The sequence below is a fragment of the Callorhinus ursinus genome, unplaced genomic scaffold, assembly GCF_003265705.2.
Source record: "Callorhinus ursinus isolate GAN/ISIS: 27379988/994484 unplaced genomic scaffold, GSC_fseal_2.0 scaffold4, whole genome shotgun sequence".
NCBI classification, from domain to species: domain Eukaryota; kingdom Metazoa; phylum Chordata; class Mammalia; order Carnivora; family Otariidae; genus Callorhinus; species Callorhinus ursinus.
Window position 1 is genome coordinate 103,298,347 of NW_027397066.1, and position 67,164 is coordinate 103,365,510.

General features: G+C 37.0%; 1 protein-coding gene across 1 annotated transcript; it reads right to left on the reverse strand.

The window, feature by feature from the left end:
* Positions 1 to 28,493: 28,493 nt before the first annotated feature.
* Positions 28,494 to 59,441, reverse strand: ANKRD50 (ankyrin repeat domain containing 50). Its single transcript, XM_025874151.2, has 5 exons — positions 59,164 to 59,441; positions 56,674 to 57,619; positions 36,570 to 36,799; positions 30,593 to 34,143; positions 28,494 to 28,991 (listed from the first exon to the last, which is right to left on the reverse strand). The coding sequence occupies exons 2-4, from the start codon at positions 57,183 to 57,185 to the stop codon at positions 30,596 to 30,598; spliced, it is 4,290 nt and encodes a 1,429-aa protein (XP_025729936.1). The 5' UTR covers positions 57,186 to 57,619; positions 59,164 to 59,441; the 3' UTR covers positions 28,494 to 28,991; positions 30,593 to 30,595.
* Positions 59,442 to 67,164: the final 7,723 nt, after the last annotated feature.

The following is a 67,164-nucleotide window of genomic DNA, read 5'->3' on the forward strand; positions in this document are numbered from 1 at the left end:
TTTCTCATCTGTGTTATTTGTCTCCTTTTCAGTTTCTCTTTTTCTATACACTTTATTAATCTTGTCTCCCTTATTCCTTCTCCCATTCTAAGCTTTGGCTTGAGCAGAATACACATGAATTGTTTCAATGCTCCCATGCATGCCCAGGGTAAGGTTGCTGACAAACAATTTAAGTTGTCCACTGTCTGGATCATCTTTCATTGTTCTCTTTGATGCCTACCTGACAGTTATCAATAAATTGTCCCAGCTATTAAAGTTTAAGTTTACTAAGTCATAAAGCTCAATAAATGGATTATTCTAGATTAATTCAGTGTTCTCATTAATTACAAATAAGAGAATTCCTGAAATTATCTTTTTTTGCCTTGTAATGAAGATTACTTTGTTACCTTAGGAAGTATATTAAATAAAACAGATTCTTTTTTTCCAGTCTATATTAATATTTAGGGCATGTATATAGCATCATTATATAATAAAGAAAATAGTGGATTGGGAAAATTTTCTAACTAGACATTGATATCAAAATATGCTCTGGAAGTTTTTGGTGAAAATTTTTAAAGTAAAACTTTGAAATAAGCTTATTTTTGCGTGTGTGCTACCTCTTTTTCTCAGCTCTTTGAGGGAAAAATAATATCGCTAATTAAAGGTTCCACTTAGATGGGTTACAGTTAATCAGGATTGACTGTATTTGAACTAAAATTCTTAAAGAGACACACATAAACTTGGTTAACTTCTTTCTTTTGAAGCCACATATTGCATTAAAGGTAGTGGTTAAATAACCAACCCATGAAAAATGACAGTTTTCTGTTGCCAACATCATTTTAATTGTAAGTTACAATTTCCTCAGCATTTTGTTGTCTGCTGATTTGTAACCAACTTATGTGGCACCTTGGTTTGCTGTTCCAGGTGATGTGTTGGTTTTCCCTCTGCCCATAATTAAATTCAAGTAAATATAACCCCCAACTTACATCTTATAAGTAGTAGTTAAGTGTTTGAAATTTTCCATTAGTTATTTTTCTATATTTAAAAATTTTTAATATAAAAAGTTGGGTTAACAATCCATTTCTTTTTTTTAATTTTTTATTGTTATGTTAATCACCATACATTACATCATTAGTTTTTGATGTAGTGTTCCATGATTCATTGTTTGTGCATAACACCCAGTGCTCCATGCAGAATGTGCCCTCTTTAATACCCATCACCAGGCTAACCCATCCCCCCACCCCCTCCCCTCTAGAAGCCTCAGTTTGTCTTTCAGAGTCCGTCGTCTCTCATGGTTCGTCTCCCGCTCTGACTTATTTCCCCTTTATTCTTTCCCTCCTGCTATCTTCTTCTTCTTTTTTTTTTCTTAACATATATTGCATTATTTAACAATCCATTTCTTAAAAGTCTAATTTATCAGATGGCATATTTCATGTGAACTCAAATCCTTTTATCAATTGTTATATCTTTCACTTTAGGTCATATAAGTAATTTCAGCTTTAGGAGGAAAAATTTCAATCCTGGTTTTTTTTACATAAATGCAACTTACATTTTCCAATTCTTTTTCTTTGCTAACTGCAGACACAATCTCCATTTATTTAAACAAACAATGGTTAAGGGAATAGTTTTGAGTTTCTCGGTACTTGACTCTGCTGTGTATTTCTTTGGTGTAAAATATGCCTAACTAAGTGAGCATAGTTTTCTCTTCTCTGCAAGTGAAATGAATTGCTCATTAAACAATGACATAAAAATAAAGATTAAGTGTTTAGTTAGCATATGTGACAAAGTGACGTAAGTTCACGACGGCTGAAGCCAAGGAAACGGAACAATGGCTTCCTCTGAAAAAGATCTATTATCTGCTGCTAACTCAGGTTGATTATTCACTAACACCATACAAAAAATAAAAACTCCCAAAGAGGGGCTGGTACATGTACCAAATAACCAGTCATGTGGCATGCTGGTTACAAATGCAAAATCACAGACCTCACCTCTAGAGTTTCTGGTTAGAAAGCTGGAAGTAAGGTGCAGTTAACACCACTTTAATAATTTTATTACCTCCCACTACATCTACTACATTTAATTCTGAAGCAGACGATACATGGGCCAGGCCTTGAGAAAAAAATACACTAGACCCCATGCTTCTGCGTTGCAATGTTTTTCTGCCTTTCTGGTTAAAATTCTCAACTAGCAGCAATTTCATACAAACTAGTATTTTCCCTGCCCTATTTATCATATCAAAGCAAAATTTGAATAACCCATAAGTTGGGTAATTTAGTGTTATAGTGAAATAATATCTTGAAGTATTAATCAACATATATCTTCTATATTTTATGCTACCTTGTGACTGCACCTATCCACTGCTGGAAGAAATGTACTCATAGACTCAAAGAACAGACTGCTGAGGATCAAAAGCCTACATTTTTATGGGTAAAATCTAGCCAACAAGGGAATTCAAGGCAAAAAGGGACTAGATGGCTCAAGTGAAATTTCACTGCTTCTGTCCTCTTCTCTCCTTTCCCAACCCCAAGATGAAAATAACTCCAAAAAGTTTGGGGGAAATAATGAGCGAGAAAAAGATGTAAGAGTGAGTAGATACAGTGGAGTCTGAGGTAGAGATATCCATGCTCTGCTGAAGGAAGTCTTGAGGTATTTCTGTCTTGAGGTACAGAGGACTCCAGATATTTTGTGGGAAACAAGTGTAGAAGGAACCTTTGTCTCATTTGGTGGAGATGAAGACAAGGAAAGTCCTCATAGTAGGACTGGATTCAGATATCTCCAGTAAGCCTCATACAATTTCCTGACACTAGGAGTAGATGGTTCCCTTTTTCTCTAGTGATCAGGAAGGGGTGAAGAATTATATGAAGCCTCATTGACTTTCTGTGGTCTCAGCATGAACAAGAAAAACAGCGTGATTTCCGCACACCCAAGAGAGCCCCAAGCATTAACTGAGTCCCAGCATGACCCATGCAGCCTCTGGACAAGATTCGAGGGTGTCACAGAAGCGGTCTGCATGGGCAAACACACACAGACCAGCTGGGACAAGGCTGCTTCGGAAAATGCCAGGGCGGGGAGAGGGCAGCTACCAGGAACAGATGCCATCCTTAATCACTCGACACTCTGCAAGCTCCTTGAAATGCTACAGATATGACCCAGGAGAAGAGGGAGTGGGTAATTTTTGGGGTGGGTGGAGGGATGGCCACATTTCAAAAATTTGTTTCTTAAATATCTATGCTATGGGGCTAAAATGAAGACTTATTATAAAAATCCAAACTATACCCATGACATTACATTTTAAACCAAGACAGATGATTAAAGCCTTTAACTGTCCCTTTTCAATCCTAGATTGGCAATGCTTTCAGTCCATAAACCTCTTTATGAGAAACATATGTGTGCCTGCTACGCTATCCCTACAGTCCATCTTCTAGCCCAGGACTGTACTTCTGTCTTAACCACATTAGGAGCTAGAGAAATAGGTTCTCTTCTTGGCTTTTTTTTTTTTTTTTAAGATTTATTTATTTATTTGAGAGAGAGAGAGCAGGGGGAGGGGCAAAGCGAGAAGGAGAATCTCAAACAGGCTCCCCGCCAAGCGTGGAGACTGACACAGATCTCCATCTCAGGACCCTGAGATCATGACCTGAACCGAAATCAAGAGTCGGACACCCAACGGACTGAGCCACCCAGGCACCCCTCATCTTGGCTTTTGATGACACACTGCTTCCCTCACTATTTCTGTGAGTGCCACCAAAAGCTATTGCTCAAGAACCCTGTTTTTTTTCACTAGTTCCCTCTTCCTATTTTTAGGTATTTCTCAAAGACACTTTTATTCCTTTAATTCATTCCTGACTCTCTGTTCTGACTTCCTGTTCTGTAATAACCAGATGGCAAAAGCCACTTCACCCTCATATTTTCTCCTGAGCTTCCTGCCATCTTTCATCATTCCCCTTTCTAAGCAGCATGCTTGTATATGTTACTCCTCACTCTAAAATTTATGTGGCTAATATATTCATACTTATATTTGTATAATATTACATTTTCCAGAGGTGACTGTAACAAGAACTCCTGCCGTATGCAGTCTCCTGTAATGTGACTTCTCTACATATCTGTGGGTGAGGTAAAGTGCATTTTTGCACCCTTTAAATCCTGGGATTGCTCTGACTAATGCAATGTCACAGAAGTGACATCGTTTCTCCTCTGGGGGCAGACTTTAACTGGCATGACAGCTTCTGCTTCTTGCCTCTAAGAAGCCAATTGCTGCAAGAAGTGAAACTATTTCTCTGTGTTAGTCTCAGCTACCCGGAGAGGCCCCGAAAGATAAAACATCATAAGGAGAGACCAAGAGGCCAAGGGGGACTGAAGTTCCAGACATGTGGGCAAAGAAGCCATCTTGGATGTCTATCCATCAAACCTTCAGATGGTATGAGAGACTCCAAGAGATACCTGCCCCGGAAACCTACACAACCATGAGAGATAATGACACTTGGTTGTTTTAGACCACTCAACCTTGAGGTGGTTTGTTATGCAGTAATAGATATCAGAAACAAAAGATAACCATCATTTGCCTTATTAGTTTCTCATTGTGAGTGAAAGCAAGGAAAACGTTCCCTGAGGAAGTGATGATTGAGCTCAGCGTGAAAGAGAAATAATAGCTAACTCAGAGAAGCAGGGAGGAAAAAGAATCATAGGTAGGAGGGGAAAGAAGGTCATTCAACTGGAATAAAGACAGCAAGAGAAAACATGGTGAGATGGTGAGTTGATACCATGGCCCACATGCCTTCCAAGCTCTGGCACTTCCAAAGAGAAACCACTCTAGCCCACGATGGTCTTTTCCTTTCCCTCATGGGTCATTGTCATTCCACTCATTTAGAATGCACTGATATACTTTCTTGGGAGGATCAGTACACAGTTACGTTGCAATCATGTTAACTTAATATCCCATGTGTGTATATATCACACTAAAGTATAAACTGCAAATTCGCAAATGGTACGTATAGTATGTGTAATGGTGTTATGGATATACTAGGTGCTCAATGAATATGTGTTAAATTAAATATATATTGCATGGATGTCAGTGAAATGAGATATGTTTTCTAAGCATGATGTATATCGCTTGCCCCTCAAAGGCTAAATCTCTTTGCACTGCAGCAAAACTATTCAAAACTCTCTTTCCTCTTATATTTCTAGTCAACAGGGTGCCTAAAATAATGACCTAGATATCATTTGGCAGCTTCAATAAGTTGTAGTGAATTAGTCATCGAATCTTTAAATCACTCTGGTTCTGCCCCAATGTGAAGACTCCACATTTTGCAAATTCACAAAATATTAGAGCCAAGTTTTATCTGAATATATATCTGCTTTGATGACATTTTTAAAAATAAAAACTTCATGAATTGGGCATAAGGGACATCAGATCTCCCTCAGTTCTGAGGATTACAGTGATGAGGATGGAGAATGTGGAATTGGTGACAAGCCAGTGGCCAGGAGGTAAAAGAACCAACACAAAAGTATTTATCTGTAGGGTTTTGCTCCATGACTAGATTCTTGTGTCCTTGACTACATCCTGCTGTTTGTTTCTCATCACTGTGATCATTGATGAGAACTTCACAGCAGAATGGACCCAGGGTGACCAGAAAAGAGTTTTGACTCCATTGTTCTTCCATGTACCTAACAAAATGCCTGAGAGATAGAGAAAATAGAACTGAGTGAGAATGAGAAAAGATTTAAAGGAGAGGCAAAAGAAAACACATATATTGTCCACATTTTGTTTTCAGTAAGAACTTCATAAATATCCACATAAGTGACGTTTTTGTCACTAACATGTTTGGATCTGGATTACTTTCAATAGGAAAACATAAATAAAGATGAACATAGCTTTGCAAATATTCTAATGGTAACTGCATCTATAGGTAATTCCTAGCCTTCTCAGTGTTGAGAGAGCAGAAATAATCAAGGAATATGAATAAATTAATAAATTACCAGTAAGCTTTTTTAACTAGAAGTCTAAACAATGAGTGGCTCATTGATTTTTGTAATCCAGTATATAGATGTATTTCAGATCTATATCTTTTGGTCAAATTGTTATAATTCCAAAGGATTTAGAAAATATAGAAGCTATTTTATTGACCTAATATTTCTGTTTTTCTAAAGTATGACATTCAAAATTATCAGTCTGTTTGGAATTAATAATTTCAGAGAGAAATGCTAAGGGACATTTTGGCACCAGAAGTTACAACAGCGCTTCAATATATGAAAGGTTTATCACAGAAATTTAATTATTGCTTGCCTCTATGGTTCTATGTCTAATACAAAAAGAATTGACTCATCTTAATTTTGTGTCTAATCTCTTTAGTATATATGCTTTCCTCACATTTTTATTTACCCTCTTTCTCCACATTGCTTTACTTGGTATAAGCTCACTTTTATTAAAAATGTATAAGCACAATTATGAGAGGTTCTGATTTTCAGAAACGAATGTACAAAAATTCAGTTTACACATGTGTCATGAAGACATTTTTGCTTGTAATTCTTTAACAACCTGCATCTTGGTAGCGTGCTGTAAAAGACACAATTCTTGCCATTCCACTGAAAGTGCTCCCCTGCACAGCAGATCATTGCCTCTGTCCTAATAAAAAGGAATGTTAAATATTCCTAAAATAACTTATGTTCTGCTAAGGAGATACACAGGAGGGTTTTGTTTGCTTTGTTGTTGTTGTTTTAGCATCCTAAGAAGAGCATAAAGAGCAGGTGTTTGTTGATTCTACTTAATGCTTGAAGGAACTGGAATTCAAAAAAGTTAAAGGACTTCTGTTGTCACAGAATAAAAATCAGAGGCACAAAACTCCTCCTGGAAGACCTACTTACTCTGTCTGTGTCAGGTCCAGTTTTAAATTCCACCTTTCTGTGAGAATTTGCTATTGACACCTCTTGATTCTATGTTGCATTAAGCTAAGAATTTTAACGTCTCAGCTACAAAGTGATTGCCACCTAGGTGATATCTCTTCATGCCTTGGTACAGAGGTTATATGTGAAGGCTTGACCATCACCTCACTTTTTCAAAAAACCAGTATTTTGAGCAGTCTAGACTTGTGATGAGAGCTATGTTGCCTACTTATCATTAATGAGGCATATGTAAATCAAAGAAAATATTCAAAATTTTAGGCCGATAATCATCTTTCTCACATAAAACTATTTTGGCATGTCTTCATGGGTATATAACTGTCCTTGCATTACTTAAATATTGTTATCAGGTATTGCCTAGTGGCAAATAAACCCTGCGTGTCAAAATTAGAGCAGAGAAATAACCACGTGAGCCCAGGGGGAGAATGAAATTGCATTTTCAACATAATTAGCTCTCTAATTATAAGGCCCAGCTTAGTCAATATATCTGACATATAATTAATTCTGATTTATTTAAACACTGCTTCAAATACATTATTCTTTATTTCCTAAAAGCCGAACTAGAAGGAAAAATTTAATTTTAAAAGCAGCAGTGTTTATAAACATCTTATTATAATTTTTTAAAGGTCAATGCAATAATTACAAAGTTAGCAGCGATTGCCCAAATGCAATTTTAAGAAGAAAACATCATGCTATATAAAGGGGTTTAAATTACAAGAAATAAAAATATCTGCTTGTGTCAAATCGACTCATAATAAAAACATTCCAAATATCTTCACATCAGCAAATTCTGGTCATAATTTCATATTTATTATGGTAAAAATCATATAATGTAAAATTTCCCATCTTAACCATTTCTAATACCACAGCTCAGTAGTGTTAAGTATGTTCACATTGTTGCGCACCCAATCTCCAGAACTTGTTCGTCTTGCAAAATCAAAGCTCTATACACATTGAACAATTCCCAGTTTGCCTAGTCTCTGCTCCCCACCAAGCTTCCTGCAACCACCATTCTGCTTTCTGTTTATAAATCTGACTCCTCTAGATACCTTCTATAAGTGGAATCACACAGTAATCATCTTTTTTGACGGGCTTATTTTACTTAGCATGATGTCCATGAGGTAAATATTGTAGCATATGTAAGAATTTCCTTCCCTTCTAAACGAAATAATATACTACATTTTGTTTATCCAGTCATCTGCTGATGGACACCTGTGTTGTTTCCACCTATTGGCTATTGTGACTAGTGCCTGCTATGAACATGGGTGTGTGGATATCTCTTCAAGACTCTGCTTTTGATTCTTTGGTGTATATATATATATGTATATACATATATATATATATACATCCAGAATACACACACACACACACACATCTAGAAGTGGAGTTGTTGGATCATATGGTAATCCTATTTTTAATTATTTCAGGAACCACCATACTGTTTTCTGTTGTAACTGTGCATTTTACATTCCCACTGACACAGAGGTTCCAATCTCTCTGCATCCTGGATAACACTTGGTTTCTGTTTTTTCAATAGGAGCCATCCTAATGGGTGTGAAGTGATACCTCATTATGGTCTTGATTTGCATTTCCTTCATGGTTGTGATGTTGAGCATCATTTCACATGCCTGTTGACAATTTGTATATCATCTTTGGAGAAATGTCTGCTCAAGTCCCTTGCCTAGAGATAAATTTTTTATCAGCCTCATATGTTCACTATCTTTTCTAAACAAAAAACAGAAGCTTTGTTTTGTTTTGCTTTGTTTTAATCAGGGTTAATAAGGTTCAATATTAGAAGAGAGGAAATTTGTGAAATTATTCTCAGGCAATTTTGTTTTGCTTTGTCTTTTAGTTTGTCTTCAGACTTCACCAGTTCATAAGAGCAAAGAAAAAGAATCATGCATTGGTTGATCAGTTGAAGTTGCTGAAAACAAATTGTGACCTAGGTTTCATTTGATGCAGAAATTCTAACCCCCTTCAGCCAGGGATGGTTTACACAAGCAGATGAGCGGGGGCAGTAATGTCTCGAGTACTAATGTCTCGAGGACCCCGACAGAGGGCCCCACCAGCCCTGAGGTTGTGGTCCTTTGAAGACCAGTAATGGGTTCAGGGGAGTCCAGAGTCACTCAGTTTCAAAGCCAGAATCGCTCACTGGCCTTAACTGCATTTCTAAAGAGCAATCTTTGCTGCTCTTGACCTCCCCGCCTGGTAATTTTTGAGGCTTTTGTTATAGTCACTTGAACAGGATAGTGCCTGATTCTTCTCCGTTGGAAATATTACCCTCAGCCCTCTTCCAGCATTCTAATTTCTGCTCTTGCTTCCTTGTCCTCAATGCCTCTCGCCAAGGATCCTCAGCTTGAGCACAACTGATCATTTCTCTTCTCGTTCTCGGGTGCAGTACCTACATCCAGTTTCCTTTGCTGCACAAAATTAGTCCCTTTATCTGGGAATCTCACCCCTTTTATTTTCAAAGCTACTATTTTCTGCACTTAACCTTGATTTTTTAATAACTGCTCACATTGATAGTACCCTACCTTCCTTGTCAAAGTTGATTTATCCAAGGGTGGGCCAATCTCTGCCTTCCCTGGGAAGAGAAGAAATCCCTCTCTAGTGGCAGCTTTATGTGATTTGAAGACTGCCAGCCTTTGAGAAAAGCTAATCTACAAGCAGAAGAGAGACAGTCAGGAGGATGTCAAGTTTGGGTCATCTCTTAGGTTGAGCAACCTCTTGCCATTCTATGGCGAGACAAGCCAGCTTTTCAATAAAGTCCCCTCTTTGCCAGAAATAGTTGTAATGGATTTCTATGACTTGTAACCAAAAGATTCAAAATGAATATATTTATCACCTATGGCCACTGAATCACCTTCTTTTTATGAGATCCTACATCTGGACTGGTCAGGCCTTAGCTTTCCTTTGCCTGGCTAGCATGACCTTTCCACAAGACTTTACTGAAACTCTATGAAGCAAATATACCTCTGCTGTCCTGTGAAAATTTCTCCTAGGACATAGATTTTCAAAGATACTTCAAGATTTAATAAGTTTTCCTTTCAGAAGACATTTATAACTAAAATCGTCCCCCTAGTGTCCAGGTTAGAAGACCTTACACCCATCTGTACTTGCATGTTCTGATGAAGGGCCTATGAACATCACCCTCGTCCTCTCTACCAAACAGCGAGTTCATTTAGGTTTGGTAGGAGTGGGCCTGTTTCATCTTTTTCCAGGCCCCACAATATTGATTTGAATTTGGACTCTGATCAGAGAGGACTTATACTCAAATAAGCTCAGGGCATTAAAGGTAAACATACAAGAGCATTCTTAATGTAGTGCTTTCAGGGCTGTAGGATAGGAGTGGGTTAGAGGCACAGGAGCCATTTGGGTTCATTATTAATTTTCCGACGAATGTATATCTGTGAGTGGTGGGGCAGAGTGCAACACTGTTCTGTAAAGAAGTCACATCTGAAAGTAAATCTAGGGTGTGAAGTTTGTCATGAGTTGACAAAGAGGGACTTTTAGCAGTTCATTTCGCAGAGCTCCAGTCACATTGCCTAGCCCATGCCCGATTCTGATGTAAGGAGATAGTTCAAATATTCCATGAGAAATACAACTCTATACATGTTCAGAAAATCCTTTGTGTTCTTTGCTCCCATTAAGGGTAATCCAAAACAGACCAAAAAAAAAAAAAAACCAGCAACACCTCTACTCATGAACTAATCATTACTTTACACCTCAGTGTGTTCATGCCTGCTTCAGGCAAATTTCCATGAGAATTCTAAATGTTTTGATTGCTCAATAAACCACTGACATAATGTAAGGGGCCTGAGCAGCCATAGCAGGCCTCCCCAAGTATGAATTCCCAAAACCTACTTATTTACCAGCAGCTGCAATTGTCTGATCTCCAAAGTTACATTTGCTTGGAGCCCAGGCTTTGTTTAGATCAACTGAAGTGCCCTGAGCAAAATGCACGTCTCTTCCTTTAAAGCACTTTTCCCTCTGAGTTGCAGGTAAGGTATTTATTATGAAGAAATTTACCAATATGAAAAAGCTTATTTGGGAGATTAAAAACAAGGCTATGTGGTTCTAGAAATTTAAATTTCCTCCCACCTTTTAGTTTACAAATGGGAAATGTCATAGGAACCTTCTTTGTGGGGGGATATGTTTTGAATCCTATGTCAATTGCTAACTGAAATGTACTATTTGATAGTAAAAGAGATACATGCACTTTTAAAGATTTTATTTATTTATTTGGGAAAGAGAGCACTCATGCGAGAGAGAGCACAAGCGGGAGTGGGGGGTGGAGGGGTCAGACAGAGAAGCAGAGCAGGGAGCCCCACGTGGGGCTCGATCCCAGGACCCTGGGATCATGACCTGAGCCAAAGGCAGACACTTAACCGACTGAGTCAACCTGGCACCCTGATACATGCATGTTTTGGAAAACAGAATATGTTTAAAGATCCTGGTAGTTCCTATTTTGACTGAGCTTCTTCAGGCAACACATGCCTTTTCCAGTCTTATCAAAATTAGGGAGGGTTTTGAAACTCTTTGGTTCCTGGTATAGTGTGAAGTGTGGGTATGGAACTGAAGTTTGAAATGGAAGAAAAGGGAGAAGTGACAGATTAACAATAGGGATCTAAATGATCATAGAGTTTTCCAAAAGGTCAATAAATGACAAAATTGTGGGACAGAAAATACCAGGCAACATTGCCACAGTCCAGCATTATAGGGAAGCTAACCTGAACAAAATGCAAACAGATTGCCAACTACAATCATTAAATTAAATTTCTCTTGCAATATTTGAATATGGTTTTCAAATTTTCTCTCTTATCATAGCCTGCTTGTTTTCTTCTTTGTAAATGTTTGAGATTTCATGTGACTTTGTTATTGGGGCTATACTGGAATTTATGACAACTCAAATTTAATTCTGAAGATTTTATTTTTATTGAAAGTTAGGAATAATTTTAAATTGAGTCTCCAGTATTAAAAATTGCCAGTATTCTAAATCTAGATCTAATATCTCTTACCAAATAGTTTCATGTAATCCTATGAAGAGCTGGAAGAACAGGAATTATTATTTCTAATTCATAATTGATAGAACAGTGTCTTAAGAAGCAATATGGAAAAAAGAACAGCAAAGCAGAGATGACTTTTCAGGTTTCCTGGAAACTCACTGTTCTTTCCAATATAACACAAGCCATTAAAAAAAAAAAAAAAAAAAAACTCCCAATAGTATACTACCAGGGGAATAGTCTCTATAGAAACCTATGAAGTTTGGTTGTTTTCTTTTTTTAAGTATTCTACATATATTAGCATTGACAGTTTTGCCAGGAATAAAGCTTACACGTAGGTGCAAGGGATTTTCCAATTTAGCATTTGAATCCTTACTGAATGGAATTTATGTCTCATGCCAACAGAAAGCACAATCCCATTAATCCCCAAGTTTTACTAGAAGGCAACTAATAGTAACTTATTTATCCTTGCTAGTGGATGGATCTCTATTGAAAGGTAGGAAAACATTTTTTTGTTATTGCAGTTTTAACGAATGAGAGCTCCTTCGGGTATGAATTGGTTTTGTAGCAGGTGTTTTATTTTGTTTTGCGTAGGTGAGGCCTTTAAGTTTGTATCAAGGCCCTGCTTCAAAATCAGCTTATAGATAATAGCTTATCAAATTATCATCTTAGTTCTTTCCTATATTCAAAGATAACCAAATGCTAATGGCAACTGTTCCTCTCTTTGCACGTTCAAACTCATGCTAACAAACCAGATTCTCACTTTCTGAAACTTGCTGGGAATCCTCCTGGATGACCTGCTGACTACCGAAGTCTCTGCAAACAAGTTTCAGAACACAAGAAGAAAATCATATGATCTTCTGGCCCTTCTTTCTCTTCCACTGGTGTATCTTCACATATGGTCGTCTTTTCCCATCTCTTACTTAAGAGATAATAGAGATAATAATTAAGACATCATTTCTTTTCAAATCTTCCCTACAGGCAGACCTCTTCCACCAAAATCATGTAACTGTTTATTTTTTTTTTAATTTTCTAAGGATTGTTACCCTTAACTTAAATTCTCCCTATTACAAAGATCATTCATTAATACTAAACATTGTTTTGAATATAAGTTATGCCCTTTTTTCTTCTTCTATGTGTAAGATACAGCAAAATATTTAACATTTTCCTGTTAACTATACTGGAATTAAAATTAAAAACTCATGGAACTCTACATCAAAAACTAATGATGTGATGTATGGTGATTAACATAACATAATAAAATAAAAAAAAAGAAAACACTTTCCTTCTAGATTTTGTGAATTTGGAAGTAATATTGAGTCACCCTTCAATAGTCACCTTTTGTTTTCCACATTTTCCAGTCTCAGTTTGCATGACTTGTCCATAGACCTTAAATTGTAACCTGTTTCTTCAGCTTTTTCTTCTACCTAATATTGAGTAACGGCAAATACAGAATCTTGGCACTGTTTCTTTTTTTTTTTTTTTTGACAATGAACAAGTTACTTAATTCCCCTAACATGATTTTATCAATTCGTAAAATATGAGTAGTAGAACTTCATAAAATTTTAAAAGGATTAAATGCAAAGTAATTGTATAGGATACATTGAGCACAGTGCCTAAAAGCACTTGGTAAATAGTACACTCTCCATAGCTCCCAAGCTTTGGAGAGGAGCATGGGGAGGGTCTATAACTTATAAGATATTTCTCTGTAGAAAAAGGAAGGGAGGGAGGGAGGGAGGAAGGCAGGGAGGGAGGGAGGGAGGAAGGGAGGGAGGGAGAGAAGGAGGGAAAACCACTAAATTAGCCTTTACCAAAATTCACAGATTCCTGAGGAAGGATTTTCTCCCCACTCTGGTCACTTCACAAATGCTGCCTGTCCTTTAACTCTCCACCATGATGGTGTTAGTGGGAACTGACTCCGTTTTTGGTTGTGCCTACTGGTCACATCCTAAGTAGGCTATTTCTTTGCAAATGTAACTCCGATTGCTTTACACCCATGTGTTCTGCCTACTGCTCTCATTTCCCCAACTCCTGAGCCGATGTTTCTATTCTTCAAATTGAGGGCACTGAGGATGGAAACCCGCAGGGAAGCAGAATGAACTTAATCCCATTGTTAGTTTCTATTCTAAACTGCTCAGCAAGCAAAGAGCAACTCCTTACAGAATGTGTTGCTCCTGACAGTGAAAGGGTAATGAACTGTGAAACCAGATGGCTCAGTCCCCTCAAGCCATTACAGGGTTAACTTCCCACTAACTCAGGAGCAGCAAGGGTGCCGCCTCCCACGGATCACCTCCTCACATCCCCAGTATAACTGTGTCTTAAAAGAAGTCTCCTTTTATTGGGAAAAAGAAATGTTAAAATGTGTTAAGATGAACAAGCCAGTGCACAAGTTGTCAAGTTGTCTGTTGGAGAAACTGATAGTGACTGTTTACATTTCCTCCCAGTAATTTGAAAAAGTTGATATGTTAATGTGGAAAGGTAGATGGAAGTTCTTACTGCGGATTGAAAAAGTACAAAGGCAGCAGTGTGCTTCATGAGAAGCTCCACACCAATGTTTCTCTTTTTCTTATGACCTTTCTGTCTATAATTTGACGTCAAGGATTCACCTTCCCTACAGGCAAATGGCTGGCCCTTGTAAAGGCTAATGGCAACTGCATATGCACATCAATGGAAGGCTCTTCCCATAAAAAAAAATTAAAGCTTTTACTATAAATAAAAGAAAATTGAAGTCACAGCCTGGTCCTTTTCCCTTTCTATCCATTCTATTTTTTAAATAATTATTTAAGGACTACCACAGGGGCCACATGTGATATCAGTGGTCAGTGTAGTTCTAAAGACATCTTTTTTCTCAAAACTTGGTGAAAAGTGCCTCCATCCAATAAAGGGAAGATGAGAAGAAGAGGAAGCCAGTGTTGTTCATTTGGTCCACATTGCAATTTTTATTGTCCTTTGGCTCTTTTTCATTACGTAGTAAGTAAATTGCTTTCCATAGAGATCGTAGCAGCATGTACTGCCTTCTGCAGTGAAGGAGCACTCCTGCTTTCTCGTGGATTTTCGAAAAGGGAAGGTTTTAAATGATCGAATTTTGGGATTTTTGTCATTCTGACAGACCCCAAAAATGTCATTGTCGTGTATTTCTTCCACTGTGTGTTGCACTTGGTTATTGTGTGTATGTGAAAACTGCTGAAAATACATATTAACTGTGTGCTTCCCTGCTTTATTGAAATCTTTAATTGCTTATGGTGGTTTTTCAGTTGATTCACTTGGACTTTTCCAAGTATATGATGACAGTGTCTACACATAGTGATAATGTCCCCAGCTTCATTACAAACTCAACCCTTCTTTCTTCTTTTTCTAATTGTATTGGCTACTAACTTAGAACAATATTAAGTAAGAATGATGATAGTGAATTTTCTTGATTTATTCTTGACTTTAGTGGGCTGTATCTCCTATTTCTTTATTAAGCATAAAAACGACTTTTATGCTGAGAAATATATTTTATCCTATTTCTATAGTGTTTTTATCAAGAGGTCTTGTTGTAGCTCATCAAGTGTCTTTTCAGAATCCATGAAGGATATATACATTTCTCTTTAGATATATAATTAAAAGAACTACTATATAAATAGCTTTCCCAATATTGAACCATGTTTGAATTCCTGGAATGACCCCATTGGTTATGATAAAATATTTTTTAATGTAATGTTGGTTTCTGGTTGCCAATATTTACTTCAGTTTTTTTGAATCAAAAATCATAAGTAAGATCAGTCTATGGGTCCAGTATTTTCTTTTTCATTAAGTTGGTACCCATTTATTCAGGGGGTCCTCGTTTTCCACTGTAGTATGAAAACATAAAAATGACCCGCACACTGAAACCATGCAAAAAGATCTTAATAACCTTTGCAATCTGGGTGCACATTTCTCAGCAGCATCCAGAGCTGTGTTAATGGTTTCACCAGATAACATTAATCAATTTGTGCCAACTCCTAAGACAATGAAATCCACCTTTATTGGCAGTGGAATAAACTTCAGTCTTCTCGTAATGGCTATATATGGTTCCAACCCTAGTGGCTTCCTGTCTTTTGCACATTTTAAAAGATATTAAAACAACTTTGGTTTGTTTTTTATATTTATCAAACTTTGTTAACACAGTTTGTACTACAACTTCATGGAGGCCCGGATCTCACCCTGTCTTTGCACTGCTACTTTTAAATCTTCTCACATCCAGTTCTACTCTAGCATCATCAATTTTCATGTCCTTGCTATACTTAAATCTTTGTTGGCTAATTTCCTCTTTCAATGATCCATTATTAAAAAATGATACAGGGGTTTGTCATGGGGAGACAAAGAAACAACACAATTTCATGTTTTGCTGTCTGTGCATAAAGTGAGTGACAGACACTCACTGACCCGTCACCAACAGACTTTGAAAGAGGTAACATGATGGACACTGGTCATAATGCATATCTGTTATGTACATAGAGATTTGTGGACTGAAAGCTAGCAGTGAAGTGTTTACTTTATGCAATGACTCATGGTTAATACATCATAGTTACTGAAATTTGAACCTTGTTGTTGAGGGACTAGTGTTATTTAACTAAACTGTAATAACAAGTTCATGCATTATGAAGACTGCATACAAAGCATTTGAAAGTGTTTTTTTCTTCCCTACAATGTTTTAGAACAGTTTTAAAGATATGTAAATTTTCAGCTCTAAGTCAGATAGAATTCTTCTGTGAAGTGATCTATTCTTGCTTCTTTTTTTACTTCTCCCCTAAGATTGCTATATTACTTCTATGGAAATAAGATATTTAGATTTTTAAAAATCTTGTCTGGGGTCAGTAGTGATAAATTAGATTTTCTAAGAAAATTATCCATTTCTTCCAGGTTTTCAAATTCATCTGAGTAACATTAAATAGATCTCCATATCTGCATCAAATATAGGTTAGTTACTTCATGTTGGTCTTTTACCTTAAGAAAGTGTATGTTGGCTGCATTCTTTTGTTATCTGAGTTCTGTCGCCATTGGGCCATCTTGCTGTCCCCTCCCCCTGAAACAATATTTGCTGCTCTTCATCCCAAGCTTAGGAGATGCTCTTACTACTCACAGCAGACCCTACCCTTTTTTTTTTTAAGATTTTATTATGAGAGAGACAGAATGAGAGATAGAGAGCACGAGAGGGAAGAGGGTCAGAGGGAGAAGCAGACTCCCTGCTGAACAGGGAGCCCGATATGGGACTCGATCCCGGGACTTCAGGATCATGACCTGAGCCAAAGGCAGTCGCTTAACCGACTGAGCCACCCAGGCGCCCCAGACCCTACCCTTTTATTTGAATCTGTGAATTATGTCTGTCTTCTGATTTCGCTGAAAATGAGCATACAGGTTTTGTTAATGTTCATATTGTTACTTCTGTATAAAATCCAGAAAGACAAAAGGGAAATTGCTGCCTTGCATTTCATGTTTCACTAGAAGTAATCACAGGCTTTTCAACACAAAGTTAAACAGAGTTTATTATTTAATATATACATTTAGCTCAATAAAGTTGGACTTTTAAAACTAAATTATCTGTGAATTCTTTTGTCACCGTAGCTGCCAGGGTCTTGGTTTGTGGGAAAAGTGTGATTATAAAAGGAGAGCATGAGGGAGTTTTGGGGGATGATGGAACAGTTCTGTTTCCTGATTATAGCAGTGGTTATATAAATCCATGTGTGTGATAAAATGTTTTAGAACTATTAAAAAATGAAAGAAAACCATGGGGAATACAAATAAGGGTTTTTTTTCTATGTTTTTATTTATTTTAGAGAGACAGAGCATGCACACAAGTGCACAATCAGGGAAGGGGCAGAGGGGCAGGGAGAGAAAGAATCTGAAGCAGACTCTTCACTGATCACAGAGCCTGATGTGGGGCTCAATCTCACCACCACGAGATTATGACCTGAGCTGAAACCAAGAGTCAGAGGCTTAACTGACTGAGCCATGCAGGCGCCCCACAAATAAGGTTTATGAGTGTTTTTTTTAACAGTGTTTTTCTATGTCAATCTCCTGGTTTTAGTAAGTGTACTATGCTTATATAATACTATCACTGAAAGAATCCAGGTGAAGAATACACAAGAACCCTAGATGAATTTTGCAAGTAAAATAAAAAATTTGTTTACCTTTGAGTAAATTTTTGCTCTAATTCTTAAGTCAATTTCTCTTTTTTTAAGATTTATTTATTTATTTATTTGAGAGAGAGAGCACAAGTTGGGGGTGGGGTGAGGAAGGGGCAAAGGGAGAAGCAGACTCCTCACTGAGCAGGGAGCCCCATGTGGGGTTCAATCCCAGGATTCCTGGGATCATGACCTGAGCCAAAGGCAGAAGCTTAACTGACTGAGCCACCCAGGTGCCCCCAATTTCTTACAGAAATTTAGACCTTGTAGATATTTAGATATGCTTAGAGATAGTAGGAACCCCAATAATACTGTTTAGCCTATGCTCATTCATGGTTCATATGTGTTTCATTATGTCATGGTGGTATTTTCATACAGCATGGTTATCTTCACTTGAAAAATTGGATAAAAAATTTCTCAAAACTGGGATATATGCTACTGTTTCCTGTAGTGATCTATGATTAGAAAACAGGGGCATCTCTGTTCAGTAGTGGGATAGGTTAAAGAAGGAAATATGATCCACTCTTCTTTGAAATAATCAAACTTCTCTATGGATTCCCTTATGGGGAAGGAAGAATGTCAGAATAATCGATACAAAAAGTGGAATGTAAAATCTTAGAGGTTGACATGGGAAACCTGGGAATGGGAAATCACTCAGCTTGGATTAAGAAGATCTGTCACATGACTGAGATTAAGTTTTCCGAGTCATTCCGTTAAAGGAGGAAGTTGAACTAGATGACCCAGGGCAGTGCTTCACAAAAATGGGGGGTTTTCAGAAAATACTGAGAAGCTGCTAAAATGGCCAGCTGAGTTTGGAAATCCACTGATCCAAGATAAATTTTACATCAAAAATTACTGTTTTAAGTAGGACTATACCAACATCCACAGCAGAAATAAGTGATATTTCTATCTAACAACCAATTGATTAAAAAAGTGAGAGTTCTTAAGCCAACCCATATATGCATTTTTCAGACCTTAGGGAAATATTCTTATTTATAATTGCTTTTGATCCAAGGGAAATTCTAGATCACCTTCAATCTTTATTCTTAATCATTCCCTTATGAGTATATTTGACTGAAATATATCTTAAATAGCAGCTTTAGTACCATGAAGTCAAAATTTTCTCTGAGATATTCTGAAGTACTTCATTATCATGAAGGAATTCATTATTAGAGGTTTGAATAGGGTCACTACAAAAAAAAAGGGGGGAATAAATACTTCAGATAAAGCCTCTATTTGACTTCATAAGTGATAAAACAATTCTTTAATGTTTTATTTTATATTCTTTCTAGCTTTCCATTACTTAATTTTTAAAAATGACTGACCAGTTTTTCTTTCCCTTAAAACATATTTTTTAGAATTTTTACCACCTCCACGGGGTAATTACTTGAAGTTCTTACTCTTGTTTCAATCTATATTAGCATATACTTCAGTTAAAAAGAAAAGAAAGTTGTTTTTTTTTTAATGCTAGTTTAAGACTGTTTTTTTTTCCTGTAACACTAATTTTTGCCCTGAAGCCACTGATATGTTTTCAAAGCAGAGCTATTGTGAATATTCCTGCGAAGCCCATTACAGCAGAAAAAATACAGGTAAGATAACTAGGGACATGGCCCACTCTTGCCCCGCCTCTTCCATTAAGGTTAAGATGTCACTCTTGGCTCAAGTCCCACACTGGCATGGCCATCACCACCCTGTGAGAAGGCCTGGAACCTACAAGGACTGTGTTTGGCTTCTTTTCTTCTAGGAAGTACCTGTGAGTCTGGACAGAGAAGATGCCTGTATCATACAGAGTAAGGTTTGATGGGGAAAATATTTCAAAGCATGAAGGCCACAGTCTTCTTCTCCCTTAGGGAACCATGAAAGGCCCCGACACTACTGTGGGAATACCAAACAACAGCTTATTGAGTGAAGCGTAAGCACTCTGTAGTTAAGGCAGTGGCATAAAGCTGATCTCTTGATTGAATCCCAAACAACTCTGCCTGATCTCCACGTGCTCCTGCATCTTCTTCACAAATACATTTATATAATTCTCCAAGTTCCACCGAGCAGATGGAGGCACAAACTCACAAAGATCCATCCCGTTCTTGGTGTCGTAAGTCTGCCTGACACATCGCAGCAACACACGACCATTGGGGTTTGAGGACATCTCCCAACACCAGCACCAGCACCACTGCCTTGTTCCCTCTGAACCCACAAAACCCAAATCTCTCAGCTATATGTCCCTAATCTTATTTTATAATCTAGTTTCTTTGACCTAGTGTTTTGGACAATTTTTTTTTCTTTTTCTTTGATTTGAGTCAGACTTTCATCTATCAATGTCTCTCTGTCCCTCCTCAGCTCTTCCTCTAATCTTGTTAGTAGACAATTCCCCATGAATCCCTCATATTTCTGGCCATCTTGTGACATCATTTGTCTGGAATATCTTTTCAAGGATGTCTGTGTAGCAAATAAACTTGGAAATACAGTGTTTTCTTTCAGTGTGGAGGGCAGATTTCCCTGCTGTCCAAGATAAAAACGATGGCTCTCTCTGGGGCAAAGTTTGGGCAAGTCGGCTAGCAGCCCTTTTACAAGATCGAGACTCCTAGGCCTGTAGCTCCTTAGCTGTGCATGTGGCATCCTTCTGGGCCTGCTCCTGCATCATTCCCATACAGCATGGGGATAAGGAGAACCAGCGCAAACATGAAGCCCATGACGCCTGTTGTGCTATGAGTAAGAAAGTTCTTTGTCTCTGACCTCAAGTCTTCTGTCTCCTGCTGGTATAGCTATGAAACTGTGGCACGCTGACCTGTGAGCTTCTAAGTGGGGTAAAATGTGATGTCACCATTCTTGATACGCCTCAGTTGACATAAGCACTATGGCTGGCATTTTCCAGCTGGGGTTTCCTAGCATTTATTTTCCTTTCCTAATTATACCCCAATTCCCTCTTGAGAACTCTGTTTTCCCTATTGGTTATGATCTCAGGAAAGTGATTTGATGTTCTGTCCTCTCCCAGCTAAGAGATGGGAGCATGACCCAAGCTAACCTCACTGAAACTTACACACAATGAAACACAATTGGTATTCATTTATCCCAGCTCCCTAAACAAATACTTCCTACTGTTTCTGAACATCCGTTTTTTAGAGTCTATAGACAACTTGAACTCTGCCTGTGTTCAGGCCAGTTTCTTCACATTTCCCATGACTTTTGTGAGTTTCTAATATTCCCCAAATACATTTCCTTTGGCTTGAGCTGATTTTTGTCTCCTTCAGCCAAAGACTTCTAAATACTCAGCCTCGGTCTAGCACCCTGAAGGTCTTAATGTGTTTCATATGTGTTGTGGATTGTGTTTTCACAGAACATGGTTAACCTTCACTACAGTTTGGGGATTAGAAATAAGACAATATTAGACACATAAATTAAAAAAAAAACCTCTAAATTTCTAGATTATGTAGATCTTTTCTCTGGCTACAAAGCTATTTCAAAGCATTCATTCACTAATTTAACTAATATTTACTGAGCACCTCTTTATACCAAGAACTGCTAGGAATATGGCAGTGAATAAAAGAGAATATGTCGCTTTTCTCATAGAGTTTATAATCTTATTCTAATCATATCCTATTTTTACTCTTTCTTTAAAAAGAGACTGTTAAAATGTAAATGCTTTGTGGGCATAAACCTTGTTTTTCTTGTTTGTCACCTTTATTGGTGACTGCTTATTAAGTATTCAATAAATATTTACTGACTAAATAAATAAATGTCACTTCCAATAGGAAGTTGCTGGCACTGAAATGACTGCATTATTGGTCACAAACAATTGCCCGAAATGGAGATGAAAAGCATTAGAACCCAAAGGGATGAGGTGATAAAGTTCTCTTTGTATTTAAGTCTTAAGTTAGTATCAATATGACAAATTTTCAATGTCGAATGGACACTAAAAGTCATTCTTTATTAAATAAGAATTTAAATAGAAAGGAAATATGATTACTATTAAAGAGAACAAGTAATAAATGTGAGAAATGCAAATAATAAAATAAATATGAATAAAATTTAATGAAAGCTTTTTTTGCACAAGTCAAATGAAATAGAATTTAGAACTTTAAAGTAAGGCAAAACCATAGTCTTCATTAATTAGTTTATACAATCTCCTTTTATTTCTCTTTTAGAGCCTCTCTTTTTGTTTTAAGATCACATTTTCTTTTGTTTTCCATCCTGGTACACATTTTTTAAAATTTTATTTCACCAGTTTTATTTCATTTTTAATGGGCTATTCCCCACCCCCCCCCATGTCCAATGGTTTTCATTGCAGGTTCTATTAAGATCTACATTGAATGAGTTATTACCAGGTTTCAAATCAAATGCCTACTATTATCATTACCAGACGAACTTATAGTGGCCTCCTAGGGAAAGGGTCGGGGAACGATGTGTCTGTGATATGGAGCAGGGCTGACAGCCTATACTTGCCCTTGTTGCATCCCTGAAAACCACCAGCTTTCCCTGCTTGCTGCATAACTAAGGACAAATGGATAAGTTTTCTCAATTTTGAGAGTTACTAAGTTTTTCTTAAAAGAATAAACTGAATTCCACTTAATTGTCTCCAGTTACAAAGAGGTCAGGTCAGGTTATCAGCTAAAAAGCTATCGGTCAGCTGCGTATGTTAATAAATGATAAGTAATTGGCTTGTTTTTCTGCTATATTCGATACAAACTAAGTGAATAAAACAGATGGGAAAGCAGTGATAAGAAAATACAGACTATTTCTTACCAAGTTTGATCACTCTTGGAGCTCGGGTAAGCTCAATATGTTTTAACAAGTGGACCAAAAATAACAGAATTTAAATATTTCTCCCACAGCTGTTTCTGAGTGAAGAGAAAGTGCCACGAAAAGAAGAGTAACTGAACACTTAACTATGTATGAGACAATCCAAAAGATACAAAGATGGGTAAGACTCAATTCCTGCCGGAAGGAAGATTACAGGGGGAAAAAAGAAAACACTATATGTTTAGCATAATGCAGAAGAAGAACCATAAAAGGCAAGTATAAAATACAACGGTAACTACAAAGCACTTCTCTCTGGCTGGGAGATGGGGACAAAGATCAATGTGAGCAGAGAGATATAGCTCAGAAGGAGCATGGAGTGTTCTAGCAAGAGCAAATATGGCTGTGGGGGTTGGGGAGCCAGGGGTTTGGTGCGTGGCCAGTGGGGGTAGAGCGGGAGAGGACAGGGAAGCAGCAGCAGTGGGAAGGAGGGGTGAAAGATAGTCTGAAAGGGCTTTTCGGGACAGGCATGAACCGTGCGGTTCTGTAGGACACGCTAGGAGACAGCGAAGATTTCCGGGAAGGTGTAAGCCAGAATCAGAGTGATGCTCTAGAAAGATAACTGGTGGCTACCTGAAGGACAGACTGCAGAGGAGACAGACTCAAGGCTGGCTGGAGTCTGTGACGAGAAGAGAGCCATGCTTTCAGAGACGCATCTGCTGTCAGTTTGTAGGGCTGGAGAAGGCCCAGCACAGAGGGGAGGAGTCCTGGTGAAGAGGGTGTTGGGCGAGGCCAGGTGAGGCCCACCCAAAAATGGCGGCAACAGGCAGGGAGGAGGGAATGGGAAACGTGGGAGGGTGAGAGCCCGTGGGTGAGGGCTATTTCCTCGTGAGCAGCGAAGAGAGGCAAGGCGACTCTGCGATGTATTTTTCACCCATGTTTTAACAGGCGCTCTTTAAAAGACTGTGGAGCAGGGCACTCTATCATCAAAAAAATTTTTTAAAAAAACACTGGTATATACAAAGTTAAATGAACTTACCTTTTCCTAAAGGACCTCTCAGAGATTTTAATATGATGATGAGCATTATGAGTGGCCAAAAGAGAAGAATACATGCAGCATTTAGAAAACCTGGTATAACATAAAAATCCATTTCAGACCTAGCAACACATGTTGGAAACAAAGTGCAGTAATGTTACTTCGGAGTTTTAAACCTACATGCCTGGGAGAGCGATATGTAAAGTAGGAGCCGTCTTAGTGATTCAGTGAGGATGGATATTTGGTTTTCTAATTAAACTATTATTTAAAATTGTAGTCACACTATATTTTAACTTAAAATATATAACAGTGCATCATCCCTTGGTTAATTTCTTGAGGAAGGACCAAAGCCTGTTCTACCAAGAAGGGGTCCCTGAAGGGATTTCCCGGTCCTCTTCTGAGCATAAGCCACACCCATAGAGCATCACCTACAGTAGCCCATTTCAGTGTCTTTATAGAGTGGAAAACCATTCACAAAAGTTGAGGATTGGTGTTTAGTGAGAAAACTGATGGCTTTAGGTTTGGATATACTGAACTTACAGTGCTTTTAAAACATACATGCAGGTGTTTAGCAGGTATTTGGAAATGCATAACTTGCCTTTATGAGAATTAATCAAAATTATAGCATTTCTTTTTTTGCATGTATACAGTGTTTATGTTTGTTATGTCTTTACCTATTAAAAACTACTAATGGAGTTATTAAATCACCACCAAATCTCATAAAATCACATGGTTTCTTTTACTCTCTACCTTCACAATAATCATTAGTTTCAGATACAGGAGGTTTATCCTTAGATATATGGTTATGGCCTACATCTTGGTCAGGGTGATGGCTAAGGAGGTATGTTCAATTTGTAAAAAATTATAGGGCAGTGCCTTAAGATTTGTGTATTTTCCTGTATATATTTTAGTTCAGCATAACTTTACAAACAAAATGGGAGTAACACTCACTAAAGCTGTACATCAATTCTTTTGGGACCTCTTGTTACCTCACTTTTTAACATGTAGACCAAAAATATGTAAAAGCTGAAAGTAAAACCTTCTTCTAAACATTAGAAATATATTCTTCTACGAATATGTTCCTTGTAATTTAAATTTTGTCAGTGTGGGTAATGACTGTGTACATTTAAGAGTAGTAATCTAAATGTGCAGTAAATTTCGAATGACTCCATTTTAATACTGCATAATTTTAATTTTACTGTACTAACAAGCCAGCAGAAGCCCTTTCTTGAAAGTAGGATTAGTGCATGTATTTGCTTAATGAAAGAAAATTTCCCCCAAATCCAGGAATCTAAGCCTTCAGAGTATGTATCACTACTATTAGTTGGAATCCTTCCAACTACTCGGGCAAAGGAGTGACAATCTTAGTCATTGCCAAGTTCTCACAGTGTATTTCTCTGGATCACCAACTAGAAAACTCCATATAAGTTTTAGTCAACCAGTCTGTTTCAGAATTCTTCTAAGTACACCAGCCCTTTGTGTTTAAACACTGTTATTAAAAAGTTCGAGTCAAATTTTTATTAATCCAACATACTTATAAATGATATATGGTTAATTACTGCAGAACTCTAATTATCATAAAATCACCTAACACAGAATACCTTGCTGGCCTTTTTAGAAACCGCTCCCTGGAGTAGTTAATATATTGTATATAAACACACACACGCACATACATATATACGATGTTGTGTTCTGGTGGGAGGAGCGGATCATGAAGTGACTCAACTTTACCAAGTGAAGAATACACAGAAATGAATGATCATACTTGCAATAAACTCCAAAATATCAAATGTGAGATGGCCATAATATTCTGATGACCAAAGGGCATGCATGCACACAACTGACTGGCTTACTGCAATTTCCGAATCATGAAGCCTGACATGGTGAGGTACAGTAGTTATATAGTTATCAATCAAGGAAGAAAGAAAAAGTACACTAAGTCCTTACAGAAGCTTCTGGAAGACAAAGTCTAGATCTTTTTTTTCTACCTTCTTTTATAAAGTTTTTATATCTCATTTTTTTGGTAAAATGTTTCCAAATTCATTTTCTCAGTATTTATTTAAAATAAGTTAACAACTTAAAACTAATAGTTGTTTTCACTGTAAACGTGTCATGCATGTTCTGCTGGGACAAGGGTAAAATTAAAACAAGATATCTTCTGTAGAGCAAATATATTTATTATGCACTTTCATATACATAGGGATTTTTGCTTAATATAATACAAGGAATAAAATAAACTTTTACAATGTGAAATTCAATGTACATTTTAGGCTATTTACATACCCCAAACCAAGGAAAAAATAAAAAGAAAGCATTTGTCTGCAACTACATTTGCTGAGAAGTGTAAATGGAGAACATTAAGCAAAACAAACATTTGCATAGCCAAACAATATTGAGAAAATTATTTACTCCTGTTTTTAAAGTAGTGAATTATTTTTGGTAAGGATTCCAGTAGAGGTGGGGGGATAAGGAAGAGAGACAAAAGATACTGGCTGCACTTTGCAGTACACAGGAGTTCCAGTCAATTTTCCTTCGAAAACCTTTCCTACGTACAATCAGATTTTAATTTTTCATTACTGTATTTTCTATCACTTCCCTTATTACCAACTCATGACTTTTAGGGAATGGGCGCAGATGGAATGTTAAAAAAGTTATAAGCACATGGCGTCATAGGCGTGTAGTGACATCAGGTGATTTACGAAATTTAAACATTTTGATTTTTAAAATAGCTATTTAGGCATTTTTAATTGAGAGGACTATTTTTTAGTCTTTTTCATGAAGCAAAAGCCATTTTTAGTCATGCTATTAAATCCCCCACAAAAACAAACAGGCAAAGCAGGGCATCTTCAGCACCCTTATCATCCTTATCCTAACTAAAAGCCAGTTCTGTCCTATTCCAAAATACAATTAATACAGAAACACCCAGAGGTATACTTACTTTTGAAAATCATTTTTCCCAGATTCTCTTCCTACCAACTGTTTCAAGTGTACATAATATGGATATGAAAACATTCAGCTCTTTGAAAAACATAAATCCCTTATGTAATGAATCATATCTTTGCCCTTTGGCCACAAGGTGCATTTTTGTAAAAAACAATAAAATTAAATAAATACAATTCCAATAATTCAAGGTTAATAGAAAAACTGGCAGCTTTCAGGGTTCTCTTCTAAAGAAAAATACACCTAATAAGAAATTAGAGCTTCATCTTCTACAGTAATGTAAATGTACTGTATTTGAGATATGAGTAAGATTGGTTCTAATAATAGTATGTATTCATATTTATCAATAGAATCATTAACACTTTTAAGGCTACTTTGCAAGAGTCCTATTAAGTGTATTTAATAAATGTCCCATAGGGACAAAAATTCAATACTTGAAACATTCACATTCGAGTTATCAATATTGCCATGTCACCTTAATATCGATTGAACTTCTCTCCTATTCCTGACTATGACTTACCGATGACACAAACAAAATGTGTTTCGCTGACTTTAAAAAATAAAACAAAAGCCTTACACGAAGATTCAAGTGAAACTTATCACAACCAATTACATGTTTCTATTTCTGTGAACAATGCATCACGTGTCCTTCATATATGAAGATGACATTACCGACCTCTGTTACTCAAGATTTTTCTCCAGTAGTAGTGTTTTTGTGCTGAATTTCCAAATTCTCTTTCCTCATTCCTCTTTCTTATCAACAGCACATGGGAAAAAACAGAAATTCTGGGCTTTCTAAAATTCACAGGGCTTATTCAAAGATCAAACCCACAACCATGGCTTCTCAACAATCAATTCTAACCTTTCCAGACATACACACAACCCATCTAAGCCAGTCTCACTGGTTTAGAGCCCATCTGGAAGGCCAAGGCTGTGGGTCCCCTGCTCATTTGAGCCAGTCACCTGTTTTCCCTGGTCACAGACTTCATCTTTAACCCTGCCATCCGGTCATCCTGTGAGCAACTGGTCAAAGAAGAAAACAGGAAAGAGTATGTGGACAGAAAAGTGCAAATCCATCACTATTGTTTACCAAATATCAATAAAAAAATACACATGTGCTAAGACTGACAGGTTAGTGGTGTCATCTGTGAAGGACCGCACGTATTACATCCAACTACCACTACAACTGATTCAACTGATTTTGAGTCAGGGGCTATCTTGGTCATGCAGTGATTTACAAGATCGAAACAACTGAGAGAGAAGCCAGCATGAAAATTTACGCTGGGAAACGATATTTTATTTAACTGGACAGAAGAGATAAGTGTAGTCAATGAATTGTTCAGGGATCAAAAATCTACCCTCAGACAGGTGCATGTCCTACGTACACATGCCCTGAGGCATGGCTTTGTCCCTGAGATTTTTCATGCCTCAGGAATGATAGTCTGTCTTCTTGGAGGTGGAGTGACAAGTGAGTGGAAGGTGAAACTGCATCCCAGTGAATGAAACAGAACTTTGTTCTGTCTATAGTCTGCTTTTTCCTCTCTTTCTCTTTCTTTCTCTCTTTTTCTTTTTGTCATCTGTAGCCAGAGATTAGGAGGATTCTACTGGGAAATCCAAATTTAAACTAATACTTAGAGCAGCTCCCTAAAACACTAGAATTATTTTTTAAAAATCTGTCAACAAACCATTTTTCACCTCAATGTGGCATTATTAAATAGAAACACATTTTCAACCAATGCTGAAGGTGTACTGAACATAAAATAGTTGCATGATTTATTTTATTGAGCAACATTTTTAAAGATACAAGAAACAAGCCATACACTACAACAATGCAAATGTGACTGAAACAATATGCTTTAAGTTTCGTTTGCCACAAAAAAAGAAAAAATAAAATAAATACAAAGAACACTGCCTTTTCGTATATATTTGAATCATGGCACATGCACATTTATCAAATCTTAACTTAAAATTTTTTTCAGCTTTTATCAGGGAACTGCAGTATATATCTGCATTTAAAAACAAAAGTGCTTATTCTTGTGTAGTGAATACAAAGCACACAAAATGAAATTTTTTAAGCACAGAGGGTTACATTGAGAAGGCAGCCTTACTATTTAGGCACATTACAGTAATTAAGGTAACTGTACTGCAGATATCACATTCTTCTTTTTTTTTCAGCAAATCAACAGGCATTTTATGTTTTCATCCAGTAGCTGAAGAACCACTCCAATCACAATGTCTTCTGTTTCACAGAATAGGAAACTAATGCAAAAGTTAAAAAAAAAATTAATTTCTACATTATACTTATTATATAACTACACATAGTTTTAAGACCCTATATAATTATGTGTGTGTGTGTATATATATATATATATATATATATATATATATATATATATATATATACTTACTATGTAAAGCATAAAGTGGACACATCTATTAGAGATTCATTAGTCAACTTAAAAATCACTTTTAAGGAATCCACAAGATGATTACCCTAATTCATGTGTTTTACTGTTTAATATATATTTATACTTTGCCTTTACAAAAGATGTCACGAGAGTCAGAGGGTTGTACCATCAGAACTAAATATTTTTAAAATAAATCACACTGCAGAACGAACTACTTTACACAAATTATTTTTAAATGGTATCTTACCAGTCCTCCATCGATTCAAATTGAAGGGTGTTTACTATTAGAAAGCACAGGAAGTTTATAATTTATAATAATGCTTCACCTAAAATACCCCTAAAATATAGCTCCAAAGACAAAAAAAGCGAAAGGAGGAAATTTCAATTTACTAGAGTACAATTTTGTTAGAGGCTGAAAAATAGTTAAGCAAAGTGGGGTAAATATACTTGTAGTATAAATTAGCAAAGATTCCTAACGAAACCTTTGGATTTACCTAATGAGAGAAATGTGCTTCTGAAAAAGTATCTATTATATAAAATTATGTATATATTTTCTCATTAACTTCCCCTATGTAATTAATGAAGCATCCATTGTGGTGGAAAGAAAAGTTTCTATTTAATAAATATGATTTATTTTGAGGTTTAAACATATAATTCTTATGTCTAAATACACTAGGCTCTAAATACCCTCTTGCCAATACATCCAACTTACCATCTTTCCTCACCTATTCTTGGTGTGTGCAAATTTTACTTGGGAGATTTTTAAGAGATCTGTCATAATAAAAATTACCTTTTGCTGATTAAATTTTTGACTTCTTCCGGGGTGAAAAAGGAAGGAAATTAACATTGACTACCTATCTACTAAGCACTACATACACTATTTTATTCAAACCAAAATGTGAATATTACAGAAATGGTCCTCTTCCCTCCACTACCATCAAAGAACTTTTAAGAGGGGAAATGACTGAATAGGAAGCCATTCTTAATCTGAGATCCATTAAGCAGTATTATTCATTCATTCATTTATTCATTCACTCATTCGTTCCTCCATTCACTTAATACCTTTTCACTGAGAAACGACCATAGGTCCAAACAGTATTCCAAGTACATGGAATATGTCAGAAAACAAAACATAAAAATCCCTACTTTCAGAGTTTACATTTTAGTTGGGAAGAGACAAATAATAAACATAATAAAAAACAAAATACATAAAGTATGCTAAATAATAAGTTATTTGGATAACAAAAAGCAGGAAAGGAAAAAAGAGAGTGCTGGTGGCGGGACAATTCAAATTCACAAGGAAGCTAAGGGAAGGTGTAGTTGAAAGAGAGGATGGCATCTGACTAGAGATTAGGCAAGGGAATTGGCCATGTGACCATTAGGGAAAAGAGCATCCTTAGTAGAGAGAACCCTACTTTTGACATTTTATTCTCTATGTTGATGAAATGTTACCTTTTATAATGGTGTTTCCTTTTTATAGTTGAAGCTAGGGTCAGAACCCTCAATCTGAAGCTTCAGGGCTTGTTTAAGGCTTAATTCCGTCTCGGAGGAAGGATATCCTTCTAACACTTCCTGATGCCCCCTGTCTTGGATTGTCCGTGGGACCGAAACCCTACCAAGAAAAACCTGGTTGCTCTGAAGATGGTAATTTGGATTGGTCATTATCCCATTTCTCTTCTTCTGCTCCCCACTTTGCTGATGAATGAGAAATTGCTGTTGAGATCGACCAATTTCTTGCTGAGTTGAAGGTACCATAATTTTGCACTGAGATTCTGCCGATATTTGTTTAGGTGGCACACTAGTCCCGGATTTGGCCGTCAGCCCTCTTTTATCAAACTGAGTCATTTCATATTCTAAAACCTTTGGCTGTGAAGAATTATTTTGTTTAGCTTTTTTCCCAGCTGCCCCAGATTTGCTGGAATTTTCTGATTTCCCCCCTTTATTTGTTTTAGTCGACTTCAAGCTGGGTTTCACCTGACTCCACTCAAATTCACTACTTGGTGAATTATGGCTCTGTCCCAAGGATTGCGTCGTGGAAGATGGGGACACAATTGACTGTCGACTTCTACTGCGTGGCAACGAATGCTGCTGAATTTGTTCTGTAAATGACAGGTTATGAAAGCTATCAATTGGCACTGTTTGAGCCGTTGCTGTGGATGAAGTAGTTCTCAAAGATGAATTTTTCGAGCTTTTCAGGGAATTATTTGACAACGACGACTTCTGACGATCAACCGTAGAATCTGGAGATTCTGAAGGAGAACTGAATGCATGAGCTGGCCCATTAGGTAAACCACGCAATGAAGGCTGCATGTCCCCTCCACCAGTACTGCCAGAACTATTTGATTTGATTGTTAATGATTGCATTTTTGAAGACACCGACTGCAGAGGTTTTTGCTCCATTGTATGAACAGGAGATGGGGAACAGCCGTTCAAACTAGATGCACCATATTTTTCTAATAATTTAATTATTTGAGAATGTCCGTTTTTGGCTGCAACACGCATTGCAGTGCGTCCAAATTGATCAGCATGGTTTGGATCAGCACCGTGCTCTAATAGGACCTGCACAACATCAATGTGCCCTTCCTGAGCTGCAATACAGAGTGCAGTTGCACCCTGATTACATGTATGGTCAACTATGGCACCATGCTCGATCAGAAGCTGAACCACTTTTACGTGGCCCTGCCAAGCTGCAGACTGCAAAGCAGATCGCTTTTCGTTGTCGGCAGCATTGATGTCAGCATGGTAGGTTATCAAAACCTGCACCATTTCCAAATGGCCTTGCCAGCAGGAAACGTGAAGTGCTGTCCTTCCTTCGGCATCACTTGCTTCTACATTTGCACCATTTTCTAGAAAATACTCAGCCATCGTAAGTTGGTTTTCTAAGGCCAAAATATACAGCGTAGGCCTCCCATCAGCATCTTTGTAGTTAACGTCAGCTCCATGGCTAAAGAGTAATTCAACAATGTCCCTATGCCCTTCTAATGCAGCAACCCGTAGTGCATTTCTCCCATCATAACCTCTTTGATCAATGTTGGATTTATTTTCCAATAATATTTGGACACAATCATAATGACCCTCTTGCGAAGCCAATATGAAAGGTATTCGTCCATCGTTATCGATCTCATTTGTTCTAGCACCTTGTTCAATAAGTGCTTCACATATTAATCTGTGACCTTCAAAAGCTGCCATATGCAAAGGTGTCCACCCGGCATCATCTCTGTGATTTTCATCTAACCCTCTATCCAGGAGGGTACGTACTACCTCAACATTTCCTTGGGCTGAAGCTATGCTGAGGACTGTCCTACCTTCACTATCAATGCTATCCACAGCTGCACCCCAAAACAAAAGCGTGTTTACAACTGAGGCATGGCCCATAGAAGCTGCTGCTAAGAGGGGTGTCCGACCATTGTTATCTGTGTGGTCTACATCTGCTCCCCCTTCTAAAAGCAAGTCAACCACATCAACATGTCCTTCGTAGGCAGCTACCAGCAGTGGAGTCATTCCATCTTTATCACAATGATCTACTTCAGCACCTCGATCAATTAAAAGACTAACAACTGATGCATGTCCTTTACTTGCAGGCACACAAAGTGCAGCTACAGAGAGTGCAGTCCTGCCATCAACATCCTCATGATTCACTTCTGCTCCGTGGTCCAGGAGGTGTTCCACAATTTCTCTGTGGCCCATGTATGCTGCTGCTATCAGCGCAGTTCTGCCTTCATTATCAGCTTTGTTGACTTCAGCACCGTGTTGTAGCAAATTCAGTACAATATCCTCATGTCCTCCCCAAGCTGCTGCTCTCAAAGCTGTTCGGCTATCAGCATCTGCACAATCCACTTTTACACCTGCATAAAGTAGTGCAGAAACTACCTCGGTATGGCCACCCCAAGCAGCAGATCTTAATGCTGTCCAACCATCTTGATCAGTATGATTAATATTTGCACCACACCCAATCAAACAATTAACCACCTTGGTATGTCCTTGTCTAGCAGCTAGGGTAAGTGGTGTATGTCCATGCGCATCTTCGATCTCTAAATCTGCTCCCCTGGAGACAAGTAAATTCACTACATCAAGATTGCCACTGTATGCCGCATTAGCTAATAATGTTCTCCCATTTGAATCACACTGATTTACCGAAGCTCCATTATCTAACAATGTCCGAATGGAATCCTCTCTTTCCAAGGCTTGTCGGACTATGCACGATGTGCGATCATCTTCACTGTTGACGTGAGCACCAGCTTTAACCAACAGCTGTAGCACTTCTTGTTCCTTGGGTATTAAAGTTGACAGGGAATCTCTGACAGGTGTACCATTCCATATCATCCAGAGAGCTAACTCAGCTGTCTCTAACTGTAAGTTTGAATTAATTAAATGCAATGCAAATTCTTGTGCTTCCAACGGTGTTAAATTCTTGGCTTGACAGGTATAACTCATAGCCAACATTCTGTGTCCTTCCGCTGCATTACATAAATACTTCTGAGTGCAATGTTTCACATCCAGAAGCCACTCCGCAAAACTATAGTGGAATAGTATTTTAGTATTTCCTAGTCCATCAACAAGAAGTTTGGAGAGGACATCTAGCTTACGTTGAAAGTCTTCCAAGGTTAATGACATATTTTTGGTCCATACCGCATGATATAATTCCGTTATGGTCAAAGGCCGGCAGGCTGCAAGAATCACATTCAAAATGGGCTGAACTTTTGCAAACTGTTTCCTTACAAAAAGTCTCTGACACAGCCAGAGATAGAGACCATTTAGTGTTCCCGGGATGTCACGAATCTCTCTTAACATAATAAAATTTTCTACAACTCCATCTAGAACTCGTTCTAGATAAAGAAAGCATCCACTGCTTTTAATGTGCAGTTGATTTAACATCTCTGCAGTTTCTTTTGTGAGGTGTTGTCGCAAAGCTTCTTCTTGATCTAAACGATGAAGGATATACTGCTGAACATCCTTAACAATATATGCCTTCCGAAGGTCATCTAAGCTTATTTTTCGGAAACCTAAACAGACAAAAAAAAGTAGATGTCATCAGCTGAACATGATTACAGAAGCTGCCATATATTTGAAAAAGATGTCCTCAATATATAATAAACTAATAAGCAAAGAAATCAATAACAAATCAATACTAATAAACTAACACCTATGAATATATATACATATTTTTAAGATTTATGCGCGGGTGGGGGGAGGGGCACAGGGAAAGAATCTTCAAGCAGACTTCCTGCTGAGCGCAGAGCCCACCAGGGAGCTTTGATCCCATGAACCATGAGATCATGACCTGAGCTGAAACCAAGAGACGGCTGCTTAACCGAATGAGCCACCCAGGTGCCACAATATCTATGAGTATATAAATCAGTTTTCTCTTCCTTCTGTAAAAACGCATTAATGGTAGATAAACTGTTTCATTTTCTGATCTACAAATGGAACTAATTCTTATTCTATTAGTGGCTCAGGGCTCCTCTCAACTTTAATGACAAGAGATACCAAACTCAACATTAGAAAGTCTTACATAGATATCCATGGAAGCACCTTGGTAAGATTTTCTGAACTCCCAAATGACTAAGGAAAAAAGGTTGCCAGAGATAACAACACTTGCTTGTTTTTACAAGCTGATCTTTTCCACATGAAAAATTTATATATTTCTATCCACATACCTGAATGTACACTAGCCTTAATTATGGGACTGAACATTTATATCCAATTAGAGTATTACCTGTCACTGCCTCTAAATTACTACTATAAATACACCTTCATAAAGAATACATACAAAATGCTTACAGTTTAAAAAATAAAGCTCTTCCAAATCTAAATGCTTAGTAATATGAATTTAGATAGAATAAATTATTTTATCATTAATGATGGTTATCTATTCATTAAAACAGAACTGAAAATATCTGTTAATAATTTGAATATCTTGAGTTACTGAAAATAATTACTTTTTTAAAACTGCAACTTCTAATCATTAATATGCAATTCTCTTATTATGAATATGCACAATTTAATACATTGCTATCAAAGCACTTTAACACATTTTTATAAGGCTGGAAAATGCTCAACATTTTTAGGGGAATAAAAACAGGATTTACTGAAATGTTGGACCATATCTCTGTTGAACCACTTTTGTACTCTTACTGAAAATATTTCCCAGGGTATGAAACTTCTTAGTGCTGCTGACAGTATAGAATGACAGGGTGACAGGATGTGTGCCAGTATTTATAACCTGATGCTCACTGCAATTTTTTATTATCCTAAAGAATCTGTGAGGGTAGGGACTAGGAAATACAACAATAAGAAAGTCAACTAAATTCTGGCATACTGATACACTAGTAAATTATGTAGCCGTTAAAATAGTCATTAAAAAGACAATACAGTAACACTTACAAATGTTAAACTTTATTTTGAAAAGCAGGAAGTCAAATTGATATAAGTATGATCTCAACTAGGTGGGTAACATGCACAAAAGTTAACACATAATGTTAGAGTGGTTACTTAATACTTTATTCCTGAAAGATGTTAATATTTGAATATGTTGTCATTTAAAACATTTTCTATATGGAGCATGTATTACTTTATAATATATATAAGATATAAATAAATACATATGAAAATCTTCAAAAATACTTGAGGATTAATTTCTTTGCGCACAAAACGGTTTCAAATGGGCTATTTCCTTCAGTCCCATAACACGTACCAACTGCCATTAGCCCACAATAATAACCTCATAGGCAGTCAAGATTCTGCTTAAGGGCCAAAGTAATTTTCATTAAACTGACTCTAATCTGAAGCCATTAATAAAAATGCTACTGGTTAGTGTAGTGAATACATCAGGAAAGAGAAAATCTCTTTCCAACAATGTTAAATCCTCGATGTGAGTGGATGAAACTTAGACCTAGTAAAAATCTTAATGTTCTTTCCCTATGGTGTACACCTACCAATTTTAACTCTGAATGCACTCCTTTCAATTCAAAGCCCATATATTTCATCTTAAAACAATAGCAAAAAGCAGAAAGAAATACAGAGGACACAGGCAAGGAAAACTGAAAAAAGTCTAGGAAAAAAGTTGAATAAATGAAAAAATATGCTATGCTCATGGATGGAAAGAAAGCATATTTTATATTTCAAACTTCTCCTATATTAAAAGTTTTAACCAAATTTAGTATTTTTTGTTTATATCATTAATAGTTATAATTTTAAAAAGTATGCTATTAAAGTCAATCTGGAGAAATAAAAGTAAAAATATATAATTCAGAATAATAATATTGGTGACAATGAGGGCAGGGAAGTATATGTACCAAAAAAATAAAAATATTAAACCAATGTGGCACTTGCACAAAAATGCCAACAGATAGTTGAGAAGACAAGACAGACAGTTTAGAAATACATCAATAACACATCAATATACATACGTGGCAGTAATTACACTTACCGGTAAACATCTTAGTAACAGCCTTACTCTGTTTTCGGGCAGAACACAGAAGTAATAGCCACGGTGGAAAGAACTCATGGTGACCAGCTAAAAGCTCTGCAACAGTTCCAGAGAAGCTGGTAGATGTCTGTTCACCTTCCGTGATGTTACACCCTTCATCAACAGAGTCCACAAGGAGATACAGGCTCTGCTGGGGAGGCTTCATTCCCAAAAGAGGGAGCAGAACACATCTGTACAACACACCCAAATGAACATTTTGAATGTTACTGGCTATGATGTTTAGTTTATCATTCAAACATTAGTCATACAGCTTATAAATATATATTTAAGAATACATAAATTAAGGTTTTAGAAATAAAAATATCGTACAAGTTTCAGTTCCTTACTTTGAGATACTAGTCCTAAATAGTTCACATTTTCAGTAACAACATTTTCCACAACAAAGTGAGAGAGAGAGAGAGAGAGAGAGTGTGTGTGTTAGTAATTCAGCATAATTAAGGAGGACAGTAGGAACTTTAGGAAACCACATTTCAATATTCCCTTCCTGATTTTTTGAATCACCAATAAAAAGCTTGAATTGCTTATAACCAAGTTAAAATGTGTTGCAAAGGAAAAAAAAAAAAAACCTTTGGGGACCACTTTAATAAAAAGAAAATACCAAGTATCCCGCATCATTTCGAAATGTTTCATTATGATTTCTCTTACAAAATGACTGCAGGCTATGCTAGCTTGTCACGCACAAATTTTATTTTTAAAAGATGGTACAAAAATTACTATAATCTACGTCCTGTTTGGTGTATGTTCAAATTTCAATGTTAAAGAACAAATTACTAGATTTAATTCAACAGAACAAGCATTTCCTACTCATAACTTATACTGCAATCGAATATAACATTTTCTTCACTGAAACAACGCTCATTCATTTTCAACAAATACTTACTTAAGCATGTCATGTGCCGAATAAGGCACTGAAAGGGACATAATCCATTTAGTTATGAATACCAAAAATTTACAGATAATACTTTCTATGACTCTCAAACTTTCAATCCCATAGCAACCAAGATCTAATTTATCACTATGTCCTACCAATATTTCTTTATAAAAATCTCTCAAACCCACCTCAGTCTGTAACATCATCATCCTACTCCATGCTACCATCATCTCTCTCACCTGGGCCACCAAAATCACCTGTATGTTCTGTATGTTACATGTCTCCAACCACTTCCCCAGAGTTCCTACTGCAGCCAGAGCAACCTTTTTACAATACCACTCCAACCACACTAGCCTTCTTTCAATGACTTTTATTAGATACAATTACACAAGGACCTTTTCATTTTTTTTTTTTTTTTGAAGATTTCATTTGTCAGAGACAGTGACAGAGAGAGGGAGCATGCACAAGCAGGGGCAACAGCAGGCAGTGGGAGAAGCAGGCTTCCCGCTGAGCAGGGAGCCCAATGCAGGACTCAATCCCAGGACCCTGGGACCATGACCTGAGCCGAAGGCAGACGCTTAACCGACTGAGCCACCCAGTCATCCCACACAAGGACCTTCTCATTTGCAGTTTTCTCTGCCTGAAATGTGCTTCTCTTCTCTCTTCATGTAATTGACTCCTCCTTAATCTTCGATTGTAAGCCTGAGAGTCACTTTTCCAAGATTGAATCCCTATAATATGCTTTCATAGTATTAACAATATTTCTTTCATAACACTATCAAATTTGCATTGTTAGACTTCCTAATTTAACGTCAATAATCCTTATTTCTTCCTTTACACTGTAAGCATCAAGAAAACAGAGACCATGTCAGTTTTGCTCATGAGTGTACTCCAGGACTTAGCATAGTGCTGTGCCCATAACAGATCCTAAATAAAGACTTGACATTGTTGTAGTCTAGAATGGAAAACAAGTAACTTCAATGCATTGTGCTCAGTGCTATGATAAAAAACAGTAACATCACTAATGTGATCGATAAATGACCAACTCAAGGGAAGTAAAGAGGAAAGGCAGAGGTTGTCAGAGAAATATTCAAGTATTAGAAGCTCAGATGAATTAAGTTATAGTTCTCCAGGAATTGTAATAAATTTACAATACATTTTACAATAAATTATAATTAAGAGGAAGAAGGGCAATCCTGACAGAAGGAATATGCTAAATTTGGGAAAATTTACTTTACTGTACCTTATGTATGTATTTCCTCTATTATGAGAACAAAGAAGGTTGATGAATAACAGATACTATAGTAATATTTATACCATAGTATATAACATACCAAAGTAACGTACTATAATTACTGCCACTTGAGAAGTAACACACAGTGCTATGAGAGTACACAGAGGGCCAACTTAGAACTTACTTTTGATAGGGATAGGGTGGGGGAGAGCTCAGGGAAGCCAAAAAAAAAGGAGCTTAGTCAGGAGAAAGAGCTAGGGTAAGGACAACACACAGGACCAAAAAAAAAAAAAAAAAAAAATCGAGTTGTGGCAACCTCACCTGCAAAATCTTGAAGAAAAGAAAGACCACTGAACAAAGTATGGAAGAAAAGTTAGGAAAATGCGTAAATATTGGGTTTTATAAGCTTTATTATGAAAATTGGACCGTGACCTAAGGGTACTAAGGAGCCACTGAAGTACTTTAAGCAGGAAACTGAGATGTTTATATTTGTGTTTATAAAGGTAACTGGCTGTATTTAAGGAAAGCCTGAAGCAAGGTAAGTCTACAAGGGAAGAGTGAGTTGGGAGGCCACTGCTTATAAAAAAAAAGGGGTAGCACCACTGCTAACTTTAATTCAGTGTTTTACATGCTTTAAGTACTTTACATATCCATTAACTCATTTGATTCTCACATAAACTCTTTAAGATGAGTACTATTATAATATCCATTCCCAGATGAGGAAATCAAGGCACATGAGGATTAAGTCATTTGTTCAAAGTTAAAGGAAGGGATTCAGGTCTCAGGTCTGACTCCAGAACCTACACAAAGATGGACCATTCATCCTAAGGTTTGCCTGGGACTTTCCAAGTTTTAAGCACTGATTTGAGAAACTAGCTACATCTCCTCTGCACCCCCAACTCCTAGGCAAACCAGGTGGTTGGTGACCCGCATTTATACTCTTAACCACTAGGGTCTACTAATTATATTATAGCAAATATTATAAGGATTTGAAGGAAATCTGGTAGGTGAAATTGATAGGATTTGATGATTATTTCGTTACTTTTGCTTACTAGTTGTTTGCTCTTCTTTTCATAGTTTCTTATAATAAAAACTGAAAAAATTTTTTCATACTTTCCTTCTAATATAATCCTTTAATACTATTAATTCCCTTCTTAAGTATTTTCAATATCATCTAGTTCAAAATAATTCCCCTTTGATTCCTTCTTTGAATTATAGGTTTTTTAGATGTGAGTTGTATAGCTTTCAAATATTTGGGGATTTCCCAGGTTTTTTATGTTATTGTGTTATTATCATTATTTAATTCAACTGTGATCAGATAACATACTTTGTATAACTTGCATACCCTTAAATTTATTAAGATTTGTTTTGTGGCCTAGAATACATCTATCTTAGTAAATGTTGTATGGACACTTGAAAAGAATGTGTACTCTGCTATTGTTGGGTAGACTGTTCTACAAATGTCAATTAGGTCATTTGGTGATAGTATTGTTCAATTGTTCTTACTGATCTGCTGTTTATTGAAAGGGGAGTGTTAAAATATCAGAATGTATGTGTGGATGTGAATGTAATTATGTCTTCTTACAACTGTATTAGTTTTTGATATTTTGAAGTTGTGTAATTAGTAGGAAACAATTACGATTGTTATATCCTTCAGGAATTGATCCCTTTAGCATTATGAAATGATCCTCTCTGATTCCTGGTAGTATTCTTTTCTTCAAAATTTACATCACCTGATACTAATGTAAGCTTTTTCTTTTGATTAGGGTCAGAATAGTATATATTTCCTCATTCTTTTTCATTTAGACTGTGTCTCTTTATATACAAAGTATTCTGTAGGCAAGATATAATTAGATCTTACATTTTTATCCAAGCAAACTGCCATTTAATTAGGATATTTACCATTTACATTTAATATGATTATTGATATGGTTCAGTCTAACTCTACCATGTTCTTGTACATATTTTTTGCAAGGTATAAGCACATCTGTAATATATATTACTATGGATTACAGTTGCTAGGTTAAGGGGCATACCTGTGTATACTTTGGTAGTAATTGACAAAACACTCTCCTTAAAAATCACATAAATATATATTCCCAACAGCTATGTAAGAGTGCCTGTTTAATTTTTACACAGATACATAAAAAAATGTCATCATTGTAGTTTTAATTTACATTTTGCTTATCATGAGGCCAATCCCATTTACATATGTCTAGGAGTCATATTTCTTTTTCTTTAAACTGTGTCTTTATATCCCTTTGCCCATTTTACAAAAGATTGTCAATTTTTCTCTTTTTGGGACTCCTTAGTATTAAGAAAATACATTTGTTGCTAATTTTTTCCACTATTTGTTATTTTTCATTTTGACTTTTTAATGTATTTTTTTTTTGACGTGCAGTTTCTTTTTTTATTTTTATACAGATAATATATCAGAGTCTTTTTTTCTTTTATGATTCCTGAGTTTTATGTCACATTTCTGGGGGACCTTCCCAACTCTAAGCTTGAAAAACATTTCCTCATGTTTTCTTCAAAAGCTTTGAACATTTTACTTTTATTTTTTAATCAAATTAATTCTGACATAAAGATGTGACCTAGAGTTCCAATTTTTTTTTTCACATGGCTCCACAGATAACCCAAAACTATTTATGAGATTATCTTTCTCCTACTGATTTGAAATATCTCCCTTTTCACAGAGTAAACCCTCATACATGTTTTGGGCATGTTTCATCTCATTCTGTTGTCTTACCATCTTTTCTCCAAGCACTTTTTTTTTTAAGATTTTATTTATTTGTCAGAGAGCGAGTGAGAGAGAGCACAAGCAGGGGGAGTGGCAGGCAGAGGCAGAGGGAGAAGCAGGCTTCCCACAGAGCAAGGAGCCCGATGTGGGACTTGGTTCCAGGACCCTGGGATCATGACCTGAGCTCAAGGCAGATGCTTAAGCGACTGAGTCACCCAGGTACCCCTTTCCAAGCACTTTTATTTCTGCTTCATGCCAACTGTTTAACTCAGGCAATTTCTTATTAATTACATTTTCATTTAAGGCTGTATGTTTAGCCATAGATTTTTTTCCATGGCAACATTTTTTTTGGTGAGTGTTTCTTGTGCTCTGCTTCTCGGATTCCTTCCTCTTTTGTTCTTGCGATGTATTTTTATATACCTGTGACAGCTCTTCTTCAGTAAGGTAAGTTCCCTCTGGACCAGCAACTGCAGGTTAGTAACCAGTGTCCAGGCTTGTAAGAGTTCTCCTTATGACTCAGAGTTACAGGCATAAAAAATATCTTTGAGCTTCTACTTCTCCCCAGCCAATTAAGATCAGAAGCTGTGGGGATACACATAAGGCAGGGTTTCTTACCACAACCCCCTCCCGAACTACCCCCAAATGTCTGACTCATTCTTCCCTGCCCTCTTTGTTCTTTCTTTCTCCTGAACTCAGTCCAGGGGAACTTCTAGCAAAGGTCTATACCTGTCTCCATGGTTCCAAATACGAACCTTTATATACTCTTGATGATATTCAGGGTCTGCACTTATTTTAAAGAATAAATGCTCTGCCAATTTTGTCTGCATCTCAATTTAAGGTTTGGGCTTATAGTTCTCTCATAGTTTTACTTTCTTGCTTTTGTACTATTTTCCATGCCTTACTCACTCATATTAGAACCAGAAGCCAATCTATGGCTTTCAAATGTTATTTTTTCTAGCCTTGACCTCACCCTAAACTCAAAAGTAAAAATTCCCCAAACTATCTGCTATCTATCTCCTGTGTGGATGCCCCATAGGCAGTTCAAATTTAATATGTTTAAAGAAGTGATCTGAAAGGGCACCTGCACCCCAATGTTTATAGCAGCAATGTCCACAATAGCCAAAACATGGAAAGAGCCCAGATGCCCATCAACAGATGAATGGATAAAGAAGATATGGTATATACATAAAGAAGATACACACACACATACACACACACACACACACACACACACACACAATATGGAATACTATTTAGCCATCAAAAAATGAAATCTTGCCATTTGCAATGACGTGGATGGAACTAGAGGGTATTATGCTAAGCGAAATAAGTCAATCAGAGAAAGACAATTATCAAATGATCTCACCTAAATAAGTTCTTCCCCACCTGCCTTTCCAATGTCACTTGATGTATCTCATCATCCCCTAGTTTCTTTCTTTTTTTTTTTTTTAAGATTTTATTTATTTATTTGAGAGAGAGAGAGAGCACATGCGAACAAGCAGACAAGTAAGGAGAGCAGGCTCCCCACTGAGCAGGGAGCCCAGTGTGGGACTCAATCCCAGGTCCCTGGGATCGTGACCTGAGCTGAAGGCAGAAACTTAACCAAGTTAAGCCAAAGTTCTTAAGCCAAAATCTTAGGTTTCATTCCTGAGTCCTCCCTTTTGCTCCAGTCACAATGCTCTCTTTTCAGTTCTAACACTAAACATGTCTTTTTTTTTTTTTAAAGGCCAATGCACTTGGTTCTCCCTCTACCTAGAAAGTTCCCCCATATAGAATTTCTTGTCCTTTATGTTTCAACACAAATTTTGCTCCTGAAAGATACGTTCTCTGATCACCATGTCTTAAGAAGACTTCATCATCACTTATTGCTGTTATTCTAAACACTCCATCTCAACTGTTTTCTTTGTAGTGGTTATCATATTCTCAAATTAATTTATTGCATTATTTGTGTAATTTTGTTATATAAGGCTGAAATGAAGCTCTTCCACCTCCATACCCCCTCCTCTAGGACTTGGCTCTCACCTTCTACCACACTAGCTACACTCTTCTTCACGTCTTCTCAACCTTTCAATTTTGAAAAATATCAATATTTAGATCTTGGATCTTCTCTTTCTCTATTTACATTCACTTTTTACATAAGTTTATTAATGCCCTTAAGTACCACCTATATTCCACTGAAATTTATATATACAGCCAGCACCTCTTTTCTGAATCTAGACCTGTGAATCTAACTACTTACTCAACTTTTCTGCTTAGGTATCTGATGTTGAACATATTAAAACCTAAACTTCAGACCTCTAACCCTCAACTTGTGCTTCCCTTAGTCTTCTCTGTTTCAGTAAAGGGCAATCCCATCCTTCCAGTTTCTCAGGCCAAAAATTTTAGAATAATCCTTTACTCCTCTTTGTTTTCCTCATACTCCACATCCAGTGTGCTTTCAGATCAATCTTAAAAATAATCAAAACAGAACAATTCTCACTACCTCCATCACTTTACCCAAATCCAAGCACCACTGCCTCTTAACGCCATTTCTACACTAGCCAGGTACTGATATCCTTGTTTCCACCTTCACCAACCCAGTTCTCAACAAAGTAGCCAATGTGATCCTTTAAAATCTTAAGCCAGAGGATGTTACTACTCTGTTTAAAAGACCTGATCATCCAAAATACTGAAAGTAAAAATAAATGTCCTTACAACAGCCTTAAAGAGCATACATTGTATGGATCCTGTTCTCTACTTGTCTCCTACACACACCCCGTTGCTTATTCTGTTCTAACCACACAGGCTCCCTTATTTTTCTTGGATTATATTAAACCAAGTTTCATTTTAGGACTTTGCACTTGATATTTCCTCAGTCTGGAATGTCCTTGTCAGAAACTTCCTTCACAATGCCCTAATCTCCCCTATGTAAAACAGCAACCCTTCTCCCACAATCTCCCAGTACATCACTACTATCCTCCTTACTCTACTTTGATTTTCCACACAGCATTTATTGTCAATTGAGATGCTATATAGTATCTTATTAATTTTTATTTTTCTACCAACCACCCACTCCAACCCAAAAAATGTAAGCTCAATAAACACGGATGACATTTCCACTTTTACTAATATATCCCAGTATTAAGAATGGCATCTGGTGCATTCCAAGTATTCAATATATAATTGTTAAATGAATGAATGAAAGAATGAATGAATAGACCAAAGTAAAAGTGAGAACTCAAAAATACATACATACATGTTTGTATCTCACACTGGTGGTATCATAGATTAATAGTGAAAGACATGCCACTCAACAAATGCCAGTAGAACAATCAAATAGAGAACAAGTTTTTAAATATTAAGACCCAAAAAAGGTAAAACATAAAGGAAATAATAAAAAATACTCATTTTTTACATTTCAAAACAAAAATTTTACAAACAAAATGACAAGCCATAGGATCAAAGATACTTAAAATAATAAGATACCATTTCATGTTCACTTTCTGAAACATAAAGAACTATGACAAGACAGTAAGTGTCAGTGACCTAAAAGAGTAACAGAAACTCAAATACACAACACTGTAAGAGAATAAACTGTTACAATTTTAAAGGTTAGTTTGGTGCTATCTCACAGAGTTGAAGATGAATATACCCTATGACCACAAATTTCACTTCTAACTATGCAATTTGGAGTCGCCCTTCACTACTTAATTTTTAGTATACATGCCCAAGAGAGAATGTTCTTAGCAGCATGGTTCTGTAAAAGTTTAAAAGTTCAATAAATCTTTTTGGGGGCAGGGATGGGGAGTGAAAGTGCACGCAAGTTGGGTGGGGAGAGAGGGAAAGGGAGAGAGAGAATCTTAAGCAGGCTCCATGCTCAGCACAGAGCCCAACACGGGGCTCGATCCTATGACCCAGATATCATGACCCCAGTGGAAATCAAGAGTGGGACACTTACCTGATTGAGCCACCCAGGCACCCCATAAAAAGCTGAGTACATCTTAAATGAATATCAACAGGACAACAACAAATGAATCATAACATAAAGACTGGAATTATATATTGTATAGTAGTTAAAATGAATCATTCAGAACCACATATAACAACATAGATGACATAAAAAAAAAAGTTACACAGAAAATATTGCAGAATACTGCCAGGAACACAATGCCATTTACATAGAAGAGTGGTTTTGAAAGTGTGGTCTGAGGTTCCCTAAGGGTTTCCTATACCCTAGAACCTTTCAGGCTAAGAATAAAACTAAGATATGATTTGCCTTTTCACTCTAGTTCTCTCTCAAGGATACAGTAGAGTTTTCCAGAGGCTGCATTCAAAAGCAGATACGATAATCCAACTGTCTTTTATTAAGCCTAATGTTAGAAAGAGTTGTAAAAAATGTAAAACAATGCTCTTCTTTTAAGTATGTAGTTTTGGGTTTGGTTTTTTTTTTTTTTGGTCCTTGACAATATATATTCTTTCATTTAAATGTTACTTACGTTAATATGTAATGAATTTATTATTAAATACTTATTAGTACATATTTTTAAAATTTATCAGTTTAAATATCAAATACAGCAAATACTGATACATAACCCACATAAACAAAGGTTCTTTGACATCCTTAATAATTTTTAAGAGTGCAAAGAAAACCTAAAATAAAAAAATTTTGAGAACTGCTGATACAGAATCAAAAATGTATAAAACTGGAGCATATAACTAGTATGTGAATATACATACATATGTCCCTATGTAGTCAAACTGCATATAACTTAGTCAAACTACATAGATATAAAAAGTAAATCCATAAGAGGAGTCATCTTATGGGGGATGAGATCAAAATTAGTAAGGGATACCTGGGAAGGCTTCGAATGTGGATTATTTTTTCCTTTAAAACAAAACAGAAAACCCAGACTTAAAGCAAATATGGCAAAATAGGTAGGTAGATGCATATGTGTTTTCCTATTTTATTTCTTGTATAACTGAAAAACTTCAGGGGTAGGAACAATATATCATTTTTTCCACAAATTCTTTTTCTGCAACCATTTCTTGTACTTGGTGCCATTAATTTTTATGTTCCAATTCCTGTGAAGTCCATGGTTTGCAAGCTGCTTCTCTCTCTAAATTAGCAATTAATAAGCATAATAACTGAGATTTAAGCTACAAAAGTTTTTTTTCTCCTTTCTAATGAATATGAATTTTAAATGGTAATCTCAGAAAGATTTATAAGAATGAAACTATGAAACATAGATGAAACTACGGATTTATGGAAGAGAAGCAAAAGGTGGCCTCATGATCCACATCATATAACATCAATCTGATGCTGTTAAAGAGTCTTCCATTTTATAAAACTAATTTCAACATGCGTAAGAGACTACAAATAAAATAAAAAATACTGGTTCAGGTGGATCCTTGTCATCTCAACTATAAAATCTCTAATTGCTCCGCAGAAAAACGTGTACTATTTCAAAACTGAGTATGGTTAGAGCAAGACAAATTATCAATATGAGCAAATTTATAATGTTTTAAATTAAAATATAGTTATTCCTCAATTCAAGAAATAGTCACGGTCTCTACTATATTCTATGCCCTGGAGATAGAAAGGGAACAAAACAGGCAAGCTGTCTGCTCATTCCAGTAGGTAGGCATAAAGTCAAAGTAAACAAATGCGCAAAATAATTTCAGATCATGATAGACATTGAAAATTAAGAAATAAAGAAAACGAAGTGGGATAATCTAATATAAGACACTGAATGGGTGGGGAGACTTCTTAGACTCAATGGAAAGGAAAGGCTCTCTGAGGAGATAATATTAAAGCTGGCATCTAAGTGATACCAGAGCAAGCAGTCATACAAAAATCTGCTGGCGGGAACTTGACCTATTTCAAAACATAGTAAGGGTAATGATGTGGATAAAGAGCAATGAACAAGGATGAAAGTGGTACAAGCTGAGGTCAAAGGCTAGGCAAAGACAGGACCATGTAAGGCTTAGATTTTATTCTAGAGGTAGTGAGAAGCCATTGACAGATTTTAAGCAGGTAAATAATATGATCTGATATTCTAACTGCTTTGTGAAGGTAAGAGGGACAACAATAGCAACAGGAAGACCATGTTGGGAGGCAACTGCAGGAATCTACACAAGAAAGAATAGGTAGTTAATGGATTGAGTGTAGGGGATGAATGAAATTGAGGAATCATCGATGATTTCTAAATTTTTGATGAAAATTATGGATTTCCTAAATGAAATATTATTTCCTTAGCTTTTTTATTGTTAGCTACTTTTACAATAGTGGTGTATTACTGGTTCCATACCTTTCTCATCCTCTTTGAACTGAAAAGCTAGCCACAAGTCCTTCTCATGAGAGGTGATAGTAGAAGCAAAGAGGATAAGCCCAACTATTCATGCACATTTTAAGCCTCTGTTTAGATCATGTCTACTGACATCCCACTGGCCAATGCAAATAACATGGTTGAGCCAAATGGAAAAAGGCAGAGAAGTATATTTCTACTCTAGTAGAAGGACCTGCAATATCATATGGCAAAGACCAAGAATACATAGAAAGATGAAGACCAAAAACAGATAATTCAATCTATCACAATTTCTTTTTTTTTTAAAAGATTTTTATTTATTATTTGATAGAGAGCACAGGCAGAGGGAGAGGGAGGCAGAGGGAAAGGAAGAAGCAGACTCCTCACTGAGCAGGGAGCCTGAATTGGGGCTGGATCCCAGGACCCTGGGATCATGACCTAAACTGAAGGCAGATGCTTAACCGACTGAGCCACCCAGGCACTACAATCTATCACAGTTTCTATGTATTCAAATCATGAGTCATAATTGTAAAAGGTCAGCAACTTCTGGAAAGCTCCAAATCTTTCTTCTCGATAACAACAAGTAAGGTATAATTAGTTCTCTTAATTAATACTTATTTTTTTATTAAGCAATTACGTGAGCACTTAAAATTCTATTTTATTACCAAAGACTATATTTAACTATGCATCTATATAGTAGAAAAAAATAACATTAGAATATATCTGAGATTAGAGGGACACCTGGACGGCTCAGTCAGTTAAGCATCCGCCTTCGGGTCAGGTCATGATCCTGTGGTCTTGGGATCGAGCCCCACATCAGGCTCCCTGCTTGCAGGGGCCTGCCTCTCTCTCTCTTCCCCACTCATGCTCTCATTCTCTTTCTCTTTCTCTCAAATAAATAAATAAAATAAAATAAATTTCTGAGATTAGAATAACATGAAAGAGTGAAATTGACTTAAAATTTAAGACAATCATATATAGTATGGTCAAAGACATAACTAGAACGACTATACGGTAAATAGGCAACCAATCAAAATATACTTCAAAGATGCATTTTTTTTTAATGTAAGCTCTATGCCCAAATTGGGACCTGAACTCACATCCTGAGATCAAGAGTCACATACTCTACTGACCAACCCAGTCAGGTGTCCCTTAAAAGGTATTTTTAAAGACAGAAAAGTATTTACTTATTTTACTTCATAAAATCAAATGATTTTACCATATGGAAACCATTTTATTTCATAAAATTTTTTAAAACATCAAAAATGCTAAAAACAAAGTGAAGCAAAAAACAAAAAGAAAAATATCTGCAACATACATAACTAACGAAAGATCCATATCCTTATTTTACATATATATACATACACAACACACACACACACACACACACATACACAAAGTTCTTACTACACACTGAGAAAAATAAGAATATTCCTACTTTTCACATCTCTTACCCCCTTTAACACTCTCTTATATGCTTAAAATGATTCTGGAAACAACAAATGAGCTTGTGTGCTCTGATGAAATTTTGGAAACATGATACATATTTTAGATGGAACAGAATGATCAAGACCTTTTAATAAAGGTAAGCAGAGAAATTTGAATTTGCTGTATAGGTTATCACAATCTCAGAGGAATGACGTAAAGAAAGCACTGTTTTACTATGGTTAATTGGTCAACTATGAACAAAATGAATTAGAATATAAAGGCTAAAATTAAGTAGATCAACTAGAAGTAGATGAATAAATATTCTAGATTAGGATAAAAGATTCAAGAAACATTCTAAGAAAATGATCAAATACCTTAGAATAAACTAATAGAAAATAAAGAAAACTCTAGAAACAAGCTGAGGGCAGTGCTTGTTAAATTTCAATGTGCACAGGATTCACTTAGGAAATGGGTTAAAAGGCAGATTCAGATTCAAAAGACCTGATATTCTGCCTTTCTAATAACTTCCAAGAGATGCCAATAATGTTGATCTTAAGATCACATTTTTAAGTAGAGAGAGTCTAGGAAATAAGAATTAAGGAACAACTTAGATACTAAGAGTCCATTTTCCCAGAATTCCAGATAATGGTCAAGTTTCATATTACACGCTTTCATCCTGTATCCTTCCTTCCATCTTGGCACTTGTTAAAGTTGCATTTATACATTTATTTTTGTGATTTTTTGTTCAATGTATATCCCCCCACCCCACACTTAACCCAGTGTCCTGTTTGGCTCACAGCTCTAGCCCTGACACTGAGCGTATTTCTGGCACCCAGCAGGTGCAGCATATTTGTTTCAGAAATAAATGAATGAGCCAATGAATAGAAATGCTGAAAGAGATGCTGATTTGAAGGACAGAAAGGTTAGTGAAGAACACTCCAGTGAAAAGATACATGTTGATCAGAGCGAGGATAAAGGCTGTTGATGCAGTTTTCATTGCTATCGTATTAGATATGAGCACTGGTAACCATGTAAGTAAATAAAATTATTGAAGGAGTATGTATAACGAGAGAAGAACTAAGTAAGATTTGTTGGACAAACACTAGAGAGAACCTAGAGCAAGAGTGACCAAAGAATGTAGTCAGGGGACTTTGAAAGGAAGAAATTACAAATAATGAAAAAAGTTCTAGAATATATCATCGAAAGCTAAGATAGAGTGAGCAATGAGTTCAGAAACTACACTACATAAATATCTTTCTGTGAATATATATATATATATAGAAGTCAAACATCAGTAAGTTAAAAAATGAAGTCATAGATAAAAGTAGTATTTGCATATACAAATTCGAGATGATATGAAGATTCAGTGGGAAATTTAAAAAAATACATTTTTTTTCAGAGGAATAATATATAAACAAATGAAGTGGTCTTGGAATAGAATATCAGAGTTAGGGGAACTGGATCAAATTAGGGTGTGCAGGCCCCATCTGAAGACAGCAGCTAACTCAGCACTACCAGATTACTGATTCAAAAAAATGAGAACCTAATATTGTCAAATTTCCATTTTTTTTTCAAGAAAAACAAAATCTGGATGTGTGTGTGAAATTTCCTGAATTGGGTAAAAAATATTCTACTTGTAGGGCATAACTTTACTCTCTCTGGTCTAAAAAAAAAAAAACAAAAATCTGAGTTATTAAGAAGTAAATGAAAGAATGGCCAACCAGACTAAAAATGTGACTGAAATTAAACAGTATAGATATGGAGCAATATGTTGTCATTATAGCAGAAGTGATTAAGGTAGAGGAATGGTTCAGCAAATAATAAGGAGTACCAGGAACAGGAACCAAAGGTAGCTGCTCTTAGATATGAATATGAAGAGAGAGAACCCATCAAGGGTAGAAAGTAAAGGTTTTAGGAAGGCAAAGTGGGAGGGTTTGAATGAATGAAGCCCATCTTAAAGTAAAAATAACATGGTTAAAAACTGGAAACAACAGACAATTCAGTGAAAAACGACTATCTTAGACTAAAAGAAATACAGAATTTTGATTATGAAAATTATATTAACCCATTTATTTTATTTAAAATGTGAACAATAAAGACACTTTACAAGATCTCTTAATCTGATAATATCTAAGAATAGATAATGACAGTTATTTTAAGTAGTATTAGTTATACAAGACATAATGGAAAGGGAATATTTTGCCTTGAAAATACCCAAAAACTGAGGGTAAGAGGGAAGCATACATTCAGTCTCATTCTGTTCTTAGTCCCTTTGTTGAGTATGCCAAAAATACTTGGAGCCAGTTAAGACAGAAGATAGACATCTGGCCACTTAAAACTATCTGGACTAATGCCATATTCATACATGCTAAAGAGCAGACACAGCAGGTTAATAAATTAATAATCACTATACCAGTCTGGTCTACACTGAAAACTGACCTAAATAATGTAACATTTCAACTTCCTTTCTTATGCAAGAACTTCAGCTGTCCTTCAATTAGGCTCAAACGTATTCTAGATAGGTAAGTAGCATAATAATCACTTAGCACTTACTATATGCAAAATGCTGTTCAAAGCACTATGGTAAATATAAAAAATTAATCAGTCATGAATAATGTCATGAAGAAGCATATGCCTAATAGAGGAGATAACAGAGAGAGATGCATAAATAACTACAAAAGAAGCTAAAAATCTAGAGAGATACAAGTGAAAAATTATAAATGTTCAAGGAGAAGGAAGTAAAAAGATTAGAGATAAGATTCAACCGTTTGAGGATTCCTATCTGACATAAAAAACAAATGTCAGTTTGGGCTTCCAGTTTCCAATTCTTTTCCAACAAGCATTTCACTACTAACACATTTTCTTGCCAAACTCTCAAAGTTTAGTCAGTCATCCTAATTCTTCATCACGATTTTATTCCATTTACACATTACAGAGAACAAAATCTTTTTACTAAGGAAAATTGTTATCACACATAGAAAACTCACACCTGGTCCTGCAGACTGTTATCTAGAAATAAAAATTAGAGAATGGTATCTACCAGGAACAAAAATTTGTATTTCCCAGCACCACATCCATCTAAATCTCCAAGAACATCCTTGGGTTCAAGGACCATGACAGTAAGTTTCAAAAAGGAGATTCTTGGGGCGCCTGGGTGGCTCAGTCGTTAAGCGTCTGCCTTCGGCTCACGTCATGATCCCAGGGTCCTGGGATCGAGCCATGCATCAGGCTCCCTGCTCGGCGGGGAGCCTGCTTCTCCCTCTCCCACTCCCCCTGCTTGTGTTCTCTCTCTCGCTGTGTCTCTCTCTGTCAAAATAAATAAATAAAAATCTTAAAAAAAAAAAAAAGAGATTCTTGTTGAACGAAATAACCATGTTATTTAAGCACATCTGAACTGTGCTTAAGATTTGAAACTCTTTCTCACATTCCCTAACTTAGATACCTTGACACTTCTGTCAAAAATAACTGGGATTTATTTTACAGTTTTATGACTACCAGGAAACGCTAACACTAACTCTAGAAAATACACAAAATATACAAAGTTTTGCAATAAGAGCCTGAAGGAGAAAAGGCAAAACGGAAGAAATCAACTTCTAATTCTCAAGTAAAAATGTAATTGTCATCAACTTAGTTCCATCAACAGAAATGAGAAAAAAAAATTCTAAACACAGTAACAAGAGCTTTGCAATTTAACCGATTAAGAGAGAAAAATGAAAAAGGGAAAAATAGAAATTAATGGGTCTTCATTCATCATTCCCTTTAGCAGATCATATAATTCCTTCCAACTAGTGTTAAAACATTCATGTATTATATGGACACTATAACAACTATTTACCCCAAATATTATTTCTTTATAGAAATCAGATAAATATTATTTTAAGAATTTAAGCTCCGTGAAGGCAGGGCATTTTGTCTGCTCTATTCACTGATTTATCTACACCTGAACTTTACTTAACAGACAAGGTTCTCAATAAGTATCTCCAGCTGAACTGTGCTTAAAACACAAAAGACTCTTCAAGGGGCTCCTGGGTGGCTCAGTCGGTTAAGCATCCGCCTTCGGTTGAGGTCATGATCCTAGGGTCCTGGGATCTAGCCCCACAGAGGCTCCCTACTCAGCGGGGAGCCTGCTTCTCCCTCTCCCTCTGCCTGACGCTCTGCCTACTTGTGCTCTCTCTGTCAAATAAATAAATAAAATCTTAAAAAAAAAAAAGACTCTCAAATATTTGCTCTAAGAATGAATGAATGTCATAAGAAATTTTGTGACCACTAAATCTAAAAATCAAGGTAGTACATCATGTCAGAAAGGAAAGAAAGCAACATTTAACTAGATTAAAATAATGTTCCTTTTATTTTTATTATCATATAGAAAAAGACCAGTAATTAACAAGTTATCAGGTAGGTCCATGACTTCATGTAAGAAGTTTTTTTGTGGTATTACATATTTTATCTAGTATCATTGAAGATAAACACTAGGGAAAAAATTAGGAAGTAAACTGAAGAAAAGTATATAAAATTCATTCGATACTGAATCGCTTCTCTGCAATTTCCCCAACTTTGTGGAACTGTGAAGAACTAAGATTTTTATCAGTTTTCCAATACTATTAAATTGTCTCACACATGAATATATGAAACCGTCAATATTATCAAGTGTTAGATGTTAAAAAGATGTTAAAAAAAGTGGTTTTGAATTTTTTCAAAAGTGAAAAAATATTTTACTTTGCTTATATTTCATCTCCCACCATGTTATAATAAGCTCTGATCTGTCTCCCTTAAAATATTATAACTTCTTGAAAACAATGATTGCCTACCTGTTGAATTACATTTCTCCCTGACTAAATAAAATAGATTCCTATTAAAATTCTCTAAAGGACTTATTTAACAAATCAATCACCAATAAACCTAAAATAAAATCTTAACTCTCTGTCCAAAAGTGAAGGCTTAGATTATCTAATGCCATAGACTATGCAAAAATATTTCTCTTTAACTATGAATTGTATTCTCATATCTGCATTTCACTATGGTTATATTAGAGCTTCACAGTCTTAGAGTGTACTCTATGAATTATCAGAAACAGTTGTTACAATACCAGAGTCACCTAATTTAATGATTAATTACTTTAATGATGAAGAAAGAAAGTGACCCAGGTTTTTGAAAGATCCAGGAGGAAATTAAAAGCACCAAAATGTTCCAAATAGAAAGACTATGCTTCCTCTATCAAAGTGATTAATTTCTTCTGTCAGTCAGAAAATCGGGACTGGTGTGGTTTTTACATACAGCTCTAATTGCTTCTTATTTCCCTTCAATTAGTTAATAACTGAAATTCACACAGGGGAAAAAAAAATAGGAGGACCATCTAACTAGAAGGACATTTTTTCAGAAAAATCTATGATACCATAAAGATCTGTTCAAAATCAGAATATAGCAAAAATATACAGTTATCAGACATTATTTTAAACATTTAAAGACATTTGAAATTTACATATAAATTCCAAGAAAATATATTGTATAATTACCGAATTTAGTTGGACTAAGTTCAACTTAGTTAGCTAAGTTCTTTGAAACTGATCTCCTAAGGTGTTAAATCCAAATAACTTACAAAAAAAAAAAATTCAGCTCTTCAACCAGTGATAGGATCTTCAGAAAAAGTAGGAAGTCAATAGGAAAAGAGTTGTTTATGTACAGAGATTTAAGTCTCTTAAAAAGTAGAGATTTATATATTAAAGACATTGATTCTATACACAGTGATTTCATATTTAAAACTGTCCACTGAACCTGGTATTTCATATTTGTGCACCAGTATCACCTAACAGATTTACTTGTTATTTAAAAATGATCTACTAGTTTTAACCCTGATATTGGTGGCTAACAGCAAAAGATAACAGATTTGCCCTTTTATTGGACTGCACTTATACATTAAAAACTCTGCAATAATATCACACCTCGCAGAGACATATCCCTTTAGGTGACTTTAATATACCCATCCCATGTTTGAATTCCATACCACTATCCATAAAGATCATTCCAGACTACTACTGTATCACTTACATGGGTAATCTGAAAACTACACTCAAGTCACAACTGTGACACACACCCCTGTCCTCCACAAACTTCTAATCTACCCTCACCCTCAAGTCCTTTAAAGAATTTCTATGATTACAAACCTATATACATACACACATACTTCAAATCCCAGCTCTGCCACTTACTAGCCTTTAACCTTGGACAAGTTACTTAGGCTTTCTGTGCATCGGTTTCCTCATCCATGAAATGGGAATAATAGTATCTATTTCACAGGATTACTATGAAAATAATTTAATATTTGTAAATCATTTAGAACACTGACACATAGTGTTTACTATATAATTAATATTTTCAATATCACTTAAAAATTAATAGTTTTCATACCATTAGATATGAGGACATCATAAAAATAAACACCACTCCTTTCAAAGCAATTCAAATCCTGCTTAAATGACTCCTAGAGACACACAGAGAAACAGACAGACATACAGACATACAGCCACACATACATACATGTACGCTAATCACCGCACAGTATACCTGTAGCTTTGGGGAACAAATTTTGCCTGCTAAGAAATACTTACAGTGTAGTGATAAAAGTATATGCAAAATGAGTAATTCAAGCAGCAGTAAGGCAATAACAAGCACAAAACTAACAATTTCCCTGCTTTCTTTTACAATGAGCAGAGGGGTGATATGCAAAAAATTATTTTCAAGGAATCATGTTTTCTTTGCTCACTTGCTCTTTTCTTAGACCAATCCATTTATCAAAGGAAAAATGCTTAACTAAAGTTAGGAAAAAGTTGTTTTTCATACTGCTCACTACAAGTACTAAAATTATGCCAGATTTTCATTATTTTATAAACATCACATATTTAAAAGTACCACTTAACTTTTTGTTTACTTGAAAGGGGACTAAACCCCAAACACAGATTTTCTTCAGATTCTCAATGGCCAATGATCTCTTTCAAAAAGAACTTGTCTTACTTAGAGAAATAATAATACTATAAGCAAAAAAGATAGTAGATTCTATGCTGAGAGTTCCTTTAAATTCGGCGTCACATACAGTTCACCCTCCCTGAAAATGTAGCCTATTTTCCAGGCAGCTAAGTGGTTTTCTCTACCATAACAACAAATATCCCTTATTAGTTATAGATAACATTAGAAAAGTAAATAAACAATTGCCATAAGTTTGAAAAAAATTAAGTTTCTGCAGTGCTTCACATTCTGTTATTAAACAAGTAAAAAAAAACATACTTTTAATCTATATCTGTACAACACAAAGCTTAAATTTTGTTTCCTTCAATACTCAAAAGTAAACATGCGTATTTACAACTGCAGATTATCCCCAAATGTACAGAAGTAGTACAGGTACCCAACAAAATTTAAAAACAGACAAAAAAACTAAAAAAAAAAAAATCTAGAAAACACTAGAAACCAGAACATCATGGCATTGTTATTGTTACCTTTTAAATGCTTCAGCTGGGTTCCTTTCACATTCTCCAGGCTGTAAGAGGCTTTGGACTGCTGGATCCCTTAGCTTATCCTCATATCCTTGGAGTAGTCCACTGCGGCAGATCTGGGCAACTAGACCTCTAATAAACCCTCCAACACACAAAGTATCAGAGTCCTGGGCTTTGCAGAAATGAAAGGCCAAAGCCTGGCGATGTAAACCTCTCTGCAAGCTTATAGGTGAACTTGGCCACAACAGCTCAGTACATAGGGCTGTCTTGCCACTGCCAGGCCCTCCTACCAACAACACACCCCAGGCAGCTCCTTTTCCAGAGACAACACTAGCATTATTCCCAGAATTCATTACAAGGGATGGTGTGTTGACAGCACTATTGCAGCAGTTGGTTTTCTCCTGGAGGCAATGCTGAAGCTTGTGGAAAACCCACTCCCTACAGTAAAACTGCTTCCCCTGCAGTAAACTCGTTTGAGCCATTTTGCAGACTTTCTCTTCCCAAGGATTAGTCATAATAGGTTCCTTATCTTCAACATTTGCTAGATCCTGGATACATCAACACAGGTCTTTACATCCATTAGGACATAACTTGCAAATTAAGTTGACTGTGAATGATAGAGTAACGAGTTACAGTAAAACTCAACAGCCACAGATGCCATTTGCCAATAGAATGTGCATGACTTTATTTGGCTCTTTACTCTTGAGTATCAGCAGAGAATATATTAGTTTAATTGTTGAACTGGTGGAAAATTGCCTGGTTCCAAAGTGTGGCAATACTTTCCCTAAATCTTGATGGGTCACATAACTCCATTATTATCTTGGAGTTTATGTGATTGTGGATGTTTCAAGTGTGCAGATGAGACAACACATCTGGAAAACTAAAGAGAATGCCCAATCTTTCAATCTGTACAAAATGCTTCTCCAGATTCGAAGTGTTAATTCTGTATCTGAAAATTAGATGCAGAAAAGATGTCCATTATAGTAAATGCCATCAAAGAGATTACACGTATACAGTAGATAGGTAGCTCTATATTTCCTGTTGAGGGATAGTCACTCAAAGTACTAGACCTTGCCAGTTTCAGGCGTCTGGGAAATTGCCATGGAGGGAACTGTTTCAGATTATGGTCTTCTATGTGGGAATAAGTGACAGGCCACTGTTAACACCTTCTTAATTCCAAAGCATTCATAAAATGCGTTTTTCAAGAGAGTAAATTCTTAATGAACCTGTTCACAGATTTCTAGGTTCAAGATACCTGGCAAATCAACAATTTCCACAAGTAACTAAAATAAAACAACATCTTGGTGCAAAATATTGTATGTTAAGAGCCTGTTTACTTAAAAGCTTACAAAGGATACAATTTGCCAGTTAAAATAATCTCAAAATTCCATATACTTAAAAAAAATCCATATGCTTCATCTTTGGCACTTTGAAAAAGTTGGACAATTATCCCCAGAATCATAATTACATTTTCCTTTCTGTATTTTACTTCCTCTATGGTTATGCTTCCCAAACAGCTACATATTAATCAAGTTACTCTAGATTAAAAAAAAAAAAACTTTATGTAGAAAGGGAAAAAAAGGCTTTATGCACACACAGTAACATCCTTAACTCCAGCCAAAAATGTCTTTCCGACTAGCTTGGTAGAACAGCGCCAGTTAAAGGAAGCTCTATTAAACTGCACAGTCCAGTCAGTCAAGGACTCTGTTTACTCGACTAGTCACACTTCTTTGTTGATAGTTTGCAAAATCTAGGGGATGCTTACCAGCATTGGGGCTGGATGAGAATGGGTTAAAAAAAAAATTGAGGGGAGGATGGGGATGATGTTGAATGATAAATCTAAACACAAGTACAACGTGAATTCTTCCTTCCTCTGCGCTAAAGATAAAGGTTTCGGATGGGGGTGAGGAATGGAATCTACTACTGTGGCCGGAGAAAAGGCTGCTGGGGAGAATTCCTTCCGAGACAGAAAAGGGGTAAGGAGTAGAGTGCTTCAGGGCTGGTGGGTGTTTGCCTACAGTTCCGGCCTCTAGTTTCAGCTGATAGACAAAAGGAACTCCGGGATTCCCAGAGACGGGAACCACCTTCGGTTTGAGCAGCCTCCAGGAGCCACAGGGGGGCCACCTCGAAGAGCTACGGACGGAGGTGCAGCTTCTACGCTGAGGTCTTCCCTTCCAAAAGGCTGGGAACGCCCCAACACCCCGCCCCGCCCGAGATTTTGGGGTGTGTCTTTTGAGGGGGGAGGGGGTGCCCGACGTCCTTGCCAATCCCAGATGAGGGGTCGCCTCCCTGTTGGTGCCCAGCTCTGCGCCCCCACCACACGCGCCGCTCCCGCCCCCGCCCGACCCACGGCGGAACGTGGGGAGAAGTCGGTCTGGGGCCGGCGATTGGAAAGGGTGGGTGGGTGAGCCAGGTTCGAGCCTAGCCACAGCCCCCGAGCTTCCGACCTGAGGAGGGGCCTCGCTTCTACCCCCGCTGCCGCCCCTCGGTTACCTCGGCCCCAGCCGCCGCCGTGGCCGCCGCCGCCGCTGCTGACTCTAAACCCCAGACACTTGCTCCTCTGAGAATCCGCGGCCGCCAGCGCTCTCCGAACTCCAACTGCAGCCGCCACCTCCGCCCGGCTGGGGTTCGCTCTCAGCTCCAGATCCTCCTGTTGGCCCCCGGCAACTGCCAGTTCCAGCTGCCCCAGCAGCCTTGGTCGTGCTCCTCCCAACCCCCACCGGCCAACCGCCGCCGCCGCCGCCGCCGTCAGGGCAGTGACTGTCTCAGGCAGCCCGGGACTCGGCCGGCTCCGCCCCGCCCCACTCCGCCGCCCCGCCCCCAGGCCCAGGCCCCGCCCCCACCCGACCGCTCGGCCTTTCTTCGCCTGCCGGCTCCTCCCCTTGCCCCTCCCTTCCGCCCAGTGCGCCGGCCCGTTGCCGCCCGTGCCTGGGCGTGTGCGGGCGCCTGGACCCTGCTGCCGGAGTCGCTGGGGAACCTTTCGGGGGTGGCCTTGGGGCCCCGCCTTTCGGAGGGGCGGAGAAAGGGGCGGGGGCTGCGTTCTCACGTCCCCGAGCTCACGCGAGTCGCTGCCCCCACCCACCCCGTCACCACTGGGCCCTGAGCCTTTCTTTGTCTTCCAGGCCGGAGGGACTCGCTGGCTTTGGGGGCCATATCCGCTCCTAGGAAGGGCAGTTGAGCTGGGAGAGTTGCCCCTTGCCTCTCCCTTAAACCCCTTGCTCCAAAAGACCACTCCAGACCCGTCCTATTCTTCAGTGGTCCGGGTTCCCTTTCAATCCATTAAATTCCCGTGATGCTTTTACTTTCTCAGTCTGGGACTGAGAGAAGCAAGGAAAGGACTGGGAAGAAATTGTAAAAATAAAAAAAATAGGGGTGTAGGGCGACATTCCCATCCGCCTCATGAAAAGGACATGGCCTCCACCAGATGGAGGTTGAAAGCAGTCTTGATTCGGTTGCAGGCTGCTTCCCTCCTGGACAGTTGGATGACCCACAGGGGCCACTATAGGGGAAAAAGTCCATAGTCGAGGTCAGACTGTAGAATCAGACGAATTGCCCTAGAAGGCTTGACTATAGGCCGTTACTGTTGAACTAAACAAGCCAGTTGTTTGCACTCACTTGGACCTGGGTTCTTTAGATTCCAAATTTCTACTGGGAAGGTAAATGTACTGTCAACTGAGAGAGTAGAAAACGTGCTATCTTTATTGTTTTATTATTTATGCTAAAGGCATGAGCTCTCCATCTCCCATTCACCATTAATTTGAATGTTTATTTCCGAAATATCAAACCAGCGTCCCATCTGTTTTTTCTGGAATTTCGAAGTACAGCTCTCACACTTAACTAGAAAATCATAAAAGCAAATAGATCGTGCTTGTGCTTACCCTTCCATTTCTGTTTATTCCTAGCCTATCCATGGCGTTTGAAGCTTGTTGGTCTTAGTATTTAATTTGTTTTTTGTGAATTCTGAGGTTCTTTTCCGAAGCACAAGCAGAAAAGCCAGAAGATACAAAATCTCCAGAATTAGAGAGTTGAAATTTGATTTTTTAAAAAAATACAAATTGGTTTGCATTTGCTTAAGCAATTTTAATTACACCTTAGCTTGTTTGCCACGCAGCTTTATAGTCATCGAGTCCTTCAATTTCATGGCTGTGATATATATTTAGAGAAAAATTATAAATAAGTATGTACATCATACTATCATTCCCATTAAACTATTTGCTAATATAATACCTAAAATAATTTCTGCCCAGTAGAGAAGTTACAGAAACTTGGTTGAGTGGACCTATTTTTTTTATGATAACTAACCATCTCAGAATGCTGTTTGAAATAGCATCAGGAATAACTGAGCTATAATTCATCTTTAGACTCGCTTAGAATGTTTTTTGGCTTAAAAGTTTATTTCACATTTCATTTTTATGGCTTTTGCTTTCCCTAATAGAAAAATTTCTGATGAGCAGGGACTATGCCCTACACAGCCTTGCATTCCCCACACTTAGCAAGGTTCCCAGCATGTAAAGCCTGTCTGTTCTTTCATTCCACAATTACTTACTTGGAGGCTTCCAACGTACCTGGCATCATGTTCAGCTTAGCGATAGGTTATGCACCATTGTGGCAGGATGAACACAGTTTCTTAAAGTCTGGGGGACTGTTGCAGGGCAAAGGAAACTTGGGATTACTTTAACCTTCCTTTCTTTTTGGAATATCCATTTATCTCTCCAATTTTTGATATGAAGCAATGATGTTTTTTGTTTTTTCCACCTCTTCTAGACTATATTTCTGCCTCTAAATATATATATGTTTATGTATATAAATGTGTGTGTGTGTATATATATATATTAGACACATGTGCATGTATATATCTAATATGTGTGTGTATGTGTTTGTGTGTGTACACTTAGTGGGCCTATTTATTGACCTAACCAGGACATTTTTTGAGAACAAAAAAGAGAGACAATAAAGTTAATTAAAATTGTGTAATTCTTACATATATTTATTTATTGACTGGAAACTTGATTATGTTATATTGGTGGAGATATCGAGTAGTTCTATTCAACTGTTATTTTCCAAAAATATAACAATTACATATATTAACATAAATACACATTTATATACAAAATTTTATAAGACTTTTTTATCGATTACATGAATGCTAAAAATGGCATAAGCAGCATACTCACTCTTAGTACATATTCATATACGTTAATAAATTTCTTAGTATATTTTCTCTAGCACCACATACTGATATTTTCCCAAAGAATGCATTTTTTTAAAACGAGTTTTCCTTATTTTTGGGGCGACTGGGTGGCTCAGTTCTTAAGCGTCTGCCTTCGGCTCGGGTCATGATCCCAGGGTCCTAGGATCCAGCCCCACGTTGGGCTCCCTGCTCTGCCGGAAGCCTGCTTCTCCCTCTCCCGCTCCCCACTGCTTGTGTTCCCTCTCTCACTGTGTCTCTCTCTGTCAAAATAAATAAATAAAATCTTTAAAAAAAATTTTCTGAAATTTTCCTCACATTTGAATAAATTTGAAATTATTGACACCATTAATGCTTCTCTGTAGACCATGGTATTTTTAATTGAAAATTTTCTCTCTAAGTGCTGAGGTACCTAATAAGTTGAAAGCAAGCTCTAATAAATAAAATATATTCTCAATTTAAATTTCTTTATATTGAAATGCCCAGTTTTCAGCCCAAATCTTTCCATAGATGTATTCTTTTTTTAAACTCACTCAGAGTAACATCATTCAGCAAATATTTTTACAAGACAAAGCTCACCATATAAAAACATCATTTATTTTGATAGTTCCCCTTATCATGGAGTACATTCAGTTCCCTCCTTGATTGGTAGAGGTATATTTCAATATCTTCCTGTTTGCAACTTTTGTTTTCAATAATTATAATCCCTGAAAGCTGCAAACATCTAATATTTTAATTTCAGAGTTTCGATGATTTTAAATGAAATGCTATGAAAATTCAAAGGATTCATTTTAGTCCTGTAGTTTAACTAGCGTAGATCCCTCAGATTTGTTTACAAAGTAATTCTTTAAATAAATATCACTGGCAGTCTTGCAGATTATGCCACAAATTGAAAGAACTGTTTACTACGTAAAAGCGTACTTGCTGTATGCTCTATTACAGGGTAACTCAGTCTCTATTTCAGCTATACTTTACCTTTGGTTTTTCAGCATTTACCCCTGACTCTAATGTGGCAGCCTGGTGAGTTCATGCATGTCAAAGGCAGCAGCAGCAGCAAAACCCAACACCTGACTGGTATACCAAACACCTGGTGGGATCAACAAGCTTGCAAGTTTCTCTATTACAAAGACTAGAAGTTGGCTGTGCCTAGCCTCCCATATCAAACTGTACTTTTTTCCCCTAGCTGCTATCCTTCACACTATCCTTGAAAGGAAGGGGTTAGTTACTTTGCATCTGGAAAGAGTCTGGAAAAGAGTTATTGCTGGCAATCTTTCAAATTTCCCCACAAATTTAAAGAACTCTGTTCACTGCTAATGCATCTCACACACTATTAAACAAGACCATAGCAGAAGCTGCAAATAAATATGAAGGGCTACCAAACCCCTTCCAGATTATTTCAATACTACTGTTAAAAACTGCTTTGTTTACACAAACATGCACAAGTTACGGTAGTTAATTGGACCTGATGTGGCCCTAGACTACAGAAGTCTTTGACATAGTAAGCGTTAATGATAGGAACATCCCGCTGTGGCTATCTGCTTAAATACTCTTTTTAAAAGAATGCTTATTTAAGCTTTCCATTTTAAAAGTCCTGTTGCCAACTCTATTTGTTTCTGTTCTTGAAAACAAGCCTAAAAGTTGTTTTTGCTTATAAAATGTGTAAGGTATAGTCCTTTCCTTCAAACTATTAAACAAACTCCAGAATAAGATGCATTTTGCAGAATCACCAGCTAACCGAAATAAAGACTGAACTAGTTGTGGTTCCTGAGTAGCTGGCTACAATGCTCTTATCCTTATCCTACAGGCTCCTAGAGAGAGCAGAAATTCAATAGACCCTAAAACTGCACCTCTAGTACACATGCTAGTATGAGTCTGAAACTCATATCCTTGTCCAGCTCCCAAAGACAGCAAGGAATTTAAAGCAGCACGTTAGAATCTTCTAAAATATGTCCTTCCGTTGGATTCTCGTAACTGCTTTTTCCTACCTTTTCTTATATAGGCTTAGATATAGTTTAAATGCCCAGTTCCAAACATGAAGTCACCATCACACTTTTCTCTAATCTCTTATCCTGATAAAGGTCATTTGTGTATTCTCTGAACCACATTTTAAATATCTGAGAAGAGTTGAAACCGACTTAGTAATAAGTTATATTCCTGACTCCTATGTCATATGGTCATATGTGAAAACAGAAATAATTACGTATAACTATCATCATTTAAAAATAGTGCAAGGGGCGCCTGGGTGGCTCAGTCGTTAAGCGTCTGCCTTCGGCTCAGGTCATGATCCCGGGGTCCTGGGATTGAGCCCCGCATCGGGCTCCCTGCTCAGCAGGGAGCCTGCTTCTCCCTCTCCCACTCCCCCTGCTTGTGTTTCCTCTCTCACTGTGTCTCTCTCTGTCAAATAAATAAATAAAATCTTAAAAATAAATAAATAAATAAAAATAAAAATAGTGCAAAATGTCATTTGTCAAGGTGGACTTCTCTAACTTCATTATGTCTATGTATAATGCATTCTTTAATAAAATGTCATTGAAATATGAGATAAAATTAATCTCTTGATTTGCTGCACACAACTTGTTAATTTGATAGGCTCCAGGTAAATGAGAGATTTGATTTTGTTTATTGTCTTTAGTCTCTCTGCTCTTCTAGACACCATATCTTGTTTTTTTCTTTTTCTAAGTCTCTGTTATTTGCTACACCAGTACACTCTGGCATCAGCAACCTCTGAGAGGTAGGTTGTATTCATTTGGAAGATTAATATAATATACTAGAAAGCATAAAAATAAACTGAACGAAGAATCTGTGGGAGTAACTCATCTCGGAAAACATTTTCCTAGGGTCACAAAGGCTCCTGTGAATCCCACGCTTCCCATCCCACACATGGTGCCAGGGAACTCATTTATATTTCACTCTGGTGATGGTGGAGTCAGGGACAGTCATATAATGTAGCAGTGCCAAGAGGCCTGTGGCAGGGTGGTTAGCTTCTCAGAAAGTTTGTTTTGTTTTTGCTACATCAGGCTAGATGTTAAATGACCTCCATGAGGTAATTCAAAATTTTCTTCCTAGTCAGTTTTATCTAGCTGCCTGTATTTCTTATTAGTGCTCTTCAGTTAGCCTAATATATGATCGTTCCTTTAGATCATTCCTTTTATTCTCATTTAATTTTGATTAAGCCCCTCTATTTTTTGGAAAATTCTTCTGATGGAAAAATGTAACTGAAATCCCAAGTCTAGAACTGAATTGGTTGAGGAGCTCCATATGCCAAGTCTTTAAAGTATGAAACATAGCATTCTGTCAGAGATGATTGGTAAACTAGAAACACAATAAAAATACCACTCAAAATTATTTTCTGAAAGGCATATCTATAGATTCCCACACCAGAAAAAGGAAGCAATGTTTTTATTCCTTTCTTTCAACTTCTGTCCTAGGTAGACACCAAACACGCCCTCAAAGAACCATGATTCCTGGACTCTACACCCTTAAGCAGTTGCCTTACATTGTATCTGGTCTGGCCTATGACTTGTATTATCCAATAGAATGAGGCAGAAGTGGCACTATACAATCTCCTAATCTAGATTTGAAGAAGGCTGGCAGCTTCTGTGTCAAGTCTTGGAATGGTCACCTTTGCGAACCACCATTAAAGAAATCTGGCTACTAAGGAAATTAGAGCAGTCATCAAAAATCTCCCAAGAAACAGAAGCCCAGGGCCAGATGGCTTCCCAGGGGAATTCTATCAGACATTTAAAGAAGTAATTAATACCTATTCTCCTGAAACTGTTCCAAAAACATAGAAATGGAAGGAAAACTTCCAAACTCATTTTATGAGGCCACCATTACCTTGATCCCAAAACCAGACAAAGACCCCATCAAAAAGGAGAATTACAGACCAATATCCTTGATGAACATGGATGCAAAAATTCTCACCAACATACTAGCCAATAGGATCCAACAGTACATTAAAAGGATTATTCACCACGACCAAGTGGGATTTATGCCTGGGCTGCAAAGATGGTTCAACATCCGCAAATCAATCAATGTGATACAATACATTAACAAAAGAAAGAACAAGAATCATATGATCCTCTCAATAGATGCAGAAAAAGCATTTGACAAAGTACAGCATCCTTTCTTGATCAAAACTCTTCAGAGTATAGGGATAGAGGGTACATACCTTAATATCATAAAAGCCATCTATGAAAAACCTACAGCAATATCATTCTCAATGGGGAAAAGCTGAGAGCTTTTCCCCTAAGGTCAGGAACGTGGCAGGGATGTCCACTCTCACCACTGCTATTCAACATAGTATTAGACGTCCTAGCCACAGCAATCAGACAACAAAAAAAATCAAAGGCATCCAAATCGGCAAAGAGGAAGTCAAACTCTCACTCTTTGCAGATGATATGATACGTTATGTGGAAAACCCAAAAGACTCCACACCAAAACTGCTAGAACTCATACAGGAATTCAGTAAAATAGCAGGATATAAAATCAATGCACAGAAATCAGTGGCATTCCTATACGCCAACAACAAGACAGAAGAGAGACAAATCAAGGAGTCGATCCCATTTACAATGGCACCCAAAACCATAAGATACCTAGGAATAAACTTAACCAAAGAGGCAAAGGATCTGTACTCAGAAAACTATAAAATACTCATGAAAGGAATTGAAGAAGACACAAAGAAATGGAAAAACCTTCCATGCTCATGGATTGGGAGAACCAACATTGTGAAGATGTCAATGCTACCTAGAGCAATCTACACATTCAATGCAATCCCCATCAAAATGCCACCCGCTTTTTTCAAAGAAATGGAACAAAGAATCCTAAAATTTGTATGGAACCAGAAGAGACCCCGAATAGCCAGAGGAATCTTGAAAATGAAAAGCAAAGCTGGCGGCATCACAATTCCGGACTTCCAGCTCTATTACAAAGCTGTCATCATCAAGACAGTATGGTACTGGCAGAAAAAGAGACACAAAGATCAATGGAACAGAATCGAGAGCCCAGAAAGGGACCCTCATCTCTATGGTCAACTTATCTTTGACAAAGCAGGAAAGAATGTCTAATGGCAAAAAGACAGTCTCTTCAACAAATGGTGTTGGGAAAATTGGACAGCCACATGCAGAAGAATGAAACTGGACCATTTCCTTACACCACACACAAAAATAGACTCCAAATGGTTGAAAGATCTAAACGTGAGACAGGAGTCCATCAAAATCCTAAAGGAGAACACAGGTAGCAACCTCTTTGACCTCAGCCGCAGCAACTTCTTCCTAGAAACATCGCCAGAGGCAAGGGAAGCAAGG

Excerpts from the sequence above, each read along its gene's own strand:
- ANKRD50 (XM_025874151.2), bottom strand. The coding sequence starts at position 57,185 with ATGACTAATCCTTGGGAAGAGAAAGTCTGCAAAATGGCTCAAACGAGT. Across the intron at positions 36,800-56,673 it reads CCAGCTGAAGCATTTAAAAG|ATGTGTTCTGCTCCCTCTTT; the intron begins GTAACAATAACA and ends TGTGTTGTACAG. Across the intron at positions 34,144-36,569 it reads TGTTACTAAGATGTTTACCG|GTTTCCGAAAAATAAGCTTA; the intron begins GTAAGTGTAATT and ends TTGTCTGTTTAG.